The sequence below is a fragment of the Pinus tabuliformis genome, chromosome 5_1, assembly GCF_031772625.1.
Source record: "Pinus tabuliformis cultivar Carrire ecotype Pingquan chromosome 5_1, CPIR1, whole genome shotgun sequence".
Classification (NCBI taxonomy): Eukaryota; Viridiplantae; Streptophyta; class Pinopsida; order Pinales; family Pinaceae; genus Pinus; species Pinus tabuliformis.
In genome coordinates, this window is record NC_142305.1 from 851,022,252 (window position 1) to 851,094,340 (window position 72,089).

Genomic DNA, 72,089 nt, shown 5'->3' on the forward strand with positions numbered 1-72,089 from the left:
CTTACTTTTTGGAATTTTTTTATTCACACTTGATATGTCAACTTAATAATTGTTTGACTACGTGTTCTTTAAAAATTAAGGGATTCATAACACATCATGCTTTTGAGCACTAGTGTATTCTTTGTTAACTAGGCCTTTCTGAAAAAAAAAAAAATGTGTTGCAATAATCTAGACAAACTCTACTTCGTATTCATTATATTTAAAAAAACCAACTGATGTACATCATAATTACTAGAATTTTTTGAATTGAACTAATCTGAAAAAACTGCAGATTTTGAAGATGTTTACCTGAGTGTCAAATTTCTCAACATATTAGTTATAAACTAAAAATCTAAAAACTATCCATTAGATAAGATAGACCAATATAATGAACCATAAAATTTTCATACTTTTTTATAGTGTATTTTGCAAGATACATATTTTTGATTTCACTGAATCATAATGACCTTCAAAAAAAAATTTCACACTATTTTTTAGAAAATTAATTAAAATTAGCAAATTTCTATGAAATTCAATAAAATTTATATCTACTGAAAATAGATTCAATTCTGCAAATTTTTTCTTTTGTTTCGATAGTAAATTCACCAAATTTGATGGAGCTTAAGCATTCTAAATTTAGAAAAAGGTGACTAGAGCCAAGTTGTTGCAGAGTTCCAGGTTAAAACGGTTTCACTGAATTAAAATTACATTCAATCGAACTTGTGTTTTTCATTGACGCTCGTTAAAATAAATGAAAACATAATTCGACCGAATTACGTTAAAAGTTCACCGAAATTATTTTTTAAAGTTAGGCCGAATATGTGTCAATATTTTCTGTTGAATGAAAAAATAAAATGATGCGACATTCTGAAGAAATGTTTCGCCCAAAATCATATAAAAAAATGGAGTCGAAACTTCATTTCGCACAATTTCTTCATTTGGAGTGATCTTTTAAGGTAAATCTTCTAAGCTAAATTTTTTGGAGTTAATTTTGAAAGTAAGTTTTTAGGGGTGAAGGTTTTGGAGTTAATTTTTAAAGTATGTCTTTTAGGCTAAATTTTTTAAGTGAGATTTTTTAGCTTAATTTTTAAAGTAAGTGCTTTGGGATGAATTTTTAAACAGAGATATTTTAGATTAATTTTAAAGTAAGACTTTTAGCTTAAGTTTTAAAATATAGTCTTTTGGGCTAAATTTTTAAATTGAGATTTTTTAGCTTAATTTTAAAAGTAAGTTTTTTGGGCTTATGAGTTTTTTGGGCTTATGTTTTAAAGTAAGTCACTTAGGCTGAATTTTTAAAGTGACTTTTTTGCACTGAATTTTTAAAGTGAGTTTTTTTGAAAGTAATTTTTTTTGGCTGAATTTTTAATGTGAGTTTTTTTTAAAGTAACTCTTTTGTGCTGAATTTTTAAAGTGGGTTTTTTGGTCTAAATATTGAAAGTGAATTTTTTGCAGGAATTTTTGAAATTAACTCTTTTGGGTTGGATTTTAAAAATATACATAGATTGAATTATCATTGGAAATCAAAGAAATTGTGAGAGAAAATATGATCGAACAAGAGAGATTGAGGCTGATAGAGATTACGGGAGAAACTATTACAAAAGAAAGAAGGGAAAATGCACAAATATTGAAAATGAAAACCAATCTCAACTAGAAGTTGAAGCAGGTATGTAACTGTAAATATTATAAATGATATTTAAAATTTAACTAGCGTATTGTGAAATTTAATTTTGATTTGATGAACTAATTTGAAAAATATTTTGAAATGTAAAAAAAGAGAGATATACCTCATAACATTGATGATGATATTGAAAATGTTGAAAGACATTCAAATGAAAAAGTTGAATGATCATCAAGTATATATATATATATGTCGTGTGTATTATTGAAATTATACATATTTATTAATTTCAATTTCATTTAAACTTTATTTTTTAATTTTATTATTTAATGAATATTTATACCAATTTACAATTAATTTTCTTATTTATAGATGAAATCAATATCGATGATGATATGTTAGAAAATGTTGGCACTGCCATATATGGAGATAAAAAAGTTGACCATATTGTACTATATTGTGTTAAGGTCATTATTGAGAAGTTCTTCAAAGATGAAAGTGTGACATTTGAAGCTCAAATTTTGAGAGGTCTCTTAACATCAAATAAATTAAAAGATGCTACAACCCTCTTGGGTATTTGAAAATCAACGAAAGATAAAAAGGTGAAGGACAATGTGATTCAAAATATAAATAGTGCTTTACAAAAAATTGGAAGATCTAGATAGAAAAACGATGTAGTTGCACGTAGAGCAATACAAATAGTAGAGATTTCATTAAGTAATAAATAAAATCTTTTAGTACAATCTATGACAACAATATTAGGGACCTCATGAAAAACATTGCAAAAACATAGGAATTTTTTAATAGAAATAGATGTAAATGATGAACTCACTTGTTGGACAGTTATTCGTAGACAACCATAGAAGGAGAAACTTGGACAAAAAGTTAAATAAATAATATATGAATATTGGATAAAAAACTCACATGTTTCACATGAATAACATGAAAAACATATCTTGGACAGCACTCAAATAGAGTTGTTCAATAAGTTCATAGAAGAGAATCGTGGAATTAATGTCGGAATCAGTGCCTTTGTGCAACAAAAACCATGGTATGTTAAACCTATCACTGTAAGCGATACTTTTTGTTTTTCTTATCATGTGGAATTCCAATTATATTATGACACCTTCCTTAATTTTGGTAAAACATTTTCGACAAAATTCACCTCCTATTTCCACTATCCATGGTTTCATATTTGATATGCTATGTGAAAGAGGAAGTCAGGAATTATTTTACCAAAAGAAATGTGTTGGTGGCAAAAATTGTGATCATTGTGGAAATTTGAATTTATTTCACAACAAATATTCTATTGATATAAATGATTAATCATTGTCTAACCTAAAAGTGAAATGGAAGAGATATTAGTATATCCATACATCGATTAGTTCAAATAATAGTACAAGTGCTAAAAGGATTGAATTACAAGATGAAAGAATTCCTGTGATCTAGAGCTTTTGAAGAAATTTGAGACAAAAATTTATAAGTACACCAATCATTCACATAGAGCTTGATCCGGATTTAAGCAGGAACGCAATAGATTACAGAGATAACCATAAATACAGAGATGTGATAACCATAAAAACCGAGATGCAGTTGAAATAATACTTCATTTCATTAATGGAGAATACTGAAGTATGCTTACAAATAGAAATAACCCAGCTAGGGCGATGGTAGCTTATCTCTGAGAAGAGATGTGTCGGCTACATGCCTCTGAACTGTTTCGAATTGTGTTTACAATGAGGCTCGAAGGCCTATTTATTATTGAGAAACAATGGAAAACCCTTCACATTCCAAAACCTAACCCTAGAAGATGAAATGCCAAATTGTGGGCCCCGTTTTGGGGTGAGTTGGATAGCCAACTTCTCGGGGTCGCGAATTGGTCGTATTATCTCCGTTTGACGCGCATGATAGCCCATTGGAAAGATCTCTCCGAGGACTACGACGGAAAAGACGATTTTTATCAAACAAATCGATGGCGGTGGATTTCCCAAAAAACGTCCTTTAGGGCCTCAAAACGGCTCCGGAAGTTTAGGACCCGAAAAACTGCTAAAAATAGTAAACTGTGCTATAATTAAGGAAACTGAAAAACTGAAAGAGACAGTTGTGGGGGTCCAAATAGGATAGGTGGGTGGCCACCAACATCCACTTGGATCATTCCTCCCCCCTTAAGAAGCAATGGTCCCCATTGCGTTGAGTTCCTCCCTGAGATGAGGAAGCTTCTGCTGAGCTGGGTCTCTAGTGAGCTGTTCTGCAATCTCTGATGTGTCCAGAAATGGTGGGAAGCATGGTCGGCAATGGTCCACATTGAACAATCGGTGCAAGTGAAGGAATTGAGGAATGCTGTGCTTCAAAGCATTGTTGCCCACAGCCTTGTTACTGGTGTAAGGACCATGTCGAAGCGGTCTGAGTTTCTGATGGGTTCTGGTAAGGCGTTCTCTCTGCAGATGTAACCATACTTTTTCGCCCACCTGAAACTTGTGTGGTACCCCTCCGGGTAAGGAGAAGTTGTTCCTGTGTTCTGTCACGACTGTATCCCTCTGTTGCTGTTGCTGTGTGGAGGAACCCTTCGCGGTGGTCATGGATGTAGCAACGATATTCCCCTTACTTTGGGAGCGAACCAGACAGAAAATAAATTTCCTAGTCTATGAGATGAGCTTGTTGCCTCTCTTAGTAGTGATCAAAGAGGTGGTAGTGGGTGGGGCTACCTCTGGTATCCTGTATAATGAATTATCCAAAGAAATGATGATAGCGCGAGGCCTTGACTCATACACAGCATGTCGCCTCCACAAGTATGGCTGGCCTAATAGTATATCACAAACATCCAGAGGTGTAACATCACACAATACCTCGTCTGTGAAGGGCTTGATGCTGTAGGGAAGGCGGCACTGCTGGCGAACTTTGAGATCTCGTCCTTCGTGAAGCCAACCGATAATGTACGGCTGTGGCTGTGGTGTAGTTGGTAGGCCCAACCGCTTCACGACCTCTGCTGAAATAAGGTTTTTTTGGCTGCCACTGTCGACAATGAATTGCAGCGGCAAACCCTTCACCCACATCTGTGAGTGGAAAAGACGTTCCCCCTCCTCTGGATCTTCGGGCTCATTTTTCTGGATCTTGGCAGTAGCAACAGTGGCGCTGGGATCCGCATCAATGATATGCTTCCCTTTGTCATTCCCCTTGTCAGGTTTTGACTCAGAGTCAGAACATGCATCTGATTCGGAAGCCTTCAACTCGGCCACCAGCGACTGCTTGGTCCGACACTCACTTGTGTTATGAGTGGGACTCTTGTGGAACACACACAACTTTCCTGTGTCCTTCTTCGGCTTCGTGGTGTTGTTCTTTTCTTGCAGCTTAGAGGGGTTGTCTTGGGTCACCCCGCCTTGGCTTTGTCCTTTGGGCTTCGGATTTGCAGATCCAAAGTCTCGCTTCTTCTGTTTGAACTTTTGCTCGATTTTGACAGCGTATCGGTATGCTGTGCCGAGTGAGGAGATGTTCAAGAACTCCATCTCTTCCTGGATGTATCTGTGAAGGTAGCCGCGGTATTTGAGTACCAGATGCAGCTCAGAATCTTTGATACCCAACTGTGTGCGAAGGGTATGAAAAATATTTGTGAACTCTGGTACATCTTGGTCTCGTCCCTGCCGCAGTGTGGTCCATTTGATGTATTTGTCCTCATAGCTTTTGACAGGGTAGTACTGCTCCTTGATGGCATCTCGGAAGTCATTCCAAGTGGGGGCGGCTGAAAACAGTGAGCCTGTACTTTCATCCTTCTGCTCGCAATATGTTTCCCACCAGTCCTTGATGTGGGGGGCTGCTTTGAGAAGAGCGAAAACAATCTTTTCCCGACTTGAAAATTCATGAACAGAAAAATACCCATCTAGCAGATTTAACCATTTATCTACAGCATCTGCGTCTATTTGACCCTCGAAGATGGGGATTTCAAAATTAACTTGTACCTTAAACGGTGTGGTGTTTCCAGATTAGCTGTTGGAAGCCAATGCGTCACCTCTGGGTAGCCGCTGAAGGATCTGTGCAAAGCTATCCATCATCACGTTCCTTTGCCGCTCGAGGGCTTCTTCGAGCAAGATTCTGATAGGATCTCCTGCCCCCTCGTCTTTCTTCTCATCTGCCATGGGAGGTCGTCGAGATTTGTGAGGCTGGTCTTGCAAAGGTTCGACCAATTCAAGCCCTAACTCCTTATATCCCGACCTCGTTGGGGACATGCAAAGAAAAACAGAGAAAAAGCAGACCGCTCCGATACCACTGATCCAGATTTAAGCAGGAACGCAATAGATTACAGAGATAACCATAAATACAGAGATGCAATAACCATAAAAATAGAGATGCAGTTGAAATAATACTTCATTTCATTAATGGAGAATACTGAAGTATGCTTACAAATAGAAATAACCCAGCTAGGGCGATGGTAGCTTATCTCTGAGAAGAGATGTGTTGGCTACATGCCTCTGAACTGTTTCTAACTGTGTTTACAATGAGGCTCGAAGGCCTATTTATTATTGAGAAACAATGGAAAACCCTTCACATTCCAAAACCTAACCCTAGAAGATGAAACGCCAAATTGTGGGCCCCATTTTGGGGTGAGTTGGACAGCCAACTTCCCGGGGTCGCGAATTGGTCGTATTATCTCCGTTTGACGCGCATGATAGCCCGTTGGAAAGATCTCTCCGAGGACTACGACGGAAAAGACATTTTTTATCAAAAAAATCGTTGGTGGTGGATTTCCCAAAAAAAGTCGTTTAGGGCCTCAAAACGGCTCCGGAAGTTTAGGACCCGAAAAACTGCTAAAAATAGTAAACTGTGCTATAATTAAGGAAACTGAAAAACTGAAAGAGACAGTTGTGGGGGTCCAAATGGGATAGGTGGGTGGCCACCAACATCCACCTGGATCAGAGCTCGATGCTAGGACCTGCAATTCAAAAAATACAATGAAATGTTTCCACTGGGGACCATTTTGTCAATAGTTGATTATGCAGAGATTTACACATTTTTTGTACAAAATGATCTACAAAGTGAATATTATCATTCTGACTAAGTCTCTATGCTTTTCCATATTCTATATAGACATGCTAAATAAAATGTTGATGATATAGAAAGCACTAGTTAGAATCGACATGTTACTAAAGAATATCACTTTTATACCAGCGATGAGCGTACACATGATACACATTTTCTACAACATTGTTTTGATAAGATCTATGACTCATTAAAAGGTCGTGGAATAAAATTCAATGAACATTGGATATGGTCAGATGGATACGCAGGTCAATTCAAATATTCATGATCATTCTTTTAGTTGTGGCTTCTTCATAAGAAAACCCACATTAAGCATCATTGGAATTTCTTTGAGATTGGTCATGGAAAAGGAGAACATGATGGTGCAGGGGCATGTATAAAATGAGCACTTCGAAGATATCAAATGTACCACTTTGCAGAAAGACTTGTCTCAGCTAAACAAGTTGTTTAATGGTGCGATGCTACACTAATCTATCAGGCTAAACCATCAAGGAAGGTACGAATGTATGTACATATTAACATGTATATAGTTTTAATATATGATCATTTTTATTAATTTTCTAATTTTAAACATTTATAAATTATATGGTTTAAACAATATGACAATGATTATCTTCAACATATATAAATTGTATTTTAAATAACATATTTAAATTCTTGTTTGAATTTACTATAGGTTTTTTTTGGCATATTGGAGTCAAAGATGTGGATAGATCAATTACATATGAAGCTGAAATAGTAAAAGGGACATGAAAATAGCATTCAATTAAAACAAAGGATTACCGAAATGCGTTTGCATTTGATAAACTAAAATATTTTGTTTTTGGTCCTGTTTGCATAGAGGACACACAATCCAATGATGTTTGTGAAAAGAATATGGATGTAAAACCTTGTCAACATACAAAACTAAATACAAAGGGGAAAATGTCAATTGTAATCTTCAAAGAGATGGAATCAGAGGAGATTATAATATCATCTAAAGGAGATCGAGTTTCTAATCTTGTTAGAGAAGGTAAGATGTTGGGTCCCTATAATACTAGTGATTACCCCATTACTATTGTAGTTATACCCCTTATTTATATTGTTGTGCCCCTATTACCCCAATATTGTTATTTCTGTGCCCCATAGAATCTCTCTATTGTTATTTTTGTGGCTTTATATTATTATTGTTAGGTCGGCTGGATTATATTGTGACTCCTTAGACTCCTATATATAGAAAGGAGGTTTTGTCATTTGTATCATCCAAGAATTGTTCATTTATGTAATGTAAAGGAGGTTGCCCCCTCGAAGAGGCTGAATTCTAAGGCGTTGATCTATCTTTTCTATCTTTTCTTGAGCTGGTTTCATAACATTTGGTATCAGAGCTTTGGAATTCTAGGGTTTCGCTGCTCCAAACAGGTCATCGTGGAATTTTCGCTATAACTTTTTTTCTGTGACGTTTCAGAAGTCGCAAAAAAAACCCATTTGAGAAGAATTGGCGCTGAACCTTGGATCCGAATTTCAGAGATTTTAGCGTGATATTTTCGGAGATATGATCTGAGGAAGTTGACCTTTTTGCAGACTCCTGAATTACATTCAAAATAGGTGATCTGGGGAAAATCGTCATAACTCTCTCTCTGAGGATCAGATTGAAATTTCGTAAAAAGGTACAGAAAGAGGACGGACTGTAGTTTTTTGTGTGTGTGTTTCAAGTCAAAGTCAACAAAGTGGAATGCATCATCCGAATCGAGGCAGAAGGCGTGGGGAAAGAAAGAGGTAATTGCTTGTCGTTTTCAACTCCCTCCTATAAGCCTTGGATTGGCATAGTATCTCTCCTCCAACTACTTGGGACGGGATTGAAATATCCATCGAGAAGGCTTGCCAACTTGGTTATGGGTGCGAGGTGAGGAGGCTTGCCTACGATGTTGTGAGAGGCTTTCCACCGATGTAAGGGTGCATCACCCGCAGCACGTTTGCGGGAAGAGATTCAAAGGTTGAAACAGTGACTTGTGGCACGTCGTACAAGTTCGCTCTACTGAACCAGTCTAAAAGCAAGTCACTGTGGGAGATTTCACATAACTCTTCCTTGGAGAATCCAATTTGGCTCAGACTTGCGGCATTGGAAAGAGGACATAGAAGGCTACTACAAGTAGCAATTTCAGAACTGGATGATCTGAAATTACAGAGATACATCAGATTCAATATCAGGCTTCTATAAAGTGAAAAAAAGTGTGTAGTTTTTTTTTTTAATTTTTGTGTAAGCTTGGTTTAACGGAATTCAAAGGGCATAGTAAAGCATTATTATCGGTAACTGATGCCCCGAGGAAAGAAAATGCAAACACCTAGTAAGGAACCTGAAAGCTCTAGCATGACTCATGAAGAAGAGAAAGAAATGCTACATGATATATCAAAATTACAAGAACAAGTGCAACAAATGTCACGCTCACAAAAGCTAACAGAATCTAAGATAAGTGGCGTGGAATCTAAGATAAATGGCGTGGAATCTAAGATAAAGGGCATGGAAGCTAAGATGGATGATTCGAAGACAGACTTGAAGAGAGACATGGCAGATTTGAAGATAGATATGAAGACAGACATGGAAGAATTGAAGAAGTTGCTACAAGAAAGGGTCACTAATGGTGAAAAGGTAGTAAAGGAAACTCATGATGAAAACAAAAGAAATGTTAATCATGATACCATAGATGCTAATGTTGGATCGAAGAATCACCATATTCCAAAAATCGATATGAGGAAGTTTGATGGCAAGGATCCCGCCACATGGATATTACAGATGGAGCAATTCTTCGATCTCAATAATGTGCAAAACGCACAAAAGGTACGTATGGCAACTGTATATTTGGAACCAAATCAGTTTGTATGGTATCAATGGCTTTGCTCTCGTAAACAATTTATCACTTGGGCAATTTTTACGGAAGAATTGATAGCACATTATGAAGATACAAAAAGCAACACTTTTTTTAGCCAATTGATAAGTCTCAAACAAAAGGGTTCAATAATGGAGCACATTGAGGAGTTCCAAAAATTGAACATAAGGGTAAAAGATATTCCAGAGGAGCATAGGATTGATGTGTTCATAGGGTCTTTAAAGGATAATATCCAACATGATGTTTGCCTTTGGGAACCTGATTCATTAGAGAAGGCATTCAGGTTAGCAAGAAAAATGGAAAGCAAAATTATGGCAACCAGGAAGCATACCATTCACAACTATAAAGACGGAAGTGTTGTTGTCCCTAGTCTTCCACAACCTATAAGGTTGACACCACAACAATTGGAAGAAAAAAGAGCAAAAGGGCTTTGTTACAGTTGTGATAGCAAATACACTAAAGGTCATAAGTGTGCTGAGAAGAAATTATTCTACATAGATTGTGAAGAGGAAGAAGAAAAGGAGCAAGAAAGGTCAAAAGAAGAAGATATACTCCAGGAACAAAGCCTAGATGAAGAACAAATAAATCCGACCATATCTTGTAATGCATTGGCGGGAATTACCACTCCTCAAACCATCAAGATAGAAGGACAAATCAAGAAGAAAAAGGTAATAGTGTTGATTGATTCAGGAAGCACCCACAATTTTATTCATTGTAGGGTAGCAAAAGAATTGAATTGCTTCCTATATCCAGCACCAGAGTGTCAAGTGATGATTGCAAATGGAGGAACAATAAATTGCTCTGGAAAGTGCCATAATATCAAGCTATCCATGGGAGAATATGTATTGACTAGCCCAATGCTTTCCATTCCAATGGGAGGTGCTGATGTTGTACTAGGAGTCCAATGGCTACAATCCTTGGGTACAATAGCTTTTAATTTTCAAGAACTTTTCATCAAATTTTCTACGGAAGGAAAGGAAGTTGAATTAAGGGGTATTGCAGGGAAACCAGGAAAGATAATCAGCTCTAATGGTATGACAAAGCTTCTAAAAAAGGAGCAAAGAGGTGTAATTGCACAATTATGTTCGCTAGATGTTTCCACATTGGAATCATCTATTTCTCCAGATCTCCAAAAAGTCTTGGACAATCATTCCAAGGTATTTGAGACTCCCAAAGGTCTCCCACCTATGCGTGATCATGATCATGCTATTCATCTGATTCCAGGAAGTGTTCCTCCAAACATCAGGCCGTACAGATATCCCTATGTCCAAAAAAGTGAAATTGAACGTATGGTTGCAGAAATGCTAGAGGCTGGTATAATTCAACCGAGTCAAAGTTCTTTCTCAGCTCCAGTAGTATTGGTGCACAAGAAGGATGGATCATGGCGCATGTGTCCAGATTATAGGGAGCTCAACAAGCTCACTATTAAAGATAAGTTCCCCATTCCTGTTATTGATGAATTACTGGATGAATTGCATGGATCAATTTACTTCACCAAGTTGGATCTTCGTTCGGGATATCATCAAATCAGAATGAAGATTGAAGACATTCCAAAAACAGCATTTAGAACTCATGAGGGTCATTATGAATTTTTGGTCATGCCTTTTGGCCTTACCAATGCACCTTCAACATTTCAAGGTTTGATGAATTCAATTTTCAAACCATTCCTTAGAAAATTTGTGTTAGTATTTTTTGATGATATACTAATCTACAGCAAGTCTTGGAAGGATCATGTTGAACATGTTGACAGGGTGCTACAACTATTGGAGGAGAAACAATTATATGCAAAAAGATCCAAATGTTTCTTTGGAGTCCAGGAGGTGGAATATTTGGGTCATATTGTATCTCATGAAGGAGTTAAGGTAGACCCTAGCAAAATTAAAGCCATTAAGGAATGGAAAATCCCCACATCCATAAAGCATCTGCGAGGATTTCTTGGGTTGACAGGGTATTATCGCAAGTTTGTTAAGAATTATGGGAGAATAGCAGCACCTCTAACAACATTATTGAAGAAAGATTCATTTTCATGGACTCCGGAAGCAACAAAGGCCTTTGAACATCTTAAAGAGGCAATGTGCCAAGCACCGGTCTTAGCTACACCGGACTTCACAAAAACCTTTATTGTGGAATGTGATGCTTCAGGAAATGGAATTGGTGCTGTTCTAATGCAAGATGAAAGACCCATTGCTTTTGAAAGTCGTCCAATCAAGGGAAAGTTTTTAAGCAAAGCTATTTATGAGAAGGAAATGTTGGCAATACTCCATGCACTTAAGAAATGGCGACCCTACCTAATGGGAAGACACTTCAAGGTAAAAACGGATCATGATAGCCTTAAATACTTTTTAGAACAAAGATTATCCTCTGAAGAGCAACAAAAGTGGGTCACAAAGATGTTGGGTTATGACTTTGAAATCATCTACAAAAAAGGGAAGCAAAATGTGGTGGCAGATGCACTCTCAAGAAAGGATGAGGATGTGGAAGCATTGTTGTGTGCCATTTCTATTATCCAACCAGATTGGATAAACGAAGCAAGGGAGGAATGGAAGAATGACGAAGAAGTGTGGGCACTTATTCGAAAGCTACAACAAGATTCCAGTACTTCTGATACATTTAGCTGGAAAAATGATTCGTTATGGTACAAAGATCGCTTATACCTCTGTAAGAATTCCCAGCTAAAACAAAAGATTCTTATGGAATTGCACACTTCTCCCTTAGGAGGGCACTCAGGATTTTTAAAAACTTACCACAGGGTTAAGAAGGAATTTTTTTGGGATGGCCTTAAATCAGATATTCAAAAGTTTGTGGCGGAATGTTTGGTTTGCCAACAAAATAAAGTTGAAACAATTAAGACACCGGGTCTATTACAACCTTTATCCATTCCAAGCCAACGTTGGGAGGAGGTTTCAATGGATTTTATCACAGGTTTACCCAAGTCTGAGGGAAAGAGTGTCATCATGGTGGTAGTTGACAGACTTACCAAGTATGCACACTTTTGTGCATTATCACATCCATTTAAAGCCAGTACAGTTTCTACTGCATTTATGGAAACAGTTCAAAAGCTACATGGAAACCCAAAGATTATTGTAAGTGACAGAGATCCCATTTTCACTGGAAATTTTTGGACAGAATTATTTTCTTGTCTTGGTACTCAGTTAGCTCATAGCTCATCTTATCATCCTCAATCTGATGGGAAAACTGAGATAGTAAACAAATGTTTGGAAGGATATCTTCGTTGCTTTGTATCTGATAAACAGACACAATGGGTCAAATGGTTGCCTCTGGCTGAATGGTGGTATAACACTTCCTTCCATACAGCAACAAAAATGACCCCATTTATGGCACTTTATGGGTATCAACCACCATCCATCACATCATATTTAAGAGAAAATTCTAAGGTTCAGGCAGTGGAACATCACATCGAACATCAACAACAAGTCCTCCAACTCTTAAAGGATAACCTCGTGTTGGCACAAAATAGAATGAAACAACAGGCAGATCAACATCGCAGTGAAAGAAGTTTTGATGTAGGTGATTGGGTATTCCTACGGCTACAACCATATAAGCAAATGTCCCTAAAGCAAGCTAAGAAGGATAATAAATTATCACCAAAGTATTATGGTCCGTACAAGGTGTTGCAAAAGATTGGTACTATGGCATACAAATTGGAGCTTCCTGCAGCTTCTCGATTGCACCCAGTTTTCCATGTTTCATGTTTAAAGAAGGTTATAGGTGACAAGCTCCCAATTCAAACAATATTGCCAGAACTTGACGAGGAAGGAAAAATTATATTGGAACCGGAAGCAGTCACAGAAACAAGAACTCGACAGCTACGAAATCGATCAATTTCAGAGTATCTTATCAAGTGGAAGAACTTATCCGCTGAAGATTCCACATGGGAGGATGAGAATTTTATGCAGAAGTATCCAGAACTACTCAAGCGTTGAGGACAACACTTTTTTGAAGGAGAGGGGCATGTTGGGTCCCTATAATACTAGTGATTACCCCATTACTATTGTAGTTATACCCCTTATTTATATTGTTGTGCCCCTATTACCCCCATATTGTTATTTCTGTGCCCCATAGAATCCCTCTATTGTTATTTTTGTGGCTTTATATTATTATTGTTAGGTCGGCTGGATTATATTGTGACTCCTTAGACTCCTATATATAGAAAGGAGGTTTTGTCATTTGTATCATCCAAGAATTGTTCATTTATGTAATGTAAAGGAGGTTGCCCCCTCGAAGAGGCTGAATTCTAAGGCGTTGATCTATCTTTTCTATCTTTTCTTGAGCTGGTTTCATAACATAAGATTTCAATTGATTTCAATATATATATATATATATATATATATATATATATATATATATATATATATATATCTGTGTGTGTGTGTTTTATGTTTTTAAAATCAACATGTATAAGTATCTAGATAATAGATAAAATATAGAGCTCTAAAATAGATAATAAAATCAAGTCCATATTGATAAAGTTAATTTCACGTAAATTATGATATGAATTTACACTTGTTTTATTTTGCAGGAGATGTTTTTATTGTAGTGGCACCCACTAACAACATAGAAAATGTCAATTATTATTTGATGTGGTGCACTGAACAAAAAATGAAGCTATTGGAAGACTATGATGATAATGATTTTATATTTGAAAGAGGGTCTATTATACTGAAAATTTATTTTTTCCAGGAAACTCACCAAATTGAGAGTAATGTTTACTTTCAAGACTATCAACCCAATGTCATAAGTTGTTAATATATTCACCTGGTGTGTGCAACACACGTAAAGTTGATATGAGTTCAATAAAAAACAATTGAAAGTTAAAAAATGGAAAATGTGAAAAGTTTCCCATGAACGGATCATTGAAGCTCACATTCCATTAGAATTTTTTTAATTGAATTGGCCAACAATTTCTTCTACTTGAATTCATCTTTGAGAACTTAGAGTTCAAGTACATTGTCAACATTTATTTTTATGCACTCTTATGTTGTAAATTCTTAAGAATGTGATGATGTGAAATCATTAATCATTGGGTCTTGTATTGAGTTACAAAGTTATATGTATATTTCTTGTTATGTATACCTGTATTGGAGATTTACTTCTCTTTTAATTTGTGATGTATATTGTATTGTTATTACTCTATTAATTTGTGATTGTGGTTGGTTGAGATGAGTGTTGTTACTTCTATGCTATGTCGTGATTGTGGTTTGTTGATTCATTTACTAAGAATCATTTAATAACATTATAGGAATGATTGAAGGCAAAATGTACCAATTAAATGAGAATCTACTTTCATTTCTACATATTCATGAACTTAAATTATATGTAAAACCTTTAAAAGAATCAAACAATGCATAGGCATGATGAAAATTGTTATCATTTTTTTAGACATCTACATCAAATTATACTTGATTCATTCAAATAGAAAATTTATACCATAATTTGTAATGTTTGCAATTTTAATAATTCATTTTAAATAAGTCAAGACAAAACAACTTTAAAGAAAACCTCAGAATCATCTACTAACATTATAGGAATGATTAAATGAAAATTGTACCAACTAAATGCAAATATGTAAAACATTTAAAAACATCAAGCCATGCATGCATCATGCAAATTGTGGGCCATGTTTTATAATGCAATTTTATCTAACTTATGTAAATGTGCATTCAAACAAAATTATATTAGAATTTAACCATCAACTGACATCCATAGTAGCCTTTCTATACATGAATGCAAAATGTACATTTACCATATTTTATAATGCAATTTTAAGTTATCATTGTTTTAGACATCTAGATCAAATTATAATTGATTCATTCAAATGCAAAATGTAGAGAACATTTTGTAATTTGCAATTTTAATAGATTCATTTTAAATAAGTCAAGACAAGACAAATTTAAACAAAACCTAAGAATCATCTACTAACATTATAGGAATGATTGCATGAAAAATGTACTCGCTGAATGAAAATATGTAAAACATTTAAAAGAATCAAACCATGCATATATCATGTAAATTGTGGGCCTTGTTTTATAATGCAATTTTATCCAACTTATGTAAATGTGCATTCAAACAACTTTATATTAAAAGTTAATTATCAACCGAAATCCTTAGTATCCTTTCTATACATGAATGAAAAATTTACATATAGAATATTTTATAATGCAATTTTAGGTTATCATTATTTTAGACATCTCCATCAAATTATACTTGATTCATTCACATGAAAAATGCAAACCACATTTTGTAATTTACAATTTTAATACATTCATTTTAAATAAGTCAAGACAAAACAACTTTACAAAAAACCTAAGAATCATCTACTAACACTCTAGGAATGATTATAAATATACCAACTAAATGCAAATATGTAAAGCATCTAAAAGCATCAAGCCATGCATGCATCATGCAAATTATGGGCCATGTTTTAAAATGCAATTTTATCTAACTTATGTAAATATGCATTCAAACAATTGTATATTGAAAGTTCACTATCATGCAAATTGTACCATGCAAAATGTACAAAAACTCCAAAATTAGCATGTATTAAATCATAATAAAGAATTCAACATTTAAAATATGTCCAAAATTTTAAAATATATAGTAAAAAGTTGTCAAATAATAAGATGCATCAACTCATAATAAAGGGTTTTACTTTAAATACCTCGAAAATTTATATCATGATAAAAGTAAATATAACATTAAAAAGTTGTTACATCAATTTAGACAATCTTTCTCAAATATACGATCTATCAACCTCTTTGTGCTCTCCTCTGAATCATGGGTGCCTTGCACAACATGTGTAATTTCATATATAGATAAGATTATGTGCTTTAAAATTAAATAAGAATGTAAGATCATAAAAAAAAAATTATAAAAAAATTTAAATTCAATTAATATCTAATCGTGCTTGCCCTCCATTATGCTTGTTTGGTGTTCATCTTGCATTGTACCCTCCTGGTTGCCCTGTACAATACATGTACATGTTGTTAGAAAATTATATATTACGGAGCAATGGAACACATAAAATATTGCAGAAATATAAACACAGAAAACACACAAAACAAGAGAGACACAGATATACGTGGTTCACCCAGTTTGGGCTACGTCCACCCCGAACAGCCAGTCCTTCCTTTCTATTATCCAGCAAAATGAAGAGATACAACCTACAACAAAACCGCTGTAATATCCTCTGTTTTCTCTCACAGTCTCACAACTATGTTTCTCGCTCACCGAATACACATCTATCACAGCCTCAAATACAATGCCCTCATATAAAGAGAGGGGTTGCCTTCTAGGGCAAAAAACCCTAAACTAAACATAAGTTCTACCGTCAGATCATCCGCCTAATAAACGGCCCAGATTGACTAGAAATTACTATACTTTTACAAGGCAATTTTACAGATGTTTTTAGCTTCGGGGGCGCTGCCCCCGAAACCCCCCGCCAGGGGGGGGCTCCATAAAGACCCCCCACGGCAGCGATCATTTTACGGGCGGCGTTGCCGCCCCATTTTGAACTGGGGTCCAAAATGCCAGTACTATAGAAGATAATCAGGCTCCACACCCAACAATCTCCCACTTGGAGACTGATTGTAGCAACTCCACCGCTGCTCCATTTGCTGGACAATGACTCCTCTTTGGACCTGGCTGTTCCTCATCTTCATCGTCATCCTTGAAGACCAACTGAAACTGAGCATATTCTCAGTTTCTCCCTGGTTACAACTTTTGTTAGCATATCTGCAGGGTTCTGGCTAGTGTGTATCTTTTCCAGCTTCAACTCTCCATCTTCCAACACTGATCGTATGAAATGGTACTTGAGCTGTATGTGTTTTGTCCTGGAATGAAATGCTGAGTTCTTTGTAAGATGAATGGCACTTTGACTATCACTGTATAACGTGCCCATATCATGCTCCTTACCCAATTCACCCATAAACCTTTGTAACCAAATCATTTCTTTACTAGCCTCTGTAGCAGCAACATACTCTGCTTCTGTTGTTGAGAGTGCAACAACACTTTGGATTTTTGAAACCCAACTGACAGCTGTTCCTCCGACAGTAAATACATATCCTGTAGTGCTCCTCCTATTATCTCTGTCACCTGCCATATCTGCATCAACATATCCTTGTAGGGATATGTTTGAACCACCAAAGCATAATGCCTGGTTTGTGGTACCTCTCAAATATCTGAGAATCCATTTCACTGCCATCCAATGTTCCTTTCCTGGATTGTTCATGTACCTGCTTACAACTCCCACTGCATGTGCAATATCAGGCCTTGTGCAGACCATTGCATACATTAAACTTCCAACTGCTGATGCATATGGAACTTTAGACATATAATCCATGTCTTCTTGGGTCTTTGGGCACATTTCTTTGCTAAGTTTGAAATGGCTAGCAAAAGGTGTACTAACTGGTTTTGCATTTTGCATGTTAAATCTTTTCAACACCTTTTGTATGTACTCATTCTGAGACAATGTTAATTTTCTATTTTTCCTGTCTCTAGTTATTCTCATACCAAGGATTTGTTTTGCAGCACCCAAATCCTTCATTGCAAATGAATTTGCCAATTTTCTTTTGAGCACATTTATTTCCTGCATGTTAGATCCTGCAACAAGCATGTCATCTACATACAATAACAATATAATATAGCTGCCATCATTTTGCTTTTTCAGATAAACACAATGATCAGAGTGACATCTAGTATAACCTTGTTCAGACATAAACTTGTCAAATTTTAGATACCACTGCCTTGGAGCCTGTTTTAAACCATACAAGCTCTTCTTCAACCTGCACACAAGTTTCTCCTTCCCTTTCACCTCATATCCTTGTGGCTGCTGCATATATATCTCTTCCTCCAAATCCCCATGGAGAAAGGCTGTCTTTACATCTAACTGCTCAAGATGCAAATCTTCAGCTGCTACAAGACTTAAAATAGTTCTGATTGAAGTCATTTTAACAACAGTGGAAAATATTTCATCAAAATCAATACCTTTCTTCTGTGCAAACCCCTTCACCACAAGTCTAGCTTTGTACCTTTGCTTTCCTCCATCTTCTTCCTTCAGCCTGTAAACCCATTTATTCTTCAATGTAGTTTTTCCTGCAGGCAACCTGACTAAATCCCAAGTCTGGTTATGCATTAAGGAGTCCATCTCTTCTTCCATGGCTACCTCCCACTTCTTCTTGTTTTCAACCTGCATTGCTTCTTCATAACATTCAGGTTCACCGGAATCAGTCAACAATAAATAATATAATGAAGGAGAGTATCGTTCAGGAGGTCTACCTATCCTGGTAGATCTTCTAACACCACTTTCAGGTGTTTGGGGTGCCTGTTGCTGTTGTGGTGGTTGTTGTTGTTGTGGTTGTTGATTATTATTATTTTCAGGCACCTTTATTTTTTCAGTGATTTCATCAAGGACTGCGTATTCCTTGTTTTCCTTTTCCTGTTTCTTTTCCTGCAACTGATTCTTATACAAGACCTTTTCATTGAATATTACATCTCTGCTCCTAATGATTTTGTGATTTTCGTAATCATATAAGCGATAACCAAAATCATTAACACCATATCCAATAAAGGTACATTTCTTTGACTTTGCCTCAAGCTTTGTTCTATTTTCTTTATCAATATGGACAAAGGCCTCACAACCAAAAGGCTTTAAAATAGAGTAGTTTACCTTTTTACCTGTCCATGCTTCCTCTGGAACACCACCATCCAAGGAACTTGAAGGCCCTCTGTTTATTAGATAAACAACAGTATCTACAGCATCTGCCCAAAACTGTAAAGGCAATCCTGCATGCAATCTCATGCACCTTGCACGCTCCATGATGGTTCTGTTCATCCTTTCTGACACACCATTTTCTTGTGGTGTTCTTAGAACTGTCTTCTCTCTGTGAATTCCATGCTCTGAACAGTACCTATCAAACTCTTTGCTGCAATATTCACCTCCATTGTCTGATCTAAGACACTTCAGTTTCTTTCCTGTCTCAATCTCAACCAAAGCTTTCCATTTCTTGAAAGTATCAAATACATCAGATTTATTCTTAATACAATAAATCCAAGTTTTTCTAGTTGCATCATCAATAAAAGTAACATAATAACGAGAGCCACCAAGAGATGATACCTGAGCAGGTCCCCATACGTCTGTATGCACAAGCTCTAATTTTTCGTTCTTCTTTTCTTTCCCAACTCTGAGAAATCTGACTCTCTTCTGTTTTCCATAAATGCAGTTCTCACAGAAGTCCAAATCAACATTCTTCAAACCTGGCAACAAATTCCTTGAGTGAAGAATCTTCATCCCTTTTTCACTCATGTGTCCGAGCCTATGATGCCATAATGATGCATCTGCTCCTTTGGAAGTCAAAGCATTAACAGAGTTAGAAATACCATTGCATAAATACAATGTACCAACCTTTTCACCTTTTGCTATTACCAGGGCTCCTTTTGTGACCTTCCAAGCTTTATCTGTGAAAGTTGTCACACAACCTTCACTGCCTAACTGCCCTGTTGAAATCAGATTTTTCTTTAGATCTGGAACATGCCTTACCTCCTTTAATAGCCATTGGTTTCCATTCTGCTGTTTTACAAGAACCTTACCCATTCCAACAATTTTACAAGGTTTATCATCACCTAGTCGAACATGTCCAAAATCTCCTTGAACATAGTCATGAAAGTATTTCTTATCAGGTGTGGCATGGAATGAAGCCCCTGAATCTACCACCCAGGAATCAGTAATATTTTCGAAAGAAAGAATCAAAGCATCTTGTAACACCTCACCTGTCACATTTGCTTCATGATCGTTTTCTTGCTGTGCATCTCCTTCTTTTCCCTTCCGAGATCTACAGTCTTTCTTTAGGTGTCCTTTCTTTCCACATTTCCAGCACACTATCCCCGATCTGGACTTGGATCTGCCTTTCCTTGATTTACTGCGATATCCTGAGCTCTTTCCTCTTTCCATTTTTCTTCCTCTAGACTCTGCACTCAAAGCATTTCTCGATGTCTCACCAGAGCTTTTCCGTCGCATTTCCTCGCTAAGGATAGCACCGACGACATCATCAAAATTTAAAGTACTAGATCCAGAAACGGAGTTACTAATGGCCATTACCAAACCATTCCAACTTTCTGGTAATGAGCACAAGAATAACAGAGCTCTAACTTCATCATCAAAGTTTACCCCTACAGAACTTAACTGACTTGTAACTGTATTAAAATCATTTAAATGGTTTGCAACAGATCCACCTTCCGACATATTCATATTAAATAACCGTTTCATAAGAAATACCTTGTTTGAGGCCGAGGGTTTTTCATATAGTTTCGACAACGTCTGCATCAAACCCTCTGTCGTGGTTTCCTTCGAAATGTTGAAGGCGACTGATGCAGCAAGACACAACCGTATTGTTCCGAGTGCCTTTCTATCGAGAAGGTTCCATTCTTCGTCTTTCATACCCGTCGGCATCTTTGTTTTTCCGCCCAATGGTAGGTATAGATCTTTCTGATACAGATAATCTTCCATCTGCATCTTCCACAGCGAGAAGTTTTGGCCGTTAAATTTCTCGACCCTAAACTTACCATCTTCCGCCATTGCTCCCACTCGAACCAGGAACCCTTCTTTCCTGCGAGTTTATCAGCCAAATAGACCTTCGGCTCTGATACCAGTTGTTAGAAAATTATATATTACGGAGCAATGGAACACATAAAATATTGCAGAAATATAAACATAGAAAATGCACAAAACAAGAGAGACACAGATATACGTGGTTCACCCAGTTTGGGCTACGTCCACCCCAAACAGCCAATCCTTCCTTTCTATTATCCAGCAAAATGAAGAGATACAACCTACAACAAAACCGCTGTAATATCCTCTGTTTTCTCTCACAGTCTCACAACTATGTTTCTCGCTCACCGAATACACATCTATCACAGCCTCAAATACAATGCCCTCATATAAAGAGAGGGGTTGCCTTCTAGGGCAAAAAACCCTAAACTAAACATAAGTTCTACCGTCAGATCATCCGCCTAATGAACGGCCCAGATTGACTAGAAATTACTATACTTTTACAAGGCAATTTTACAACTGTTTTTAGCTTCGGGGGCGCTGCCCCCGAAACCCCCCGCCAGGGGGGGGCTCCATAAAGACCCCCCACGGCAGCGATCATTTTACGGGCGACGTTGCCGCCCCATTTTGAACTGGGGTCCAAAATGCCGGTACTATAGAAGATAATCAAGCTCCACACCCAACACATGTATATATTAGAGCTTTTAAATTGCATGTATGAAAATCATAAACCTACAATATTAAAAAATCAATACACGGATTTTTCAAAATTTTTAGATGACCTTATCACCATTGTTGACTCCATCGCTGAAGTCCCTGGACAATGGAAATCGTCTCCCCAAACTTAATATTCCAAAATTTTAAAATGATAAGATAAATATATAAATCATTTTTTAATGAAACTTTCACTTCAATTTATAACAAAACATAAGTGAAAAATTGAATACTTGTGGCACATATCCTAATAGGGAGGAAGAGGGTGCCACTATGTCCAAAACATCGGTCAAAATCAGAATATGTTAACATTTAATTATATATACATAATTATTTATTTTAAAAATATTTCATGTTACAATATACTGATATTTAATAAAAGTAGAATAATAAATGTATCAACATGAACTCTTCAGAAAAACTAACATCTTTCAAAATATGTTGATTGGAACCTGAACCTGGGACCGTGACATTATCAGAATCTTCATTCAACAAACGAGTTAACCATAACTGGTGAACATATGATACATTTATGTTAGATTATATCTGAGAAAATAGTAAAATGTATGTGAATCAACATTAACACATACATTATAAATTACACTAAAATATCAACACTAACCATTGACACATACTGATCCCACACCTTCTTCTTCATGAATAATTAAGTCCTGCAAACCATTATGATAAGCCTTTCCATATGCTTTAAGCTCCTAAGTATTCATATTATCTATCTCGTCATCTATTTTATATACAAAATTAGCACATGCATTAGCTCGTACTCTTTGCTGATTTAGACTGATATCAATTCCGGTCAATGCACTCTATATGTTGTCTATAATGGCATCCCTTCCTTCTCTACTAATTTGAGAAGTGGTATTCATATCTACCTACAAAGTTACTGGACGAGGAGGTTGGCATACCAAAGGTGGTTCAGGGCGAGGCAATTCAGTATCATGTAATGCACCCTTACAATTATATAGCCGACCTTTCCTAGTATCGTAATATTCGGATGGAAGGTCATTATAATCGGGTTTCATACACAAAAAAATGATGCATAAAATAATTTTGCAAAATAAATTGGAACTTCATCATTCCATGGAAATTTTCCATATGCTACAAGGAACCTATGATACAAATGGCAAGCTATATCAAGGTGCTTGAAATATTGCACCTTGAGCATCTTTCTTTTCGGCCCTTCTTTGAAATTAAACATAGATTTTTCATCTTCTTTTGTAACCCTTTTATTAACCTCGACCCATTTATCGGGACCCATCACTGCTTCATTTCTATGCCTCATCATATTTATAAATGAATTCGTGGTTGGCCCAAGCTTCTCGTAAACATCAAGAAATGAGCTTAGAGAGTGCGTAACTATTTCTAAGATTTCTCTACTCTCTGTAGGGAGATCCAAACTCCGAAGATCTTTCCTCAACTTATAATAATGAGTTTTGCACTTTTGTAATGTGCATTCTTGGAGGTTTATATCCTTAGGAAGCTCATTCAGTATATGAGATGGATAAAGAGTAGTTGGTGTCTAGCCTTCTTCTTGAATTGTTCAACTTCGCTTACGTCTAGTTGGACCAACATTTTCACCCTCTGGATCAATATATAAAATTACATAAATATAAAAACATGTGAACAAATGTATTCATACATGTATGCAATATAGACATGTATAATTTACGAAAATGATGTTGACTACCGAGAGAATGTTGACCACCCTGAGATTGATGACCACTTGGAGAATGTTAACCACGCCTAGATTGATGACCACCAGGAGAATGTTGACCACCTTGATATTGTTGACCACCAGTAGAATGTTGACTATTGTCATGTGACAACACTGTGAGAGAAGCATCTAAAAAAATAGAAAAACAATTTTCAATATTTATGTGTACATACATATGATTCTACTTATTTATCAATTAGCTATAGCTATATATATATATATATATATATATATATATATATATATATATATATATATATATATATATATATATATATATATATATATATATATATATACCATGATGTGAATGATGGACCTCTCCTGATTAATTTGATATTCTCTTCGATCGATGACCTCAACCTCTTGCTCTAGTAGATGCATGAGACTCTATTGATGTTCACCTCGAATAATCATGTGGAAAATGCTCATCCATGATATATATAAATATATATATATATATACCACGTGGATTTACAATTCTTTTTAAAAATGTTATTTAAAAAGATCAAGAATTCAGAAAATTGTTGTAACCCTTGAAGTTACCTCATGCATTTAAAAATATAGAAATTTCCACTTAAAAATATTAAGAATTTAGAAAATTTAGATAACCCTTGAAGTTACCTCATGAATTTAATTGATTTAACCCTTGAAATTACATCATGCATGTAAGATCTTAAAATTGTTGTTTAAAAGCATTGAAAGAGTTCAGAAAACTAATGTAACAATTTGAACCTCTTCATCTAAAATATACTCAAGCCTAAAAACACAAATGTTGAAGCATGCACATTTTGAAAACTTGTCAAGTTAAACAGGCTGTGCTTACATAGTGGGGGCACACTTGGTATAGAATTGAAAAAATCACATGGTCATTAAAAATGACACATTGATAACTAAAACACACACACATATCAATGATATCTTACAATCTCCATCAATAAATATTGATGGAGAACTTCTTAATAGTAATTTATCTTTCACACACAAATCTTAAATTGACATTTCTCCATACAATAGATCACTAGACACCCTATTAACATTTGCACAACGTCTTATGCAAATGATTGAAATTGACTAACAAAATTTTTTTCTTCTCCATGCTGTTGTTTTAACCTCTCCTTTTTAACTTAGTACACACCTCATCTGGTTGCACACAAGTTCAGAATTGGTGAGGACCACAATTGCATTGTATCCATACTCTCTAGATTTTCCTAAGCCTTCTATCAATGAAATATAATATGCTTCATTGTTTGTTGTTCTTCCAAGTACATTCCTTTTCCTTTGGAGGATTTTTTCATCACAATATTGCATAGCACATAAGTAATCACTTCTTGCTCTAGATTGGGATAACAAGAAGCTTCTATGCATAATGTCTATTTTTCAACCATGTTTAATGGGTTTTCATATACCTATAAAAAAATGAATTTAATATATTTATATATGTATTGTTATGTTGTGAAAAAAATTATTATTTAGACAAATTTGCCGGAAGGATAGGTAGCAAGAAAGGTTGTTTCTACTTTGTTGGATGGTTGGAGAGTTGCAAGAAGAAAATGAGTAGATATCTCTAATTCAACTCAACTACAAATCTCTAATTCATTCAACTTAGCTTCAAATCAACTGATGTTCATTCCACAGATACAAATATTTTTAATTCAACTTAGCTTAAAATAATCCAAATTTGAAAGTATTTCTTAATCTATTTTTATTTTCATTCTTGGAAATTTAACTCTTTAATTTATTATTATAAAATTTGTTTATTAAAGTTATAATACATGTTTATTTATATGCCATACATGGGTCTATTTATATGCTTCTTTAAAAACTATAGTTAAAGAAGAATAAGAAAATGAAAAATGATAAACCCAATTTTATTATAGTAAATTTAATATCTATGTTGCCTTCTTAAAATTAAAACAGTAACATGAAAATTAAAAAACTAAGAATATATGACAAAGAAATGACAACACTCTAATTATCTTCAATTTCATGCACCCAAAAAAATAGAAATGAAAAATATGTACATCTAAAAAAGAAACTACTACTTGAAAAGAGCAAGTACAAGAACTTTCAATTGAGTGCATTATGCCTCATCTTAGGAAACTAATAGATACATTTTCCAAGATAAAAGGGAAGAAAAGTGAATTACACATAATGAAAAATGAAAGGTAAATAAACATATAACAACATAAACAAGGCAAGTATGTTACCAGGAAGGATCAAGACTGTTCTACGAGATAAATCAAGGTAGAACAAGTCAACCAAATAACATTTAAATTAAAACACAAAAAATAGATGAAAAAGAAATACCAACACTCTAATTAGCTTCAATCTCATGTACCCAAGAAAATAGAAATGAAAACGTTCTACATCTCAAAAAGAATCTACTACCTGAAAAGAGCAAGTACAAGAACCTTCAATTCAGTGTATTCTACCTCAACGTAGGAAGTTGATAGACCCATGTTCCAAGAAAATAGGCAAGCAAAGTTAATTACACATAATGAAAAAGGAAACATAAATGAACATATAACAACAGAAACAAGGAAGGTATGTTACCAAGAAGCATCAAGTTTGTTCTACGAGATAAATCAAGGTAGAACAAGCCAACCTAATAACATTAAAATTAAAACACCCAAAATAGATGAAAAATCAATGCCAACAATTTAATTAGCTTCAATCTCATGCACCCAAGAAAATAGAAATGAAAAAGATGTACATCTAAAAAAGAAACTACTACTTGAAAATAACAAGTACAAGAACCTTCAATTTAGTGTATTCGGCCTCATCTTAGGAAGCTAATAGACCCGTGTTTAAAGCAAATAGAGAAGTAAAGTGAATTACACATAATGAAAAAGGAAACATAAATGAACATATAACAACAAAAACAAGTAAAGTATGTTACCAAGAATAATCGAGGTTGTTCTACAATATAAATCAAGGTAGAAGAAGTCAACCCAATAACATTAAAATTAAAACACCAAAAATAAATAACAAATCAATTCCAACACTCCAATTAGCTTCAATTTGATGCACCGAAAAAAATGGAAATGAAAAATATGCATCTCAAAATGAAACTACTACTCGAAAAGAGAATGTATATGAACCTTCAATTAAGTGTATTTTTCCTCATCTTAGGAAGATGATAAGACCCATGTTTCAAGCAAATAGGGAAGCTTGAAGTGAAATACACATATTGAAAAAGAAAACATATAAATGAACGTATAACAACATAAGAAATGAAAGTATGTTACCAAGAAGCATCAAGGTTGTTCTACAAGATAAATCAAAGTAGAGCAAGTCAAGCCAATAAACATTAACATTAAAACATCAAAAATGGATGACAAAGCAATGATGACACTCTAACTAGAAACCCAATAAAATTAAAATTAAAACCCAAAAAAAAGATGAGAAAGAAATGCCAACACTCTAATTAGCTTCAATCTCATGCACTCAACAAAATAGAAATGGAAAATATGTATATAAAAAAGAATCTAATACTTGAAAAGAGAAAGTACAAGAACCTTCAATTATGTGTATTCTGTCTCATCTTAGGAAAATGATAAGATCGATGATCCAAGCAAATAGGGAAGCTTGAAGTGAAATACACATAATAAAAAAGAAAACATAAATGAACATATAATGTTGGGTCCCTATAATACTAGTGATTACCCCATTACTATTGTAGTTTTATCTCTTATTAATATCGTTGTGCCCCTATTGCCCCCATATTGTTATTATTGTGCCCCATAGAATCCCTCTATTGTTATTTTTATGGCTTTATATTATTATTGTTAGGTCGGTTGGGTTATATTGTGACTCCTTAGACTCCTATATATAGAAAGGAGGTTTCTTCATCTGAATCATCCAAGAATTGCTCATTTATGTAATGTAAAGGAGGTTTCCCCCTCAAAGAGGCTGAATTATAAGGCGTGGATCTCTCTTTTCTATCTTTTTGTGAGCTTGTTTCATAACATTTGGTATCAGAGCTTTGGATTCTAGGGTTTCGCTGCTCCAAACATGTCATCGTGGAATTTTCGTTATAACTTTTTTTGCGACGTTTCAGAAGCTAAAAAAAAACCATTTGAGAAAAAATTGTGCTAAATCTCGGGTCTGAATTTCAGAGTTTTTTGTGCTATATTTGTGGAGATATGATATGAGGAAGTTGGTCTTTTTGCAGACTCCTGAATTACATTCCAAACAGGTGACCTGGGGAAAATTATCATAAAATTCTCTCTGAGCATCGGATTGAAATTTCGTAAGAAGGTACAGAAATAGGACAGAATATAGCTTCTTGTATATCGTTTTCAAATCCAAAGGTCAAAATAGTGACTCATGGCACGTCGTACAAGTTCGCTCTACTGAACTAGTCTATAATTAGGTCATCTTGGGAGATTGTCCATAACTCTTCCTTGGAGAATCCAACGTGGATAATACTGGTGGAATTGGAAATAGGACACAGAGGGCTACTACAGATCACAATTTTAGAACTAAATGATCCGAAATTGCAGAGATACATCAGATTCAATATCAAGCTTCTACAAAGTGAAAAAAGGTGTGTAGTTTTTTTTAAATTTTTGCATAAGCTTGGTTTGGAAAATTAGTTTGAATTGGTAATTGATGCCCTGAGGAAATAAAATGCAAACACCTAGTAAGAAACCTAAAATATCTAGCATGACTTATGAAGAAGAGGAAGAAATGCAACATGATATATCAAAATTACGAGACCAAGTGCAACAAGTGTCACTTGCGCAAAAAACAACAGAATCTAAGATGGATGGTTTAAGGAAAGATGTACAAGCTAAGATTGATGGTTTAAAGAAAGGTGTAGAAGCCAAGATGGATTGCTTAAAGAAAGGTGTAGAAGCTAAGATGGATGGCATGGAATCTAAGATGAAAGGCATGGACACTAAAATTGATGGCATGGATGATAAGATGGAAGAATTGAAGGTAAATATGAATAAGTTGCTACAAGAAATGGTCACTAATGGTGAAAGGGTAGTAAAGGAAACTCATGATGAGAACAAAAGAAATGTTAATCATGATTCCGTAGACTCTAATGTTGGATCGAAGACCCACCATATTCGAAAAATCGATATGAGGAAGTTTGATGGCAAGGATCCCGCAACATGGATATTACAGATGGAGCAATTTTTCGATCTCAATAATGTGAAAAACACAAAAAAGGTACGTATTGCAACTTTATATTTGGAACCAAATAAGTTTGTATGGTATCAATGGCTTTGCTCTCGTAAACAAATTATGAGGATACAAGAAGCAACACTTTTTTTAGCCAATTGATAAGTCTCAAACAAAAGGGTTCAATAATGGAGCACATTGAGGAGTTCCAAAAATTGAACATAAGGGTAAAAAATATTCCAGAGGAGCATAGGATTGATGTGTTCATAGGGACTTTAAAGGATAATATCCAACATGATGTTCGCCTTTGGGAACCTGATTCATTAGAGAAGGCATTCAGGTTAGCAAGAAAAATGGAAAGCAAAATTATGGCAACTAGGAAGCATACCACTCACAACTATAAAGATGGAAGTGTTGTTGCCCCTAGTCTTCCACAACCTATAAGGTTGACACCACAACAATTGGAAGAAAAAAGAGAAAAAGGGCTTTGTTACAGTTGTGATAGCAAATACACTAAAGGTCATAAGTGTGCTGAGAAGAAATTATTCTACATAGATTGTGAAGAGGAAGAAGAAAAGGAGCAAGAAAGGTCAAAAGAAGAGGATATACTCCAGGAACAAAGCCTAGATAAAGAAGAAATGAATCTGACCATATCTTGTAATGCATTGGCAGGAATTACCACTCCTCAAACCATCAAGATAGAAGGACAAATCAAGAAGAAAAAGGTAATAGTGTTGATTGATTCAGGAAGTACCCACAATTTTATTCATTGTAAGGTAGCAAAAGAATTGAATTGCTTCTTATATCTAGCACCAGAGTGTCAAGTGATGGTTGCAAATGGAGGAACAATAAATTTCTCTGGAAAGTGCCATAATATCAAGCTATCCATGGGAGAATATGTATTGACTAGCCCAATGCTTTCCATTCCAATGGGAGGTGCTGATGTTGTACTAGGAGTCCAATGGCTACAATCCTTGGGTACAATAGCTTTTAATTTTCAAGAACTTTTCATGAAATTTTCTGTGGAAGGAAAGGAAGTTGAATTAAGGGGTATTGTAGGGAAACTCGGAAAGATAATCAGCTCTAACGGTATGAAAAAGCTTCTAAAAAAGGAAAAATAGGTGTAATTGCACAATTATGTTCGCTAGATGTTTCCACATTGGAATCATCTATTTCTCCAGATCTCCAAAAAGTCTTGGACAATCATTCCAAGGTATTTGAGACTCCCAAAGGTCTCCCACCTATTCGTGATCATGATCATGCTATTCATCTGATTCCAGGAAGTGTTCCTCCAAACATCAGGCTGTACAGATATCCCTATGCCCAAAAGAGTGAAATTGAACGTATGGTTGCAGAAATGCTAGAGGCTGGTATAATTCAACCGAGTCAAAGTTCTTTCTCTGCTCCAGTAGTATTGGTGCACAAGAAGGATGGATCATGGAGCATGTGTCCGGATTATAGGGAGCTCAACAAGCTCACTATTAAAGATAAGTTTCCCATTCCAGCCATTGATGAATTACTGGATGAATTGCATGGATCAATTTACTTCACCAAGTTGGATCTTCATTCAGGATATCATCAAATCAGAATGAAGACTGAAGACATTCTGAAAACAACATTTAGAACTCATGAGGGTCATTATGAATTTTTGGTCATGCCTTTTGGCCTTACCAATGCACCTTCAACATTTCAAGGTTTGATGAATTCCATTTTCAAACCATTCCTTAGAAAATTTGTGTTAGTATTTTTTGATGATATACTAATCTACAGCAAGTCTTGGAAGGATCATATTGAACATGTTGACAGGGTGCTACAACTATTGGAGGAGAAACAATTATATGCAAAAAGATCCAAATGTTTCTTTGGAGTACAAGAGGTGGAATATTTGGGTCATATTGTATCTCATGAAGGAGTTAAGGTAGACCCTAGCAAAATTAAAGCCATTAAGGAATGGAAAATCTCCACATCCATAAAGAATCTGCGAGGATTTCTCGGGTTGACAGGGTATTATTGCAAGTTTGTTAAGAATTATGGGAGAATAGTAGCACCTCTAACAAAATTATTGAAGAAAGATGCATTTTCATGGACTTCAGAAGCAGAAAAGGCCTTCAAACATCTTAAAGAGGCAATGTGCCAAGCACCGGTCTTAGCTACACCAGACTTCACAAAAACCTTTATTGTGGAATGTGATGCTTCAGGAAATGGAATTGGTGTTGTTTTAATGCAAGATGAAAGACCCATTGCTTTCGAAAGTCTTCCAATCAAGGGAAAGTTTTTACACAAAGCTATTTATGAGAAGGAAATGTTGGCAATACTCCATGCACTTAAGAAATGACAACCCTACCTAATGGGAAGACACTTCAAGGTAAAAACGGATCATGATAGCCTTAAATACTTTTTAGAACAAAGATTATCCTCTGAAGAGCAACAAAAGTGGGTCACAAAGATGTTGGGTTATGACTTTGAAATCATCTACAAAAAAGGGAAGCAAAATGTGGTGGCAGATGCACTCTCAAGAAAGGATGAGGATGTGGAAGCATTGTTGTGTGCCATTTCTATTATCCAACCAGATTGGATAAACGAAACAAGGGAGGAATGGAAGAATGACGAAGAAGTGTGGGCACTTATTCGAAAGTTACAACAAGACTCCAGTACGTCTGATACATTTAGCTGGAAAAATGATTCGTTATGGTACAAAGATCACTTATACCTCTATAAGAATTCCCAGCTAAAACAAAAGATTCTTATGGAATTGCACACTTCTCCCTTAGGAGGGCACTCAGGATTTTTAAAAACTTACCACAGGGTTAAGAAGGAATATTTTTGGGATGGCCTTAAATCAGATATTCAAAAGTTTGTGGTGGAATGTTTGGTTTTCCAACAAAATAAAGTTGAAACAATTAAGACACCGGGTCTATTACAACCTTTATCCATTCCAAGCCAACGTTGGGAGGAGGTTTCAATGGATTTTATCACAGGTTTACCCAAGTCTGAGCGAAAGAGTGTCATCATGGTGGTAGTTGACAGACTTACCAAGTATGCACACTTTTGTGCATTATCACATCCATTTAAAGCCAGTACAGTTTCTACTGCATTTATGGAAACAATTCAAAAGCTACATGGAAACCAAAGATTATTGTAAGTGACAAAGATCCCATTTTCACTGGAAATTTTTGGACAGAATTAATTTCTTGTCTTGGTACTCAGTTAGCTCATAGCTCATCTTATCATCCTCAATCTGATGGGAAAACTGAGATAGTAAACAAATGTTTGGAAGGATATCTTCGTTGCTTTGTATCTGATAAACAAACACAATGGGTCAAATGGTTGCCTCTGGCTGAATGGTGGTATAACACTTCCTTCCATACAACAACAAAAATGACCCCATTTATGGCACTTTATGGATATCAGCCACCATCCATCACATCATATTTAAGAGAAAATTCTAAGGTTCAAGAAGTGGAACATCACATCGAACATCAACAACAAGTCCTCCAACTCTTAAAGGATAACCTTGTGTTGGAACATAATAGAATGAAACAACAGGCAGATCAACATCACAACAAAAGAAGTTTTGATGTAGGCGATTGGGTATTCCTACTGCTACAACCATATAAGAAAATTTCCCTCAAGTAAGTTAAGAAGGATTATGGTCCATACAAGGTGTTGCAAAAGATTGGTCCTATGGCATACAAATTGGAGCTTCCTGCAGCTTCTCGATTGCACCTAGTTCTCCATGTTTCATGTTTAAAGAAGGTTATAGGCGACAAGCTCCCAGTTCAAACAATATTTCCAGAACTTGTCGAGGAAGGAAAAATTATATTGGAACCAGAAGCAGTCACAGAAACAAAAACTCGACAGTTACGAAATTGATCAATTTTAGAGTATCTTATCAAGTGGAAGAACTTATCCACTGAAGATTCTGCATGGGAGGATGAGAATTTTATACAGAAGCATCCAGAACTACTGAAGGGTTGAGGACCACACTTTTTTAAAGGAGAAGGGCATGTTGGGTCCCTATAATACTAGTGATTACCCCATTACTATTTAGTATTGTATTTGTATCCCTTATTAATATTGTTGTGCCCCTATTGCCCCCATACTGTTATTACTGTGCCCCATAGAATCCCTCTATTTTTATTTTTGTGGCTTTATATTATTATTGTTAGGTCGGCTGGGTTATATTGTGACTCCTTAGACTCCTATATATAGAAAGGAGGTTTTTTCATTTGAATCATCCAAGAATTGTTCACTTATGTAATGTAAAGGATGTTGCCCCCTCAAAGACGCTGAATTCTAAGGCGTGGATCTCTCTTTTTTATCTTTTTGTGAGCTGGTTTCATAACATATAACAATAGAAGTAAGGAAAGTATGTTACCAAGAAGCATTAAGGTTGTTCTACAAGGTAAATCAAGGTAGAACAAGTCAAACTAGTTATTATTAAAATGAGAACACCAAAAATGGACAACAAAGAAATGCCAACACTATAATTAGAAACTCAATAAATTTAAAATTAAAACACAAAAAAATAGATGACAAAGAAATTCCAACACTCTAATTATCTTCAATCTCATGCACCCAACAAAATAGAAATGAAAAATATGTATCTCATAAAGAAACTACTACTTGAAAAGAGAAAGTACAAGAACATTCAATTGTGGAAACATAAATGAACATATAATTTCAAAAAGAAAGAAAAGTATGTTACCAAAAAGCATCAAGGTTGTTTTACGAGATAAATCAAGGTAGAAATAATCAACCCGATAACATTAAAATTAAAACACCAAAAATATATGACAATGCAATGCCAACACTCTAATTAGTTTTAATCTCTTTCACTTAACAAAATAGAAATTAGCAACATAATAATATTAATATTAAAACACCAACAATAGATGACAAAGCAATGGAAACACTCTAATTAGCTTTAATTTCTTGCACATAACAAAATAGAAACTAGCAACATGATAACATTAGATTTAAAGCCCAAAAATAGATGACAAAGCAATATCGACACTATAATTAGCTTTAATATCATACACTAAACAAAATAGAAATGAAAAATATGTATGTCAAAAAGAGACTACTACTTGAAAAGAGAAAGTACAAGAACATTCAATTAAGTGTATTATGCCTCATTTTAGGAGGGTAATAAGACCTATGTTTAAATAAAATAGGGAAGAAAAATGAATTACACATATAATAAAAAATGAAACATAAATAAACATATAACAACAGATGTAATATGTTACCCAATAAAATTAAAATTAAAACAACAAAAATAGATGAAAAATAAATGCCAACACTCTAATTAGAAACCCAATAAAATTAAAATTAAAACACCAAGAAAAGATGGCAAAGTAATGGCAACACTAATTAGATTCAATCTCATGCACCCAAAAAAATAAAAATGAAAAATATGTATCTCAAAAAGAAACTACTACTTGAAAAGAGAAACTACAAGAACCATTGATTAAGTCTATTATGCCTATCTTATGAAACTAATAGGACCCATGTTCCAAGCAAATAGGGAAGCTTGAAGTGAATTAAACATAATGAAAAAGGAAACATAAATGAACACATAACAACAAAAGCAAGGAAAGTATGTTACCAAGAAGCATCAAGGAACTATTCTACGAGAAAGATCAAGGTAGAACAAGCCAACCCAATAACATTAAAATTAAAACACAGATAATACATGACAAAGAGATGTTAAAACTCTAATTATAAATCTAATAACATTAAAATTAAAACATAAAAAAAAAATAACAAATAAATGCAAACACTCTTTCTATCCGACAAGTATGGAAGTTTTTTATTGCCATAGATTTGGTTGTGTGGTGCCATCGAATACAGTGGAAAACTGTTAGGTACCTATAATACTAGTGATTCCCCCATTACTATTTTCATTGTATTCCTTATTGTTATTGTTGTTCCCCTATTGTCCCCATATTGTTATTATTGTGCCCCATAGAAGCCCACTATTGTTGTTGTTGTCCCCTTATATTATTATTGTTATGTCGGATTTGATTATATATATTCCAGAGGAGCATAGGATTGATGTGTTCACAGGGAATTTAAAGGATAGCATCCAACATGAGGTTCGCCTTTGGGAACTTGATTCATTGGAGAAGGAATTTAAGTTTGCAATAAAAATGGAAAGAAAAATTATGGAAACAAAGAAGTCTACCACTCACAACTATAAAGATGGAAGTGTTGTTTCCCCTAACCTTTGGCAACCTACAAGGTTGACACCACAAAAATTGGAATGAAAAAGAGAAAAATGGTTTTGTTACAATTGTGATAGAAAATAAACTAATGGTCATAAGTGTGATGAGAAGAAATTATTTTACGTAGATTGTGAAGAGGAGGAAGAAAAGGAATAAGAAATGTCAAAATAAGAGGATATACCCCAGGAACAAACATTAGAGAATGAATAAATGAATCCAATGATATGTTGTAATGCATTGGCCAGAATCACCACTCCTCAATCTATCAAGAAGAAAAAGGTAATAGTGTTGATTGATTTGGGCAGTACCCACAATTCTATTCATTGTAAGATGGCCAAGGAATTGAATTACTTCCTATATCCAAAAACAAAGTGTCAAGTGATGGTTGCAAGTGGAGGAACCATAAATTGTTCTGGAAAGTTACATAAAATCTAGTTATCCATGGGATAATATGTATTGAATAGCCCAATGCTTTCCATTCCAATGGGTGGTGTTGATGTTGTACTAGGAGTCCAATGGCTACAATCCTTGGGTACAATAGCTTTTAATTTTCAAGAACTTTTCATGAAATTTTCTTCGGAAGGAAAGGAAGTTTAATTAAGGGGTATCATAGGGAAACCATGAAAGATAATCAACTCTCATAGAATGAAAAATCTTCTAAAGAAAGAAAAACTAGGCATAATTGAACAATTATGTGTGCTAGAGGTTCCCACATCAAAATAATCTATTTCTCTAGATCTCCAATAATTCTTGGACAATCGTTCCAAGTTATTTGATACTCCCAAAGGCCTCCCACCTATTTGTGATCATGATCATGCTATTCATTTGATTCCAAGAAGTGTTCCTCCAAACATCAGGACTTATAGATATCCCTATGCTCAAAAGAGTTAAATTGAATGTATGGTTGCAGAAATGCTAAAGGCTGGTATAATTCAACCTAGTCAAAGTTCTTTCTCTACTCCAGTAGTATGTATAATTTAACCTAGTCAAAGTTCTTCCTCTGCTCCAGTAGTATTGGTGCACAAGAATGATGGTTCATGGTGCATGTATTTGGATTATAGGGAGATCAACAATCTCACTATTAAAGATAAATTTCCCATTCCTATCATTAATGAATTATTGGATGAATTGCATGGATCAATTTACTTCACCAAGTTGGATATTCATTCAGGATATCATCAAATCAGAATGAAGATTGAATACATTCCAAGAACAACATTTAAAACTCATGAGGGTCCTTATGAATTTTTTTTCATGCCTTTTGGCCTTACCAATGCAACTTCTACATTTCAAGGTTTGATGAATTCGATTTTCAAACCTTTGCTTAGAAAATTTGTGTTAGTACTTTTTTATGATATATTAATCTACAGCAAGTCTTGGAAGGATCTTGTTCAACATGTTGACAGGGGGCTCCAACTATTGGAGGAGAAACAATTATATGCAAAAATCTCCAAATGTTTATTTGGAGTACAAGAAGTGGAATATTTGGGACATATTTTATCTCATGAATGTGTAAACGTAGACCCTAGAAAAATTAAATCCATTAAGGAATGGAAAAAACCCACATCCATAAAGCATCTTCAAGGATTTCTATCATTGATAGGGTATTACCACAAGTTTGTTAAGAATTATAGGTGAATAGAAGCACCTCTAACCACATTATTGAAGAAAGATGCATTTCCATGGACTCTAGAAGCAACAAAGGCCTTTGAACATCTTAAAGAGGCAATGTTCCAAGCACTGGTCTTAGCTACGTCGAACTTCACAAAGACCTCTATTATGGAATGTGATGCCTCAAGGAGTGGAATTGGTGTTATTTTAATGCAAGAAGAAAGACCCATTTCTTTTGAAAGTTGTCCAATCAAAGGATAGTATTTACACAAAGATATTTATTAGAAGGAAATGTTGGCAATACTACATGGACTTAATAAATGGTGACCCTACCTAATGGGAAGACACTTCAAGGTAAAAACAGATCATGATAGTCTTAAATACCTTTTAGAAAAAATATTATCTTCGGAAGAATAGCACAAATGGGTCACAAATATGTTAGGTTATTACTTTGAAATCGTCTAAAAAAAGGGAAGCAAAATGTTGTGGAAGATGCACTCTCAAGAAAGGATGAGGATGTGGAAGCATTTCTTTTTTCCATTTCTATTATCCAACCAGATTGGATAAATGAAGCAAGGGATGAATGGAATAATGACAAAGAAGTGTGGGCAATCATTCAAAATTTACAACAAGATCCCAGTACATTTGATACATTTAGCTGGAAAAATGATTCGTTATGGTACAAAGATTGCTTATACCTATGTAAGAATTCCCAACTCAAACAAAAGATTATTATGGAATTGCACACCTCTCCCTTAGGAGGGAGCTAAATATTTTTAAAAACTTACCACAAGGTTAAGAAAGATATTTTTTGTGATGGCCTTAAATCGAATATTCAAAATTTTGTGGCCGAATTTTTGGTTTTCCAACAAAATGAAGTGGAAATAATTAATACCCCAGGTCTATTATAACCTTTATCCTTTCGAAGCCAACGTTGGGAGGAGGTTTCGAAGGATTTTATAACAAGCTTACCCAAGTCCGAAGGAAAGAGTGTCATAATGGTGGTAGTTGACAGACTTACCAAGTATGGACACTTTTGTGCATTATCACATCGATTTAAAGACACTACAATTTCTACTGCTTTTATGGAAACAATTCAAAGGTTACCTCGAAACCCAAAGATTATTGTAAGCGTCGGAGATCCCATTTTCACTGGAAATTTTTGGATAGAATTATTTTCTTGTCTTGGTACTCAGTTAGCTCATAGATCATCTTATCACCCTCAAACTGACGGGCAAACTAAGATAGTAAGAAAATGTTTGGAAGGATATCTTCGTTCCTTTGTATCTGATAAACATACATAATGGGTCAAATGGTTGCCTCTAGCTTAATGTTCATATAACACTTCCTTCCATACTGTAGCAAAAATGACCCCATTTATGCCACATTATGGATTTCATCCACCATCCATCACATCATATTTAAGAGAAGATTCTAAGGTTCAAGTAGTGGAACATCACATCGAGAATCAATAACAAGTTCTCCAACTCTTAAAGGATAACCTCACTTTAGCGCAGAATAGAATGAAACAACAGGCAGATCGACATCACAACGAAAGAAGTTTTGATGTAGGTGACTAATTATTCCTACAACTAAAACCATATAAAAAAATGTCCCTCAAGAAACCTAAGAAAGATAATAAATTATCATCAAAGTATTATGGTCCATATAAGGCATTGCAAAAGATTGGTATTGTGGCATACAAATTGGATCTTCTTGCAGCTCCCTGAGTGCACCTAGTTTTCCATGTTTCATGCTTAAAGAAGGTTATAGGTGACAAACTCCCAGTTCAAACAATATTTCAATAACTTGACGAGGAAGGAAAAATCATATCGGAACCTCAAGTACTCATAGAAATAAGAACTTGACAGCCATGAAATCAATCAATTTCGAAGTATCTTATAATGTGGAAGAACTTACCCGCTGAATATTCCACATGGGAGGGTGATAATTTATACAGAAGCATCCATAACTACTCAAGCATTGAGGACAACACTTTTTCGAAGGAGAGGGCACGTTAGGTCCCTATAATACTAGTGATTACCCCATTACTATTGTTGTTGTAGCCCTTATTGTTATTTTTGTGCCCCTATTGTCCCCATATTATTATTCTTGTGCCCCATAGAAGTCGACTATTGTCATTGTTGTGCTCGTACATTCTTATTGTTATGTCAGCTTTGATTATATTGTGACCCCTTAGACTCCTATATATAGAAAGGACGTTTTTTCATTTGAATCATCTAAGAATTATTCATTTGTGTAATGTAAAGGAGGTTACCCCCTCGAAGAGGTTGGTTTTGAAGTCATTGATCTATCTTTTCTTCTATTTTGTGAGTTTGCTACATAAAAAAGAAAATTTATATATGAAGAGATTCCTATTTTAATTTCTACTCAGGTTTATTTCAAATTATAATGTTGCTCACAGTGCCTACAAATTTAATATTTTGGAAAAAAAAGAGTACAAGGTATGATATGATTATTCTTGCTGGAGTTGAATATGGTAGTGGAAACTCTCGAGATGGAGTCGCAAATTATTATGGCCAAAAATCAAAATAAAAATAATTATAGATATCATAGCTACATAGGTCCAAATCTTAATGGAAGCATGGTCTTTAAAATCCTTTGCTTGCACCTCTTTATGCTGGTGAAATGGTTGATTTCATCCCAAAATTTAGCTTAAGAGAAAAATGGAAGTATGTTTAAAGGAAGTTGGTGGAACATCCCAAAATCATGAGGATAAGTTGGCAGTCAGAGTAAATCAACTCCCAGATATATTGGTACAACTTAGAGTACAACATCCCTAGATTTCAGCAAAGGTATATGTGGCAATAAAATCCAAAATTTTATTGAACAAATCTAGATATATATGAGCAATTGTATATTTGAGGGCAGGATATTAGACACATTGGCATTCGAATTAGATGGAGAAAATAGTGCATAGATAGCAGCATTAAAACAAATAACACTTCCTGGAAATAGAGGTTCGAATCTTCTCAAATCCAAACAGATTAACTAATGACACCTCCAGCAACACCTGGCAGTTAGTAGATTTTCCCAATACTTAGCAACTTGACACATATAGAAACCATTTTAATTTTAGTTTTGTTTAATTTGATTTCTTTCTAGAAATATAGAAACATATTGTTATGTATTTTGTATACTTTTCTTTATATACATTTCTCTTCTAAGAAAACTGGGGGGTTGGTACTTATTGAAGTAACTTGTGTAAGCATTGTATTATTAGATTCCAAAGACATCTTTTGCTAGTATGACATGGTGTTTCATATGAGATTCATATTCATGACCATTATAGTTCGTTTCTAAGTTTTTCCTCCTATTTTTAGTTCACAATGAATGTCTTCCATATCTAAAACCAATTGTAAGAATTGGAATTCACATGATGTGCTCCATTTCTATTGTTTTAGAAGTTTTATGTTCCTCTCATGAGAATATTTTTAGAATTATACTTATTAGCTCTAATTATATGTTTTTAAGTATTATCCTTTCCTCTCTCCATACTCTGATTCATGATTTTCTATCACGTGGTTATTATACATGCTTGATATGTTAAACATTCTTGTAGATGAAACTGCAAAGATCCTTTATCTTTATGAATTACTAGAACCATTAGAATTACTTAAGTTAGTATCACTTCTATTACTCACATGGTCATACCTTGGCTTTATTCATAGAGATTTATGTCATAGTTTCTGTATAGGAGCAGAGTCCCAGGTGTCAAATAAATATAGGCAACCACCCCATAGCAACAAGTTGAAAGAGAGCAAGTTGAAAGAGGTTGGCTTCTCAATAGATTGGTTTGTTGTACTCATGCATGGAGCATTATGTTGTAAGGTTGGCGCACCTCACACTATAGACAATATGGCACTACAATATGGCTTTTTGGTGTAGAAGAGAGGAGTGTAGTAGTTGTCAAATCATAGTGGGACTGTTACAACTAGCAAAAAGACTTAATACGATAGAAATGAGTTTCTATTTATGCACTACTGCTAATTTTAGAACTTAGCAGAAGACGTTTTTATTTATATAGTTATTTTCATTTTTTTTATCAATTTATTTCTATTTTTTTTATTTATATGTGTACAAACATAGGGCAACTTACTTGGTCCAGATGAGGAGGTTAGATGAGGTGGTTGAGAAAGCTTTGAACGATGAGGGTGGATGAGGAGGTTGAGAAATCTTCTAGTGACAAGTGAAACCAACCAAGGTTCCTCTGGCACCACGTTGCAACAAAAAAAAATGTCATAGAAAATTCATACAAACATCATAAAAATATCATAAAAAACATGATAAAAAATAAAAAAAATCATAAAGAAAAAAATGTGTGAATGACATAATCGGCTTTGACTCAGTTTCCGGGCTCGAGTTCCACATGGCTAATTAGACCATACAGTACAGTGCTATTCTGGTACTTAGCTCAACGGACCACATAATAAACAAATCAACAGACCACACAACAAACAAATCAACAGAGTAGAAAACTCTTCAATAGTGTCTGGCTTGTCATATATAAACATTTTTTCGGTTGAACAAATAATTCAGAAGAAAACCCTAGTTCGGCCGAATAATATATTCTACTGAACTATTTTTTTACCTACTTTTTCAACTCTGACAAAAATTTCGTTTAATGATTGGCGTTAGTCTAAAAGGCTAAAATTTCAGCCTAACATTTGTATAATAGTTCAGCCAAAAAAATTTAGGAAATTCAGCTGAGAAAAGAAAATCGGCCGAAAAATTGAGATTGTGAATTTTTTGGGTGCGTTTCTCACAAAAGTGTAACCCAACTTCATGTTTTCACTCACCTCTCATGTCCAACTTTTTTAAACCCTGAACATAATGGGAAGCATGGAAGACAAGAGTAACACTTGTGAATGTTGTGGAATTTTTTTGAATAAAAATTTATTCAATGGAGGCCTATTAAAAGGTATGAAACTTTCAATAAGAGTTTTGAGAAATCATTTTAGTAGTATTTCAACTTGTTTCCATTTAGAAAACATCAATCCAAATGGTATTTGGAAGAACTATAGAGTTAACATTTTTTTATTAATCTGAAAATTCATTCATATAGTAGGAAGATTGTACTTTTTTCATTAAGGACTGTGGTGAAATTATAAGGGTATTCACCATACATTTGACATATAATAGAAATATGGGTGCCATATGGTAACTATCATATAATATTTATGATCATATGCCATCCTACATATCCTATCATATGTATTGTCACATGTTTGTTATATAGTTTACCATATACCAAATTTTTAAAAATTGAAATGACTTCTATGTTTATGATGTTTAAGATGCCGCTAACTAGGTGAACAATTTGGGACAATATTTATTCTTTTACTACAAGTTTTATTCTTAAACAGTAGGGTCGCTATCATTGAGTATGATTTGTCTAATTAGTTTATAGCATGCAATAAATGTCTTGTTTTTGCATTAGTTGCACACAATTCCTTGCAAGTATCTAATGAGCTTGTGGTGGACAAATTAAATTATATCGTTTCTATCAAGTTATCCTAAAATTAGGAAAACCTATATAAAAACATAATATCAAGAATCTAGTAATTGGCCAATGTCTACAATAGGTTCCTTTGAGAGTTAATATTAGACAAAAGGAGGAATTTGACTGATCAAATTTTCTTAAGGAGATCATTTTCTCTTCATGTTCTCTTTCTCTCCCAACAATTTTCATCTTGATATCAAATCAAATTTTTGGGTTAGATTTCATCTTCTTAAAGAGGGTGTGCATATACGCTAGTATTTATTGCGAAAACCATGTATATACATTATTATTATTCAAGAAAATTACATGTAGTATTGGACATATCCAACTTGAAAATATGAGAGTCACATATGCATAGACCCAATTTGTTTTTGTGAACATCAAACTAAATTTTTAAACCAATAAAAAAAATGATGAAATTTAAGAGTTTGACTCTAGAATTACCTAGATATCTTATGGAAGCTTGATTAGTTTCTTATAACCTATGAACTTTACAATTAAAGTGACTTTTTGGCTCAAAATGCATGGAAAAGGGGCAAAAACTAAAATAAGTGGTAAAAGAATGATATTTTTACTACAAAACCCAATTCTACATAGTTTAATGATATTTTTACTTAGTTTTACTTAGTAACTAATATTGAACCCCATTCGAAGTATTTACTCATTTTTTAAGACTTTGCGGCTATAGTTCATAAGTTTATGATGATTTTTCAACATATTTCAATGCATAATGAGATCCATTGTCATAAGTATTCTTTTTGAAAACTTGAATATATGGCATGAATTCATCATTTCACTATGTATTTCAAGCTTATTTGTAGTACCTAGCCACATGATCAACCCACTTATCTTTTTACACCAACTTCTACTCATCATTTTATCTGTCATAACTTAGTGGAAGAGCCTACCTCTACATGGAAATCCTAGTTAACACATCACTAGCCATTTGGTTTCCATGATTCTTTCAAATCATAGGCTTGACAATGCTCTTTAGTTTCTTCATGAATTTTAATTAAATCCATATACTCCTTCTTAACTATTGCTCTAACTTATTTTGAAAAGGAACCTGGAATGTCAACTTGCATTAATGCATTCCATATGACTCCTTCCACTTTTGAGCCTAGTGTTGCCTCTAGCCTTCTCTCTTATAAGTTTACTGTCTATGCATTTTCTTTAGTGAAAACCTTGTAATTACATCCTCTGTGAGTCAAACCATCGGTATATGGAGGGAACATTCCCCAATTTTCCATATCCTATGAAATTCCCCTACATTGAGCATAAGAATGCTCCAAGAACTAGAACTATATTGCTTATCCATTACACAAGTCCCCTTGATTGTGTCACATAATTGTTTTATTCTTTTTTAGTTTTTTATGATATATATATATATATATATATATATATATACACACAAATGAGGGGATAGAAAAATGGTTTCTTTGTAAACATTTTAGCATGAGTGTCATATGTTCTCCCCTTGAACAAAACACCATCTTAAGATTCTTATCCTCATTTGACTGTTTTTTAGCATGGACTTAAGAATCCAAACCTTGTTTTACATTCTTTACTCCTATAATTGCTTACTCTTTGAATCATGTGGAGAGCATATTGATGACTTTGGCATCATAGAATTATATCATTGTTCATTCTTCAATATGTACTATCCATGTAAAAATTAATTCATGCTTATGTTGAGGGAATTTAGCTCTATGTTATCCATTTTGTAGAGTCTATTGCAACATTTTCATAGCCATTATTGGTTGTAAATTCACTTCTAGTCTCAATATATATCACATTCATATGCTTGTGTCATTGTAGAATGTCCCCACTAACTTCTTTTTGTTGACTCTACTCTTATACAAATTTCGTTAAGAGTAGACCTATAGTAGCACCTTGGCCCTATTTTCATTATTGATTGGTGATCTTGCTCCCAAAATTGTTTTTTATCATTGATCTTTAGCTAGATGGCTTACCTTTGTTGGAAACTAGAGTAATACTAAAAGGCGGGTTTAGGAAATGTTTTATAACTTTTAAAACTATTTACCCAATCAATCACATTCAACAATATAATAATTTACAAATCAGATCAATTTTTAACATAATAAATTTATGTGGAAACATATACATGATAAAACCACAAAATATTTCTGATTATGTTATAAATGGAAGCACCAACCCCATACTACATCAAGTTATGTAGGCACCAACTTACCAGAGGCTCCAACCCCCTTTTCATTGCAAACACTAACTCCCACCATTTACAGACAAAAACCTATTCGAGGAACCATCCCCTTAATATTTACATGCACCAACCTAAAGGAGTTTCCAACCCCTTGATATTTATAGGAAGCAATGTAAAGTAGACTTCAATCCACTGATTTGCAAGCTCCAACCTAGAGAAACCACTTACATCCATTTCTTATATCATTTTTAGGATCAAATCCACCTGATCTTTAATTGAAATATTATTGAACAAATTGTTTGAATCTAAGACATGCTCATCTCCTTTGATCCAACATTTAGATTATTCTCATATTTTTCATATTTCTTGATATACTTCAAATCTGATCTTCACCTCTAGCCCATATATAATAACAAAATTTAGGGCTTCTCAACATATTTTCTCCTCAACTTTAGACCTGGTCCTGACATTTCAATCTACTCTATTTTATTTTCTTTCCATGTAACAACCTCTTCTTCTAACATGTGAACTTTGCTTTTATTCCATGTTTGGACCAATCTTGTCTCTTTTCTCATACATATCCTCTAAACAACACAACACTACCTAAATTATTTTGGATCTACTTTGTATTCCCTTGTTTAAGGTTTGAAATTCTCTGCCTCAACATTATAAGGGAGACCACCCTGTTGCGATCTTATAGAATATTTTTTTCCATTTGGAATGGTGGTTCCAACTTAGTAAACTAGGTCTAGTTACCTTCTCTCTATCTCTATTGTCTTAAAGTATGAATTTCACTTACCAATAGAGAAGAGACATGAGATCAACCCTCTTTTTGATAAGACAAGAAAGTGATCCTTAATATGATATGGGGCTCAGCCAATCCACAAGTAAATTTTACCTCTTTGATAAAAGGAATTCTAGGAATGTAGAATTAAATCTAAATGCAGGCAAAAGGAAAGAAATCCTAAGTTTGTCTCAACTAGGAAGATATAGATCTAACCCAACTAAGAGAAAAGTAATTAAATGATTGAGATTTCAACATGCCTGGTTTATGATTAATATATGGCTAATGAATTAGTTTAATTCGTTGATGTTATAATTTACCAAACATGTTGTTTAGAGATATATTGACAATAAATGATGAACCAATAACATTAGGAAGTAGTTCTCATAATGGCAATGGAAATTAAATGAGAATTAGATGACATATTTATGAATAAATAGTTACTCAAAATTCTGATTTAAGCATAAGAACAAAAGAGGAAATTAACAACAAACCTGCAAAACAAAGATATTAGATAGCCAATATGTAAGACATGAATTCATATCTACAATAGTGCATAATATAAATCTAATTTACATAATTCTGCCATCAAAAATGAATTTCATATTAGAAATAATAGTTTTTATAATACAAATAAATTTGAACTTATTCTCCTGCTCTATTCTTTGAATCTAATCTCCAAGAATCCTTCTCAAAACATAAACTCTGCTGCTAAAAGCAAAAACTACATCAGTGAAAACTTTGTCTCTCATACATAGTTCAGAATGTAAAAAGACAAATCCCAAAAATTCCTAGATCTAAGATTGATTCTCTCTGCCTACAACCTGAAACCCTTATTGCAATAGTGCTTTAAGAATTAAAAATTTTCAAAATAGAGTAGCCCTTTGCACATTGTACAAGCCACTATTTATAATTTACAAAAACGAATTCCAAATAGGAGAGTTGTTAAAGAGTAATTCTGCTCCAACAAATTTCATTCTTCCAAATTCATTTTCTTCTTTTGCTAGAGAAATTCCATTGATTGAAATCTTCTTTTCCTCATATCTTCAACTATTTTCCTCCCAAAACCAATTAAAATTCAATTAAAATACAAATTAAAATCAAAATACCAAATATGGAACACAAGATATATCCAATCAAAACTTAAATAAATAAATAAATAAAAGGAAATATGAGCTTTTAATTGATCCCTATAAATATTTGATTGGTCAAGGAGAACGTAGTCGAATGCATCTGTATTCAACAAATGATATGAGCAAATGGAAATGCAGAATATTAAACTCAGAAAATTAATTTTGTTTAAAAATTTGGAGCTTGATCTTTTGCTAAATGTTAGATTTTTGAAATGATTAAATGTGTTTATGCTACAACTTTTGAAATATTCTCAATGATTTTATCTATCCAACGAGTTGTCTTGGGCCTCATTTGGCCAAGTAAAACTAAACTTATGAGCTTCCAAAGTTGAAGTGTCAAAATTCCCAGATTTCTAGAAAAAAAAATTCCTCGGCTAAAATTAGGAAATTTTAATTAAAATCTAATCCTAAAATAAATCACAATTATTTTTTAATTATTACTAATTTAGTTGTAATTACAAATTAATATATACAATTAAAATAATTTTAATTAAAAATAAAAATGGATTAAAAATTAATTAAAATTAAAATGATATTATATTATAATTAAATTGTAATTAAAATATAATATATTAGATTATAATATATAATATAAAATTCATATAACAAAAGTCAAACCGAAAAAGGCATACATGGACATGAAATAGGAGGAGGAGGGATTTAATGGAGGAGCGAGAGTCATAAGATGAAGAACATTATATTAAAATTAAATAGTCACAACATAATATCGAATATCGGAGTTTGGAGGGGAATTAATATCAGATGTTTTAGGATGAGCGCCGAATGAAAATGTTCATATCTGATATGCTGATATTGATAATTTTAAATATCTACAATTTTTTTAAATATCGGAAAATTTTGTATCGGGAGTTTGTATATTGGATATTTTTATATCGAGACTTTTGTAAAGGAAGGGAGGAGGTGAGATGAAGTGGGACTTTTAAATATCTGGAAATTTTTTAAATATCGGAAAATATTGTATCGAGAGTTTTTATATCGGGACTTTTGTAAAGGAAGTTAGGAGGTGAGGTGAAGTGGGACTCACTTTTGTAATTCAAAATCCTAGAAAATGAACTATAAACATTGCAATTTTGAAATTTTGGGTTTCGTAATTTCTTTTAAACTTATAAGTTAGAATAAATTATTGAGATCCCAAAAGCACATTATTTTAATTCTCCTACAAATTCGTTGGGCAATTTTGTAGCACTGTTAATGAAAAATGAAGAATTATGGAAAATTATATAGGGATTAGTATTTACAATGAATTGATAATTTAATTACAAAAATTAAAATAATATACATTTTGTACATTTTTTAAACTCAGCGGTAAAATTTATCGAACTTCGGACCAACACCATTTACAAACTGTGTAACCAAATGAGATGAAACAAGTACCAATGAAAAGCTAGCGAAACGTTGAACCTAGTGAAGAAATAAAAATAAAATTCCGATGAAAATGAAAAAACAACAAAATTGTAGGATACTTGACAAAAAAAATATTAAAAGATCAATTAGCCAAAAAATTATGGAAAGGGTCCCCATTATTTGAAGTAAATAAGTAAAAAATGGGGGGTTGTTGGGTTCTCCTTACAACATCGGTGACATACTTGGAAGGACCAATTATCTATGGTTAAAGATAATAAACTTTAATTTACCAAAAGGTTAAAAATAACGGAGTTCATTGAATCGCTAAACAATAAAATATTTCCATGGGTCCCACATAAATAGATTAAGCAATATGAGTTTGAAAATATAAGTACTCGAAAGTAGACTTGAGTAAAAATCATGAATCCAAATCTAGGAAAAAATGATTTTAAAATTACCTCGTAAGAGAAATAGAAGGAGGTACAGATACAATTCTTTTTTATAATTCATATATCCATTGTTATGAATGGTCTTTAACATCGCTTCACTGCTAGTGAGCCTGAAAACTACCCCGACGAAGTTTCCTTTTATGCCATACAAGCCTAGCTCCACTGCCAGCGAGCGTCCATAGCTTCGACAGGTTTACTTGTATTTTTCATGCTTCCTCTTTTAATCACGCTTTTGATAAGAACATTCGAAAGCTTTAGTTTATGATGTATCTGAGTGAAAGAGGTGGGATGGTAATAAAAGCTTATTTTAATGGATACAATACTTTCATAATGTTGACCCCAAATTATTTTCCCGCGACTATCAATCAGAGACTTATAAAGAGGAGGGGTAGGAGGGATCCATTGTGTTAATACCAAGTCAGTTTTTTACTTGGAAAGGTAAACCTTATCACTTAGAAAGGATGTGTGTTCCTCCATGAAAAATATTTAAAGCAATAGGGTTTTATGGTTCCATAACTATATGCTTTTAGTGATAAATAAATTCATTGAAATAGACAGAGTAAAAAATTTTCATGTATGCCAAGCGTTGTTGGGTGAGGAAAAGGTCTTCCATATAAATCTTAGCGGAGTCAGAAAAATAAAAACATAACCGAAAGAAAAAATAAAAAAATAAATGGAAAGCAAACTTCAAAATATCTAAAAAATGAAGAAAACGAAAGCTAAAAGAAAAATCCAAATTTAGAGAACCAACTTCAACAAGATTAACTATACAAATGTCTCAACAAAAGAGTAAAAGAAGATAAGCATGTGTACATTCCTTCTTATGTTGATATTTAAAAATTTTTGTCTTGTAGAGTTATAAGAAATGAGGCTCTCAAAATATAAATGGTAAATAGTAGTTATGAGGTAAAATTCATCCCAAATGAAAAAGTCATTGTCCACTGTGAATTTTGTTGTTTCAAACCAAAACCTGCATAAAAACATCTTAACCATTCTCTAATAAAAGAAATTCTTAATAACTAGATTAAAGCTTCTGAAACTCCCCAGTTTAGTTGATTTGATGAGGATCAGTACTGCTTCTCCAAAACTTGAAATCAAACTAGACAAAGGAGAATGAGCTCCAAATCTAATCTGGTGAAGGTGTGAAAAGTTTATGAAGAGTTGCAAAACAAAGTTTTATATCAGCAAAAATAAAATAAAAATCTGAAACCAAAAGTAAAGAAATGAAAATGAATGAAAGTGGGCATATGAAACCTACCATTGGATAATTTCATTTAGTCTTACCTGAGAGATATCATCTTCTCCATTGAAAGACAACTTCTTTTTTTAATTAGAATTAAAGGCAAGAAGAAGTTGAATTTTCTGAAATATTATCGACCCAAAATCATCATTTATTGAATTTAAACTAAAGAAAATTGTGAACTAAAAGAAAACAATGTTTCATGTCCAAGGAATCCGAAGTAAACGAAATTCATCCAAAAATTGAATGAAGATATGCTTCTTTATGAATTGCAGTGACGATTGTTCTCTTTATTTTTTCCATTCTAAATTTATATCAACCCCAAACGGTTGAAATTGATTCAAAATCCTAAATAATGTATCAATGAAGAGGACTTGGATATTTATATAATAAATATGAAGCGATATATCAAAAATTCAAATAAAAGAGAATTCAAACATGAATTAACAATGGCCCATTACCTTTACCTGTTCCAAATTCCTTATCAATTGCCGCATTACCATAGTGGTTTCTCAAGAGTTCCTTGGAAAACAAATGAAGATTCTCACTAAAAGATGATCGAGATCATAAAATGTGCATCCAATAATGAGTCATAGGAAAAAATGGAAATGATCCACAAGTGATGAAATTTATCATTAGCTAAGTAGATTATTGAGAAGAATAAAAGACGATCATGTGCATACACCATGAAGAAAGTATATACCTATAGTCACAAAGTCATCCTGATCAATGAATACTTGGATTTGGATAAATTATGATTACAATATATCCAAGCTCTTGACCACCATGATAACATGAAAGTAGTATATATATAAAGATATCAAACAAGACTTCATGTGAGTAGAATAAATTGATAAGAGCCTACGAAGATACTTAACCTAATATTATGAATATTTGAGTGTCTGAGAGAATCACAGTGAAAGGCAAGAGCTCAAATTTTCCAAAAATTATTAATGGGCAAATCTTTGATATACAAACACTTTGCTTCATAATGTTTCCAACGACATTAGTTTTCGAAAGTTTAATTAAATTTTGCCTCTGATATAAGAAGTCCCAATATTTAGAATATTAAAGGGAAGCAAGATTTTGGAAGAAAAGTTTTTCTAATTTTTACAAAAAAAACATACAATATTGATCATGCCCAATAACGAATGCCTTTTAAATTTATAATGTGGGAACAATGGCTTTATAGTACATCAAACATACACGTATCGGAGGGAAATGTTTTATAAGAGTTTATAAAGTAGTTGCAATGACTTTCATTCCAATAATGAGATAACTTGAAGTTTTGTAAAAAATAATTGCAAGAGCACTTACATTTACCTGTAAAATAAGCTTCCGAGGAACAAAGTCTGAGATTTAATAAATATGAGAAAAAATTAGGTGTGAAAGATCTCGAAAACGTCTTCAAGCTCAAATCAACTTACAAGACTTTAAGACCACAAGATTCCAGTGAATGTAGTGAAATAGGGACCATTTCCTCTAATAAGTGTAATAGACATGATACTAGAGGAAAAGGCAATGTGCATATCGGATTGATAAATATCAGAATTTGTTTTAAATTCTTCTGACATAATACAAATCCAAAAGTCCAACAAGTCAAAAGGTATGAAATTCTAAGGACAGATCTCAGAAAAATGCAAAGAAGAGGACCGGGATTCAAAATTCACTAATCAAAGCTTCTGATTCCCTTAAGAAGAAAGGAATGTGACTAAATGGAAAACAATATGAATGAGTGAGATGAAATGGTTCAACTAAACTCGACAATTCTAAGATTCAGATCAGACATAGGTAAAATCTTGTCTAGTACTCTGGATGATCTGAGTCATAATTCTCCAAAAGATGACCACAGAAGCTTAAGTATAACAAATACTTCCCTAGACATTTTGCATATTAGGAAGGGTTGGTTGTTTGCTTATCTCAAGTCTCCAACATCAAAGACCTACAAAAGAAACAAAAAATAAATAAGAAGTAAACTATAAAAAATAAAACTAACAATAGATGAAGATGAACCTATTAATATGTACTTGGAGTAATATTGAATGTAAGTTTACCTCATGAATATTCAATTTCTCCCATGCATTTCTCACAATTATCATATGTTTAAACCTCATTTATTTATTCAATCTAAAAATTCTAAGTAATGAGCTATTAGATTGCATCCACCTTAAACTTACGTCGGAGGAAAAGAGTTGTGATTATGATCTTTTTAGAACTACTTGTGAATTAAGAATTGCCAAGCTAGAACAATTTCTTGAAATTTCTTCATATATGATTTTATCACAAAAACATTTGTTAACAATGTGACGAAGTTCTTGCAAGAACAAGCCATTCAAGTACTTCACAAGTGTCTATGATCTGACTATATAAGAACTTCTGATATGTTCGAAGCCACTTTTCCATAAAATGAAAGGGGATGCCAAGAAAAATTCTGATTCATTACTTGCCTATTAAAAAGATATGAAATAATGAAATAAATGCAAAGAGAAGGAGAATCTAATCTAAACTAATCTATTCCTATTGCTAACCCAACCAAAAGAAACATGACTATGTATAGTTGTATTTCCAATGTAGTCATTCTCTCATTTTAACTCCGACATGTATGTACAATCAATCAACAGGGGTAAAGCTGCAACTAAAATATTAAAAGAAAAAATAAATCTACTATATACAACTAACAAGTTCTGCGAAATAAAATTATTCACAAAACTATTACCTTGAAATTCTTCCAAACATATTCTTATAAGATCATGAAAATCAAGATGCATTTCAGTGAACAATTGGAAGAAGTTCAAAGGAAGAGGAAATATCAAGTCTGGGTTTAATTATACATTTTTAAATATGGAAGCTAGTTGAACAATAGCGAAGTCAGAACTATTCCTTAGAAGTGTAATTGGTAGATATGAGTGAACATTTATAATATTTCTATAAGTGTCACATTACTAGTCAGAATGTAATGATGCACTCTCAAGTGCCAAGATATGTGACAAATTTATTTGAAAATCAGAAATAAATTGGTCAAGCATGAACAAATAAAATTTCAAAATAAAAACTGGCTAATATCCTTGCCTGAAAATATGAAATTGATGTTCATATATTCTTACTAATGGGCCTGATGAGTGATGAAAAGTTGAAAGTTCAAAATGGCAATACGATGTGCTCATAAATTCAAATTTTTTTTTTTTGAAAGAAAGACAAATTCAAACTAAGGGAACTGAAAATGAAGGAAAATAAGTTTTACATTAATGGTACAAGTAATGGTAGAACATGGTTGGGACTAATTTGAAAAGATTTATTTCCCACAATTATCAATAGAAATTGTAAAGTTAAACTCATTGTTTACATTATTTTACGGGAATGGGAAGATTTCAATCTTATGATCCAAAAAGGGCATTTCATCATCGTAGGAATAAAAAATTGGAATGGAGTCACAAGTACTAAAATTATTATGATGGTATTCAAAAATATATTTTCTTAAGGAATGATAAATATGGGATCCAGTCAAAATTATTTTTGAAGAAAGAGGGAAACAAGGTTCGTAATTTCCAGGTTTCAATTCATCATCACAAGTAACTTCATAAGTGTTCCTTTCCTTTGAATTAAATACATTAGAACCAGGTAAGTGATTGAATACCAAATTAAGAGAATCTTCAAGAGTTTTGATTGAATTATTAATTAAATTTTCTCTACCAATATTAGAAATTAATAATTTATTGTTAAAATCAATTCCTATGGTTTCTAAATTTAAATTTAAATCTGAATTTGAAGGGATCACTAATTGGTTATGAATTAAACTAATATTGTTAAAAATATCGGGGTAGAGAGAAACATAGGAAGTTGAAGATATATACTTCAAGGTTTCTCTATGCATAGATAATTTACGATTTTCCAAAATAAACAATTTATATTCTTCATGCATTTGATTGATTTGAAAATTATTGTTGAGATGCTCCATCGTTTGCAATTTATTATCTCCAGATTGTGAATTAATTTCAGTAGTAGACTGTACATTATTGACATTATCTAGTTTATTTAAGTGCTACTAATTTAGTGGTTGCTGGTTGTTGTTAATAGATTGTGGATTTTGTTGAAATTCTACTTGATCAACGTTATGTAAATTTGGAGCATTTCTGGCATAATGATTATCATTTGTAATTGTAATATGCAAAAAATTGAAGTTATCATTTTGAGCAAGTGTATCACTATCAAATAAGGCTATACTTTCTGGTTCTTGATAGTTATAATAGAACAGAGACGCTAAATTCTTGAACCATCCAATTAATTGGAATTGAGGAGGGAAATATTTGGACCGAAATTGCATTAAAATTAATTTAAATCTAACATAAAGCATACCTGAAGTCTCAGCTTCCATCCTACGCAATTATCCTAACCGTTCACACACCTTTTATAATCGTATTCTTGAGATGTGTGAAGGAAAATCTTCGAAAATTCATCCCAACTACGTACATAGGCAACTAAAAGTGGAAAGCACCAGTATTTGGCTTTTCCTGTCAAAGTACAAGTGAAGATTCTACAAATAATATCTTCATCAATATTGAAACTATTTCAACTTAAAATAAATAGAAGGAGATGACTAAAAGTAGATGTCTTGCCATTGTATTTTACCTGAGATAGGATATTGGCTACCTTTACTGAAATGGTTTTTCGATGACGTCTAATAAAGAAACTTCAAGAAATTTTTTTACATGGGGCCATAGTAATAAAATAAAATTTATTCAAAGAAAATAATTTATCAGGTGCTCCTTCTAGCGCCAAAAATTTTGAAGGCTCAAAATTCTCTGCCTCAACATTATAAGGGGGACCACCCATTTGGGACATTAGAGCAGTTCCTTTTGCATTTGGAATGGTGGTTCCAACTCGTTAAACTAGGTCAAGTTACCTTCTCTTTATCTCTACTGACTTAAATTATGACTTTCAGTTAACAATAGAGAAGAGACATCAGATCAACCCTCTTGCTAATCAGGCAAGAAAGTGATCCTTAAGCTGATCTAGGGCTCAACCAAGCCACAACTAAAATTTTCTTGTTTGATAAAAGGAATTCTAAGAATGTAGAATTAAATATAAATGCAAGCAAAAGGAAAGAAACCCTAAGCCTATCTTGATTAGGAAGATAAATATCTAACCCAACCGAGAGAAAAGTAACTAAATGATTGAGATTTCAACGTGCTTGGTTTATGATGAATATTTGGCTAATGATGTAGTTCAATTAACAGATATTATAATTTATCAAACATGTTCTTTAGAGATCTATTAAACATGAATCATGAACCAATGAAATTAGAAATTAGTTCTCATAATGCTAATGAAAATTAAATCAGAATTAGATGACATATTTATGAGTAAATAGTTACTCAGAAATCTGATTTAAGCATAAAAAGAGAAATTAAATTAATAACAAATCTATGAAACAAACAGATTAGATAGTCAATCTATAATACATGAATTCATATCTATAATAATGCATAATATAAATCCAATTAACATAATTCTTCCAGCAAAAATGAATTTCATATTAAAAATAATAGTATTTGTAATAGAAATAAATTTTAACCTATTCTTCTGCTCTATTATTTGTTGGCATTTTGGCACAGGTGTGGCACTATGGTACAGGTGTTGTCCTTGATGGAAACTCTCTTTGATGACAGATCTCAGTCCAGACTACAAGAATGAAGAGAAATTTCATATACACAGGTTCATTAAGCCCAAGTTGCGTATACACGCCGGTACGCTATATACTAAGTCGCGGATACGCATGGTCGCTATATACGAAGTCGCGTATACACGCAGTTTCATGAACAGAAAAGAGCGTACATGTCGAGAAGCTTCCCTTTGGTCCGTGGTAGTTAGTCCTCGGTACTTGAGCCTATGTTTTTGACCAAGGTATCTCGACAGACGTGTTGATCCCTAGTTTTGAAGTTGATGGTATTGTGTTACTATGGTTTTGGACCATGGTATTGTGAAGGGCCTAAGGCTATATAAGGAGAAGAAGATCATTAGGAAAGTGCACTGAAAAAGTCTTGAATATCTGATAAAGAAAGAGATCTAGTATGCAGGTTCTGGGTTGCTTGATCTAAGCTAAGGAGAGATCACACCGGTTGATGGAAGACTAGATCTAAGGATAGATCGGGATCAAATGGTTTGAAATGAACTATCGGTATATGGTTGATTACGCATATTTTTAGATCTGCGTACTGACGCAATGTTATGTTCTGAATATGACTGATGTCTGGTACAACTGCAAGTTATGAGAAATTATTTTTAGATCTGTATGCAGGTTGTCTTTGGTAAAAGCGCGTGTATATGCGGGTTGGTTTCATTGAAGTAGCGTATATCTTTTGAAGCTTAATTTTTGGGGTTGCAGTTGGGTCTGACTGTTATTGCAGAAGTTTTGTAGTCTGCTCTGTGTTCTGGTGACTGGGTGTTGACAGGGTTTTAGTGGTTCAGTGATTCAAAGATTGATGATGCTAGTATGATCTGTTATGAAAATTGATGAATTGTGGTCTTCAGATTGTAATGTTGTGCTTCAGGAATATCCAGTCTGAAAATGTATGAAAAGTGGTTCCTGAAGGAAAGAAGATTGTAGGCCAGCACCTACGTACTAGTATCTTAGCTAGTACAAGAGCAAAGGGGGTTGGAGCTCCCTTCCAGGAGAGTCTGGAAAATGAGAGAAGGTTGTAGCCTTCTGCAGGTTGTAGCCTGCGTACTGGTATAAGGCTGCACCAGTACAAAAGATTGTAAACTGAAGTTTCTTATTAAAGAAAGATAGAGACGACTTGTAGCAGGTGGTTTTCACCCACATTGGGTTTCCACCTTATATCATGGTGTTCATGTGTGTGACTTTTGTGTGATGATCTGTTTTGTTATACTACACCTGTTTACTTTTAATGTCCTGATGCATTTACTCAAGATAAACTAACTGAATCATAAGATTTCTGGTTATACGCTAGTTGCTTTAGACACAGTAGCGTGTACACGCTGGTTCACTTAACTGAAGTAGCGTATATGTTTCTGAATATGAAATTGAAAAGGTTTTATTGATCTGATAATACTGATTCACCCCCCCCCCCCCCTCTCAGTATTATTTCCAACAATTGGTATCGGAGCAGGTCCTTCAAAGAAGCTTGATCGCTTGAAGGTAGATCATTCATCATGAGCAACTACGAGAGAGAAGCATCAATCAGGCCATCGGTTTTTGATGGGACAAACTTCAATTATTGGAAGGTAAGAGTTACTGCCTATCTTCAATCTCTTGGTACAGAAGTTTGGGACATCGTAGAGACAGGCTACTCTTTTCCTTCAGCTACTCCTACAGGTTCAGCCGAGAAAAAGAAATATGAAACAAATGCGAAAGAAGTCAGTACTCTATTAGGATGTATATCCCAATTGGAATTCATGAAGGTAATGCACTATAAATCCGCAAAAGAAATATGGGACAAAATTGTCACGAGCTATGAAGGAGACGAACAGGTAAAGCGTGCTAAACTTCAAACTCTCATGATTAAGTATGAGACTCTCAGAATGTATAATGATGAAAGTGTGGCTAACTATTTCCTTACGGTAGATGAGATTGTTAATTGCATGAAAAACTTGGGTGAAGAAATAAAAGAGGCTATTGTGGTTGAAAAGGTTCTAAGATCATTGTCCCCCAAATTTGAATCTAAAGTGTCTGCAATAGAAGAAAAGGAAAATCTATGAATTCTTACTATGTCTCAGCTTCACGGAATTCTAACTGCTTATGAAATGAGAAAAGGAGGTCCATCAGACAGAAGAGAAGCTGCTTTCAAGGCTTCAGGCAAAGAAGATTATTATGAAGCAAGTCACGTGCTAGAATATGAAGAAGAAGAATCAAATTTTGTCAGAAATATTCAAAGGGGTTCTGGAAGGTTCAGAGGTAAGTTACCTTTTAAATGCTTTTCTTGTGGAAGAGTAGGTCATTATGCTGCCAAATGTGCTCACAAAGATAAGAATGAAAAGGGAAAGGAACCTGTTAAATGGAACAAGAAACAGAATGAAAAGAAGAAAAGCTATTACACTCATGAAGATAGTGATGGTCTTTCAAATAGTGATGAAGATGAACAGGGTAATAGATATAAACTTTTAATGGATTTTGAAGATGATGACTACATGGATGCTATAGATGTAGAAGGCTTTTGTGAAGAAATGAATAATCTCAAAGTTTGCTTAGAAGAGAAAAGTGTTATTATTGATTCTCTACAATGTCAACTGGCGGAAAAGGAAAAACATCTTGAAAAATTGGAATGTGAGATTGTTTGTCTTAGAAAGGAGATTGAGAAAACAAAAGCGATTAATCTTAAATTTGTTAAAGGATCTGAAACCTTGGATGAGATTATCAATGTGCAGCGTTCTCCTCTGATCAAGACAGATCTGGATATAATGGAGAAACATCTCAAGCTTCTACCTCTAAAAGTTATCTTGATGCAGCAAGGAGGAGTGAGCAAAGACCAAATAAAAGTCATCAGGTGAATCAGGGACAGTTTACCTCAAGAACAAATAAAGACTATCAAGAAATTCAGGGACAAGCTGCCTTAAGGACAAACAAAAGCTACAATCAGCCAAAGGTAAAATCTTCCCAATTTGCCCCAAGAATGGATGTCAAAAGAAGCTACAATCGGTTGGATGATAGATCTGATTATCGCAGAAATTTCTTTAATGGCCAATGTTTTTCTTACCATAACTTCGGTCACAAAGCAGCTCAATGTGTTGCCTACAAGACAATCATGACTAGAGAAGCTCAAAAGCAAAGAAGTATGTCTGGAACCATGAAAAGGACTTATAACAACTTTTCGGTTCTTGAAAATGAAGTTGAATGCTCTATTTGTAATAACTTTGGTCATGAAGACTCTGAATGCAGGAGCAAGTTCTGGAAGACAACTCAGAAGGAACAAACCTCAAATGTCAGAACATGGAGAATAAAGGAACCGTAACCAGAAGGTCAAGAAAGTCTATGGTACATTGATAGCGGATGTTCGAAGCATATGAAAGGGGACAAAGAAAAACTTGAATCATATACCGCATTAGAAAAGGGAAAGAAAGTTTCTTTTGGAAACGATATCTCTGCAGCCATAAAAGGAAAAGGCGTTGCTCCGTTGAAAGAGAAGGTCAAAGCTGGAAATGTTTTGTATGTTGATGGATTGAAGCATAATCTTCTGAGTGTCAGTCAGATGTGCGATCAAGGAACAGAGGTAATATTTAGATCAAATGGATGTTGTGTTCGTGATCTTGATATAGGTGAAACAGTGATCAAAGGAAGAAGGACTCCAAATAATCTATACATATTTGAAGAAAGACAACAACAATGCTATTTGAGCAAGGATGATGAACACTGGCTATGGCATCGGAGGTTGGGGCATCTAAGCTTTCCACAAATAAGGAAAGCATGCAAATATCAGGCAGTTCGTGATCTTCCAGATATCAAAATTCCAGACAACACCATATGCAAATCATGTCAGTTTGGAAAGCAAACCAGAACTAATTTTCCTGAGAAGGAAGGATCAGCTAGCATGCCTCTTGAGCTAGTACATACAGATACATGTGGTCCATTCAGAAAAAGAACACCTCGAGGAGAAGAATATTTGATATTATTCATTGACGATTTCTCCAGGTTTGTCTGGTTAGGACTTATGAAGCACAAAGATGAAGCATTCGAAAAATTCAAATCCTTCAAAGCCTTGGCTGAAAATGAATCAGGACACAAAATTAAGTGCCTTAGATCTGACAGAGGTGGGGAGTTTACCTCGAATGAATTTTTTGATTTCTGTGAAGAACATGGGATAAGAAGAGAATTCTCTACAGCTAGAACTCCTCAGCAAAATGGAGTTGTGGAAAGAATGAACAGAACAGTCCAACAAATGGCTCATGCTATGCTTGATGAATCAGGTACTCCCGCAACTTTCTGGGGTGAAGCTGCACATGTTGCGGTTATTATTCTCAACAAAACAAATGTCCGAGTAAATAGCACTCAAACTCCTCATGAGCTCTGGTGTGGTAAGACTCCTTCGGTGAAGCACCTCAAAATCTTTGGGAGCAAATGTTATATTAAGAATACTGATGAGCAACTTGGCAAACTTGAACCAAGAGCAGATGAAGGCATTCTTCTTTGTTATTCTCCACATAGCAAACCATACAAGTGCTACAATAAAAGACTTGGCAGAATTGTTGACAGCATTGATGTTGTGGTTGATGAGAAGGGATACATTCCTAGGTAAGTTCATCATGAAGACATCGAAGAAGATGAAGGCTACCCTCAAAGACAGAATGATGAAGAAGAACCTCAAAAAGAAGAAGAACCTGAAGAAGAACCAAAGGAGGAGAAAAGAATAGAAGAGAAGACTCCATCCAGATATGTTCAGAAGAATCATCCAGAATCTCAGATTGTGGGGCAGAAAAAAGCAGGAGTACAAACAAGAAGAACAATTGCAGAAGCTTCAAGCTATTTGGCATTACTCTCTTCCACTGAACCACAAAATGTGAAAGAGGTATGCAAAGATGAATGTTGGGTCAAAGAAATGGATGAAGAGCTTGAGCAGATCGAAAAGAACAACACTTGGGAATTGGTTCCTAGACCAAAAGATAAGAATGTCATAGGGACAAAATGGGTCTTCAAAAATAAATTGAATGAAAATGGAGAAGTAATTAGAAACAAGGCCAGACTTGTTTGTAAAGGGTATGTGCAGCAAGAAGGAATAGATTTTGAAGAGACCTTTGCTCCTGTTGCAAGACTTGAGGCCATCCGAATGTTCCTTGCTCTCTCAAGCTTTCAAAAATTCAAGGTATTTCAAATGGACGTGAAATCAGCCTTTCTGAATGGAGACTTAGAAGAAGAAGTATATATTGAGCAGCCAGATGGTTTCATTCTTGGGAATGATCCAAACCTTGTATGCAGATTGAAAATGGCTCTCTATGGTCTCAAACAAGCTCCAAGGGCTTGGTACTATCGTTTGGACAAATATCTTCACCAACAAGGTTTTTCAAAAGGATTAGCAGATAGCAATCTCTATATGAAAGTTGAAAATAACAAATTGCTAATACTTGTTGTGTATGTAGATGATATTATCTTTGGCAGCAATGAAGAGGCTATGAGTCAAAACTTTGCCTTGGTTATGCAGAAAGAATTTGAAAGGTCATTACTTGGAGAATTGACATACTTTCTTCGATTGCAAATCCAACAAAATGAAGGAGGTATTTTCTTGTCTCAAACCAAGTACCTCAAGCAGATCTTGAAGAAGTATGGCATGGAAGATTCAAAGCTAGTATGTACCCCCATGGTTACAGGATGCAGCCTCAGTACAAATGATGAATCAACAGCAGTTCATCAACCAACTTATAGATCCATGATTGGGAGTTTGCTTTATTTGACAGGTACCCGACCAGACATTATGCATGCAGTAGGAATTGTTGGAAGATTTCAAGCCAACCCAAAGGAAACTCATCTTCAGGCAGTCAAAAGAATCTTCAAGTATCTTCAAGGGACTCAAAACTATGGCTTATGGTATCCTAGAGATACAGATCTCACTCTTCATGCTTACACAGATGCAGATTGGGTCGGAAGTGTGGATGACAGGAAAAGCACAAGTAGTGGTGCTTTCTTCATGGGTTCCAGATTAGTATCTTGGTTCAGCAAGAAACAGAGTTCGATTGCTTTATCTACAGCTGAAGCAGAATATGTGGCTGCGGCATCTTGTTGCACACAACTTCTTTGGATGATGCAGACCTTGCAGGATTTTCAAATCACTTGCACTCCACCAGTCTCTATCTTATGTGATAATACAAGTGCAATCAGCATCTCAAAGAATCTAGTCATGCATTCAAAGACCAAGCACATACCAATCAAGTATCACTTCCTCCGGGAACAAGTGCTTGAACAAAAGGTCAAGTTGGAGTATGTTTCTTCTAAAGAACAAGTTGCTGATATTCTCACAAAACCACTGCCCAGGGAGACTTTTGAATATCTCAGACAAAAGATGGGAGTAGTTGATGCTTCATCCTGCTGTTGAAGCTTGTCTGTTCTAAAGAAAAGTTGGTATACACGAGTTGTGTAAGGGATATCCGCGTACATACGTCGATTTATGCAGGTTAAGTCGTGTATATGGAGTTCTGAACATCAAGGGCAGATTCTGGTTGGAGAAGGTCTGAAATGGGTATGACAGAGTCCTTCAGGCATAGTTTCAGGGGGAGCAGTAGGCACAGTTTCAGGGGGAGAAGCAGGCACAGTTTCAGGGGGAGCAGCTTAAAGTCTAATAAAACATTGTTGGCATTTAGATGCTTTTGGTTCTAGTTCACAACTGTTGTTGGTTTCAGGAGAAGGAGCACAGAAGGAAATCTTGGTTCCTGATCTAAAAGATGATTATCAGATGCTGCTGGTGACTTTCATAAGTCTTGGTCTAGATTTTTCGTCTCTATGTCATGTATCTCTTTTGTGATATTTCTTCTATGGTGTCAAGGTCATGTAACGGCCTATGCTGGTTTCCCCACTATGCCTGGGATGAATGATGTAATGTAATTGGTTGATGTAAATTTCTGATGTATCCCCTCTTGGTTGGGAGTATGGATGTATGTATTGAGTCTTTTGGTGATAGGAAGGTCCTTTATGATGCATAAGTCTTGGTTCTTTTTGAAGAACATCTTTTGCAGATCTTGCCTACAGTCAGGGGGAGCATGTTCAGCACAGCAGAGCAGAGATATCAGCATGTTCTCAGGGGGAGCACAGCCCTTTGCCCTTGATGACAAAGGGGGAGAATGATTCTAAGGATCTTGGGGTTGCCATCAAGTCCAAAGGGGGAGATTGTTGGCATTTTGGCACAGGTGTGGCGCTACGGTACAGGTGTTGTCCTTGATGGCAACTCTCTTTGATGATAGATCTCAGTCCAGACTACAAGAATGAAGAGAAATTTCATATACGCAGGTTCATTAAGCCCAAGTTGCATATACACGTCGGTCCGCTATATACTAAGTCGCGGATACGCATGCTCGCTATATACGAAGTCGCGTATACACGCAGTTTCATGAACAGAAAAGAGCGTACATGTTGAGAAGCTTCCCTTTGGTCCGTGGTAGTTAGTCCTCGGTACTTGACCCTATCTTTTTGACCAAGGTATCTCGACAGACATGTTCATCCCTAGTTTTGAAGTTGATGGTATTGTGTTACTATGGTTTTGGACCGTGGTATTGTGGAGGGCCTAAGGATATATAAGGAGAAGAAGATCATTAGGAAAGTGCACTGAAAAAGTCTTGAATATCTAATAAAGAAAGAGATCTAGTATGCAGGTTCTGGGTTGCTTGATCTAAGATAAGGAGAGATCACACCGGTTGATGGAAGACTAGATCTAAGGATAGATCGGGATCAAATGGTTTGAAATGAACTATCGGTATATGGTTAATTACGCATATTTTTAGATCTGCGTACTGACGCAATGTTATGTTCTGAATATGACTGATGTCTGGTACAACTGCAAGTTATGAGAAATTATTTTTAGATCTGTACACAGGTTGTCTTTGGTAAAAGCGCGTGTATACGCGGGTTGGTTTCATTGAAGTAGCGTATATCTTTTGAAGCTTAATTTTTGGGGTTGCAGTTGGGTCTGACTGTTATTGTAGAAGTTCTGTAGTCTGCTCTGTGTTCTGGTGACTGGGTGTTGACAGGGTTTCAGTGGTTTAGTGATTCAAAGATTGATGATGCTAGTATGATCTGTTATGAAAATTGATGAATTGTGGTCTTCAGATTGTAATGTTGTGCTTCAGGAATATCCAGTCTGAAAATGTATGAAAAGTGGTTCCTGAAGGAAAGAAGATTGTAGGCCAGCACCTACGTACTAGTATCTTAGCTAGTACAAGAGAAAAGGGGGTTGTAGCTCCCTTCCAGGAGAGTCTGGAAAACGAGAGAAGGTTGTAGCCTTCTGCAGGTTGTAGCCTGCGTACTGGTATAAGGCTGCACCAGTACAAAAGATTGTAAACTGAAGTTTCTTATTAAAGAAAGATAGAGACGACTTGCAGCAGGTGGTTTTCACCCACATTGGGTTTCCACCTTATATCATGGTGTTCATGTGTGTGGCTTTTGTGTGATGATCTGTTCTGTTATACTGCACCTGTTTAATTTTAATGTCCTGATACATTTACTGAAGATAAACTAACTGAATCATACGATTTCTGGTTATACGCTGGTTGCTTTAGACACAGTAGCGTGTACACGCTGGTTCACTTAACTGAAGTAGCGTATATGTTTCTAAATATGAAATTGAAAAGGTTTTATTGATCTGATAATACTGATTCACCCCCCCCCCCCCCCCCCCCCCTCTCAGTATTATTTCCAACATTATTTGAATCCGATATCCAACAATATTTCTCAAAACATAAAATTTGTTGCTAAGAGAAAAAGTTGTAGTAGTGAAAACTTTGTCTCTCATACATAGTTCAGAATGGAAAAAGACAAATCTCAATAATTCCCAAATCTAAGATTGATCCTCTCTACCTACAACCTGAAATCCTTATTACAATAGTTCTTTAAGAATTACAAAATTGTAAAAGAGAGAAGCCATTTGCACATTCTACAAACCACTATTTATAATTTACCAAAATGAATTCTAAATAGGAGAGATGTTGAAGAGTAATTCTGCTCCAACAATTTTCATTGGTCCAAATTCCTTTTCTTCTATTGCTAGAGAAATTCCATTGAATGAAATCTTATTTTCCTAATCTCTTCAACTTTTTTCCTAACAAACTTAATTAAAATCCAATTAAAATACGAATTAAATCAAATTACCAAATCTTGAAAACAAAATATCTCCAATCAAAAGTTAATTAAATAAATAAATGAAATTAAATACGAGATTTTCATTAATCCCTGTAAAGATCTTATTGGTCAAGGTGAACATAGTCAAATGGATCTGCATTCAAGAGAGGTTATGAGCAAATGAAAATGCAGAAAATTAAACTCAAAACTTAATTTTGTTTAAAAATTCAGAGTTTGATCTTCTGCAAAATTTTAGACTCATTAAATGGTCAAATGTGTTTATCTAATCACATGATAAATATTATTGATGATTTTAGCTATCCAACGAGCCATCCTGGGCCTCATTTTGCAAAGTAAAACTCAAGTTATGAACTTCCAAAGTTGAAGTGTCAAAATTTGTGAGAATTTTGAAAACTTTGCTACCTGGGATAAAATTAGGAAATTTTAGTTAAAATATAATCCTAAATTAAATCACAATTATTTCTTAATTAGTACTAATTTAATTGTATTTACAAAATTAAATTAATTAATTACAAATTGATCATATACATTTAAAACAAAATTTAATTAAAAATTAAAATAGAATAAAAATTAATTAAAATTAAAATTATATTATATTATAATTAAATTATATTAAAATTATAATTAAAATATAATATATTATAATACAATACAATATATATTATAAGATAAATTTCATATAACAAAAATCAAACCAAAAAAGACATATGTGGACATGAAATAAGAGGAAGAGGGATTTAATATAGGAGCGCAGTCGTAAGGTGAAGAACTTTATATTAATATTAAATATTCATGACATAAAATCGAATATCGAAGGTCGTATGCAAATTAATATTGAAAGTTTTATGATGTGCACTGATATCTGATATGCTGACATCGAGACTTTCAAATATCGTTAATTTTTTTAAATATCATAAAAAATTGTATCGAGGGTTTTTATATGAGGTCTTTTTATATTGGGAGTTTTGTAAAGGTAGGGAGGAGGTGAGGTGAAGTGCAGCTCACTTTGGTAATTAAAAATCTCACAAAATGAACTACAACCACTTTGTAATTTTGAGATTTTGGGTCTTGTAATTTTGTTTAAAATTGTAAATTGGAATAAATTATTGAGATCCTGAAAACACATCATTTTGATTGTTCTACAACCTACCTGGGCAATTTTGTAGGACCGTTAGTGAAAAATGAAGAAATTAGTAAAAATAAACTAGGGATTAATATTTACAATCAATTACTAATTTAATTAAACAAATTAAAATACTATACATTTTGTATAAATTTTAACCCAGGCGATAAAAAATATCGAACACAGATGAGCACCATTTGCATATCATGTAAACAAATGAGATGAAACAAGTACTGATGGAAAACTAGCAAAAAGTAGAACTTAATCAAACAATCAAAATAAAAATCTGATGAAAATGAAAAAATGGCAAAATCGTAGGATACTTAACCAAAAGAAAAAATTAAAAGGTGATTTAACAAAAAAATTATGGAAGGGGTCCCCATTATTTGAAGTAAATAAGTAAAAAATGGGGGGTTGTTGGGTTTTCCATACAACAACCCCTTACTCTCTTTTTACTACACATCTCTCTTTCACTTCATTAATATTGAGCTACAACTCATATGGTGTTCACTGCACTCACACTCCATGTTTTGTAAAAGGTATATTTCTACTTAATTTGCATAAAAACTTCTGTTATCATGTAATTTATTTTCTTGATAAAAACATTTCAAAACTTAGTTTGATTTGTTCCAACCATTTTTACAAATTTTACATCCATAACAGATTTTAATCCTCTAATAGCATTTTGGCATCAACTGTCAAATTTCCAATTCATAGCCCCCTATTGTTTTATCTTGTTTTTAACATATAACCACAAGCTTAACCACAAAGGTGCTTGCACTGATCAAAGTATTTGGCTTGTCTCCACATAGTACTAGAATCTGATGGCCAATTGGTGATAGCTCTCTTGAAACTTGTTCCTTAGCCCAATGCGATTGATAAGAGTGATTAAGCCCTAGTCCCATATTTTTCACTACTTTCCACTTTTGGCCTTTATCTATACCTCTTGTTTCCATTATTTATCACTAATGGCTACTTCTCACGTCTACAAACGAAGAAGTTAGATGGATGGACCCATCACCTGATAGTGTTGTACTAGAGGGAAAAAGCTTTATTTTCCCCTCAGTTCTCACCACTGGATGAAAATCACATTTCCCATGTGAATTTCTGGCAGGAAAGGTCCAATCACTTCTATTCCCACATCTCTTCCAAATATATTAACACTATAAAACTGTACTACATAGCTTCTTCGTGCAAATCCCAAGGTTCTACCAATCCTCTACCAAGTCATTTTCTACCATGTGTCATGTCATTCCACAACCACATGTCTTCTTCTCAAGTTACCATATCATCTCTTTACCATTTACCATCCCTAATTGTCCGTGTGTCACACAGAAAAGGGACACTTATCCTCACCATAGGATGTTAGTTATCTCTACCATTTGGCACCTCGGAAAACATGACAAGGATTTATACATGCTTCCTAGCTATTTTGTTCTTTGTGTGCAACATGTACTTGACTTCAATCATTGGTTTTCTAGTCACTTAGGTTCTTATAGCTAAATCACTAGGGAAACCAACTAGAACCTTTCGCTTCACCACATGCTGCTTTGTCAACTATGTGGAACAAATAATCTATTTGGGCGTATGGATAAGTGTCGCTTGCTATTGACTCAATGTGACCAAGCATTTTGACTAGTTTCTTTATTAGTCCACTTCTTGTCAACCATTAGATTATTCCTCCTAAGCTCTATTCCTTTTTTTAATGGTTTCTCTTATTTTTTTAGCTAGTGCCCTCATGAAACCTTGATCTTTTGGAACCATGCTTGTACTTCATCACTTCACACTCTAGTTTCTCTTAATTTTTTCCATGTTAGGCTAGGTTCCATATACCATTTGAAATCTCTCCAAGAGGGTTATTGAACCAATCAAGTTTCATGTGATTTTGAATAAGTTAATATTAGGTTCCTATAATACTAGTGATTCCCCAATTACTATTTTAATTGTATCCCTTATTATTAGTTGTGCCCCTAATGTCCCCATATTGTTATTAGTGTGCCCCATAGAAACCTACTATTTTTATTATTGTTCCATTATATTATTATTGTTATGTCGGCTTTGATTATATTGTGACCCCTTACACTCATATATATAGAAAGGAGGTTTTTTCATTTGTATTATCCAAAAATTGTTCATTTGTGTAATGTAAAGGAGGTTTCCCCCTCAAAGGGGCTGATTTTGATGTCATTGATCTATATTTTCTTCTATTTTATGATTTGATTGCATAACATTTGGTATCAGAGCTTTGCATTCTAGGGTTCCACTGGTCCAAACAGGTCATCGTTAAATTTTTTCTATAAATTATTTTCTACGACATTTTAGAAGTTGAAATTAAAACCTATTTGAGAAGAAATCGTGATGAACCTCGGGTCTGAATTTCAAATATTGTATCATGATATTTTCGGAGGTATGATCCAAGGAAGTTAGGGTTTGGCAGGTTCCCAAATTACATCCAAAACCATTGACCTTGAGAAAATCATCATAAATTTCTCTCTGAGCGTCAGATTGAAATTTCGTAAGCAGTTATAGAAATAGGATGAACTATAGTTTTCTTTTTATTGTTTTTAGGTCTGAAGGTCGAAACAGAGACACGTGACACTTTGTACAAGTTCGCTCTACTGAAAAAATCAGGTCATCTTGGGCGATTGGGCATCACTATTTATTGGAGAATCCAATTTCTATTAGAGTAGTGGTGTTGGAAAGAGGACACAAAGAGCTACCATAGGTCGTAATTTCAAACCTTGGAGATCCGAAATGCCAGAGATACAAGAAGGATGGATCATGGTGCATGTGTCTAGATTATAGGGTTCTCAACAAGCTCACTATTAAAGAAAAAATTCCCATTCATGTCATTGAAAAATTATTGGATGAATTGCATCGATCAATTTACTAGACCAAGTTGAATCTTCGTTCAGGATATCATCAAATTAGAATAAAGACTGAAGACATTCTTAAAACATCTTTTATAACTCATGAGGGTCATTATGAATTTTGGTCATGCCTTCTACATTTCAAGGTCTGATGACTTCCATTTTCAAACCCTTCCTTATAATTTTTTTTATAGTATTTTTTGATGATATACTAATCTACAAAAGGTCTTGGAAGGATCATGTTCAACATGTTGACAGGGTGGTCAAACTATTGGAGGAGAAACAATTATGTGCAAAAAGATCCAAATGTTTCTTTGGAGTACAAGAGTTAGAATATATGGGCCATATTGTATCTCATGAAGGTGTTAAGGTAGGCCCTAGAAAAATTAAAACCATCAAGGAACAGAAAATCCCCACATCCATAAAACATCTGCGAGGATTTCTCGGGTTAACAAGGTATTATCGAAATTTCGTTCAAAATTATGGGAGAATAGCAGTACCTCTAACAACATTATTGAAGAAAGATGCATTTCATGGACTCTAGAAGCAAAGAAGGCCTTTGAACATCTTAAAGAGGCAATGTGCCAAGCACCGGTCTCAGCTACTTCGGCCTTCACAAAAAACATTATTGTGGAATGCGATGCCTTAGGAAATGGAATTGGTTCTATTCTAGTGCAAGAATAAAGACCCATTGCTTTCAAAAGTCATCAAATCAAAGGAAAGTATTTACACAAAGCTATTTATGAGAAGGAAATGTTAGCAATACTACATGCACTTAAGAAATGGTGACCCTACCTAATTGGAAGACACTTCAAGGTAAACAAGGATCATGATAGTCTTAAATACCTTTTAGAACAAATATTATCTTCAGAAGAGTAGCAAAAATGGGTCACAAAGATGTTGGGTTATGACTTTGAAATCATCTACCAAAAAGGGAAGAAAAATATTGTTGTAGATGCACTCTCAAGAAAGGATGTGCCATTTCTATTATCCAACTATATTGGATAAACGAAACAAGGGATGAATCGAGGAATGACGAAGAAGTGTGGGCACTCGTTCAAAATTTACAACAAGATCTCGCTACATCTTATACATTTAGCTAGAAAAATTATTCATTATGTTACAAAGATCACTTATACCTCAGTAAGAATTCCCAACTCAAACAAAAGATTCTGATCAAATTGCACACCTCTCCCTTAGGAGGGCACTCGAGATTTTTAAAAAACTTACCACAGGGTTAAGAAGAATTTTTTTTGGGATGGTCTTAAATCTAATATTCAAAAGTTTGTGGCGGAATGTTTTTTTTTCCAACAAAATAAAGTTGAAAAAATTAAGTCCCGGGGTCTATTACAACCTTTATCCATTCCAATTCAACATTGGGAGGAGGGTTCAATGGATTTTATCATAGGTTTACCCAAATCCAAAGGAAAGAATGTCATCATGGTGTTAGTTGACAGACTTACCAAGTATGCACACTTTTGTGCATTATCTCATCCATTTAAATCCAGTACAGTTGCTACTGCATTTATGGAAACAATTCAAAAGCTACATGGAAACCCAAATATTATTGTAAGTGATAGACATCCCATTTTCACTGGAAATTTTTGGACATAATTATTTTCTTGTCTCGGTAGTCAGTTAGCTCATAGCTCATCTTATCATCCTCAATCTGATTGGAAAACTAAGATAGCAAACAAATGTTTGGAAGTATATCTTCATTGCTTTGTATATGATAAATCGAGACAATGGTTCAAATTGGTTGCCTCTGGCTGAATGTTGGTATAACACTTCCTTCCGTATTGCAACAAAAATGACCCCATTTATGGTACTTTATGGATATCGTCCACCATCCATCAAATCATATTTAAGAGGAAACCCTAAGGTTCGAGAAGTGGAAGATCACATTGAGCATCAACAATAAGTTCTCCAACTCTTAAAGGGTAACCTCACTTTAGCGCATAATAGAATGAAACAACAGGAACATCAACATCGCAACGAAAGAAGTTTTGATGTAGGTGACTAGGTATTTATACGGCTAGAACCATATAAACAAATGTTCCTCAAGCAAGATAATAAGGATGATAAATTATCACCAAATTATTATGGTCTGTATAAGTTGTTGTAAAAGATTGGTACTATGGAATACAAATTGGAGCTTCCTTCAGCTTCCCGAGTGCACCCAATTTTCCATGTTACATGCTTAAAGAAGGTTATAGGTGATAAGCTCCCAGTTCAAACAATATTGACAGAACTTGATGAGTAAGGAAAAATCATATTGGAACCTGAAGCAGTCACAGAAACAAGAACTCGACAGCTATGAAATTAATCAATTTTAGAGTATCTCATCAAGTGGAAGAACTTATCCGCTAAAGATTCCACATGGGAGGATGATAATTTTATAAAGAAGCATCCATAACTACTCAAGCATTGAGGACAACACTTTTTTGAAGGAGAGGGGTATGTTAGGTCCCTTTAATACTAGTGATTCCCCCATTACTATTGTAATTGTATCCCTTATTATTATTTTTGTGCTCATATTGTCCCCATATTGTTATTAGGGTGCCCCATAGAAGCCCACTATTGTTATTGTTGTGTCCTTATATTATTATTATTATGTCAGATTTGATTATATTGTGACCCCTTAGAACCCTATATATAGGAAGGAGGTTTTGTGATATGTATTATCCAATAATTTTTCATTTGTTTAATGTAAAGGAGGTTGCCCCCTTGAAGAGGCTGATTTTGAAGTCATTGATCTATCTTGTCTTCTATTTTATGAGTTGGTTGCATAACAATTAATTGCGAACAAATTTATGTCAAAGTTAGGATTATTAGGGAACAATCAATTCATCATAATCTTACCACATTAATAATAAAAACAAAAAAGGGATCAATAATTGTTGGTATTATGGTGTGCATGGATCCAACTAGCTAATGTTCACATTGGTTCATGGTAGCAACTAGCTCATGTTGGCATTGAAGTCAACCCTTCTAGACTAGCTGATGATTGCATGAAATTCATGGTAGCATGATTGCAACTGGTTATGTCTACATTGGGATGATTGTGTTAGAATTACTATCAACTATATGATGTTACACACATGATGATGAGATGATGGCATTGGTTCGATTTCCGATGTTGCTACAAGTGGATGCTTCAGATATACATCTGATAGAGATGATGATTGACACACTAGTTGAGTTGGTGACTAGGTCTTCATCTAGGTATTCATGCATATTCTCATGGAGATGACTTGTTGTAGTGAGATGGCCTTATGTTTGATGTTGGAGATGTGCTATAGAGTATTGTAGGTTTGTCAGAGGTGTTGCAACTTATGGAGATGATTGTTTGAGAGTGGAGGACTTGTTGGCGCTCTTTCTGACCTTTGTAAAGGTCCTCCAATGATGTGAACTCATTTAATGCACATGTAATCGTGTTGGTGGATTGATTTGGTCAAATTTGTGCACCCTTGATCCTAGCCCCAAGCTCAATTTTTCCCTACATGTTTTATATTAATTAATTGTGAGATGGTTGATGAGAGATGTTGAGTGTATGTGTGTAAGAGAAGGTTGCATAGAGTGAAGATGCTTCAATCCTATTGGACAGCATATATGATTTAGTGTATGAGTGCTAATGGTTGCATAGTGAGTAGATCTGAAGAATGTTGTAGAATGGATTAGATTTGATGTTGCTGAGGTAGAGATTGTTGGGAGAGCTTTTGTATACTACTAGATAATGTTTGTGTTGGTGACACTCATATTTGTTTTTGTAGGACCTGTTGATGCATTTGGCACATAGCCTTAGTGTCTTATGGCATTAATTATATTATGCAACATTATATTGATGTGAGGGTTTGATAGTATTTATGTTTGATGTGGCCACTATTTTTCTAGTGTTGAGAGAACATATGTTTGTGGTGTTTATATTTGATTTGATGATGGTATCTTTCTTCTAGAGGTCGTATTGCAGAGATGAATCAGTTTGAGTAGAAATTCTTCAGATCAATTTTGAAAATAGATGAAATGAGGTTCACATAGAGTGGAGGAGTAGTGAATTCATGGATGTGGAGCAATGATTACGAAGTTTCACTGAAAGGAACAATTTATCAATCAAATGGTAGTTAGATAGTCCAATTAGAGTTGGACGAGGATT